The sequence below is a fragment of the Chiloscyllium plagiosum genome, unplaced genomic scaffold (assembly GCF_037043375.1).
Source record: "Chiloscyllium plagiosum isolate Xiang-an unplaced genomic scaffold, Cpla_swu_hap1 HiC_scaffold_1, whole genome shotgun sequence".
Classification (NCBI taxonomy): domain Eukaryota; kingdom Metazoa; phylum Chordata; class Chondrichthyes; order Orectolobiformes; family Hemiscylliidae; genus Chiloscyllium; species Chiloscyllium plagiosum.
The window spans coordinates 142,435,630-142,507,718 of NW_028270139.1; the positions used below are offsets into that span (position 1 = coordinate 142,435,630).

General features: G+C 43.3%; 1 protein-coding gene across 1 annotated transcript; it reads right to left on the minus strand.

Moving 5' to 3' along the window:
• Positions 1–16,750: 16,750 nt before the first annotated feature.
• Positions 16,751–30,617, minus strand: LOC122556617 (T-cell surface glycoprotein CD8 alpha chain). The gene is made up of 7 exons (XM_043703568.2): positions 30,327–30,617; positions 29,246–29,569; positions 28,919–29,035; positions 26,979–27,089; positions 26,829–26,868; positions 23,580–23,628; positions 16,751–18,669 (listed from the first exon to the last, which is right to left on the minus strand). The coding sequence occupies exons 1-6, from the start codon at positions 30,445–30,447 to the stop codon at positions 23,583–23,585; spliced, it is 759 nt and encodes a 252-aa protein (XP_043559503.1). The 5' UTR covers positions 30,448–30,617; the 3' UTR covers positions 16,751–18,669; positions 23,580–23,582.
• Positions 30,618–72,089: the final 41,472 nt, after the last annotated feature.

The following is a 72,089-nucleotide window of genomic DNA, read 5'->3' on the forward strand; positions in this document are numbered from 1 at the left end:
GCTGAAATAAATTTGCCCTATGCCCATTCAAGTTTGGATAAATGGTCTCATTGAAGGAGATGAAATTCTTAAATGCCTAAATTCTTTGGTTTCCTTGCACAAAATTTCAACTTTTCATATATCATTGACTCTGAGCACATTTTGCTAAAAGACACCTTACAGGTAGAGCAACGGTTTTAACACTTCCAGTATAAAGTAGGAAATAAATGACACTGCTGCACAACCACAAGCTGAAGAATTGTACCTGAAGATCAAGGACATTCATTTTGAGATTGATCAAAAGCAGTTTCTTGGCTTCATACCATGCATTGTTTTGCAGATCAAAGTGTTACCCTCCCCGCAGACAAAGTGTTCTTTGCCCTTTTGTTGAATAACAAAATCTCAAGAGTTAGATTATGAGATCCACTTTTATAGTGTAAAGGAATGACTATCCTCACCTGTAAATTGATATTAAATTCCTTAAGATAAGTTGATTTATTGGCTTCCATAAGATTTAAGCACAGGACCTGTATGTGCAATAATGAGATCATAATACAATCATAACTACTGTTTTCAATAATTTCACATCACGTAAGGTTATATTTATGGTACAAGATAACAGAGAATTTGCACTATAAAAGTCTCTATCTTAAAGAGTACAATGAGTGGGCTTTGAATTCTGAAGAATCACTGAAGTGTTATGGCACAGAAGGTGGTTATTTGAACCATTGTGCTGGCATCAGTTCTATTTTCTAGTGCGAATCTCCTGTTTCTTTCCTATATCCTTGCACACTACTTGTATTCAAAGAGCTTTTCTATACAGAAGCAGAACAAAGTTATCCATTTGTTTTCCTGGGTGGGATACACTTTCTAGAAATGCTGCTGTTGCCCCTCCCCTTCTGTGGTAGATCTCTACACCAAAACTAAGCTAACTCCTCCTTTTATTTGGCTCCACGCTAGAAGACTAGTTTTGTTTTTCCATCCCAAGTAAGCTTGGGGAAGGGATGGGCCAAGATCTGGCCCTGACAGGACACTCCTGGTCTTAAAGCTGCCTTCCACAATTCCCATGTCTTCCTCATGTGGACTCCTCCTTTTCATTTGAGCTATCTTAGCTGATACAGGCTATCACAATGGAGACATGTCTCTCCTGCTGTATGATTAATACTGAGGAAATACAATGGGGGCTGTGTTCTGAAAGGTACTTGTGTGTTCATAGTGCTTAGCAGGCTTTATTTTTTAAGAGAAGTGCAAAACTTCAGGCTATTAGAATTCAGTACTAATCAGTATATCTGGAAAGCAATTGTCAGTCTCTAGCATTCCCACACGTCATATTAGGGCATTAAGTTGACTGAGTTGTTGTCAGTCAAATAATTCAAATGGAGTAGATTCAAGAGACCCAATAATTATTTGGAAAACACCCTCAACAATGAACTGAGTTGTAAGCCATCCTAGCTACAATCTCTCACTTAGGTTATACCCTTCAATTGTATGTGCAATTTCATTGCAGTTTGTGGAATTCTTTCCTGACAGGAATCAAAACTTAGACTGTGCTATGGGCATGGGCATGGGCAGGCCCACTTAGGTGATATCAACATTAAGACAGTTTCCTGCTTACCTGTTCAAACAGGGCATAAGGTGTCCATGGACCATTTTTTAGAACTTGTTCACCCGATGTGGCGTTGCTGGCTGACCTTCCAAAGTTGTCCTGGAGAAGGTGGTGACATGCTGCCTTCTTGAACCACTGCAGTACATGTCCTGTTGGTAGACCCACAATGCCATGAAGGAAGGAATTCCAGGATTTTGACCCAGTAACTGTGAAGGAAAGGCGATATATTTCCAAGTCATGATGATGAGTAGCTTGGAGTGGAACTTGCAGTTGCTTGTGATCCTATGTATCTACTGCCCTTGTCCCTTGGGCAGTAGATTTCAGTTTTGAGAGGTACTCAGTCTTGTTTCTTGGCTTGAGTAAGATTAATGCTTTCCTGTTTCTCTGGAGCATTTCATCAGCTGTACTCAACACCAACAGCTGCCAATTTCCAAGTGCCAGCCTACAATTCATCCGCTTTATCGTTGACCACAACGTCTTTACCTTCGGCAACCAGTTCTTCGTCCAGATACAATGAACAGCCATGGGGACCAAATTTGCACACCAGTACACCAACGTTTTCATGCACAAGTTCAAGCAAGACTTCTTTGCCGCACAAGACCTCCAACCAATGCTATATACCAGATGCATCAATGACATTTTCTTCATTTGGACTCGTGGAGAGGAATCACTGAAACAATTACACACAATATCACACACAAGTTTCATCCCACTTACTGCTCTTCAGAATTGTTCTCATTCTTGGATACGTGCATTTCCATCGAGGATGGACACCTCAGTACCTCACTCTACTGCAAGTGCACTCATAACCTCACAATGCTGCCCTTCTCTAGCTTCCATCCTAAGCATGTTAAAGAAGCCATCCTCTATGGACAAGCCCTGTGTACACACAGGATCTAGGCAAAAGTTAGGACTGCAGATGCTGGAAACCAGAGTTTAAATCAGAGTGGTGCTGGGAAAGCACAGCAGGTCAGGCAGCATCCGAGGAGCAGGAAAATCGACATTTCGGGCAAAAGCCCGATGAAGGGCTTTTGCCTGAAACATCGATTTTCTTGCTTCTCAGATGCTGCCTGACCTGCTGTGCTTTTTCAGCACCACCCTGATCTATACACAGAATCTGCTCAGGTGAGGAGGAACACGATGGACACCTAAAGATACTGAAAGATGCCCTCATAAGAACAGGATATCACGCTCAACTCATCAATCACCAGTTTGGAACATGCCACAGCAAAAAATCACAATGACCTCCTCAGAAAACAGACATGGGATACGAATGATAGAATACCCTTCATTGTCAGAGCGGAGAAACTATGATATGTTCTTCACAGCCTTCAACGTGTCATCGATGACGACGAACGTCTTGTGAAGATCATCCCTGTACCTCCACTTCTTGCCTTCAAACAACCGCCAAAACTTAAACAGACCACCATTTGCCACAAACTACCCAGCCTTCAGGAGAACATCGTTCACAACACCACACTATTCTGCCACAGCAACCTCTGCAAGACATGTCAGATCATCGACATGGATACTACCGTCACACATGAGAACACTACCCACCATGTACATGGCAGATACTAATGTGACTCAGATAGTGTTGTCTATCTCATATGCTGCATGCAAGGATGCTCCGAGACATAGTACATTGGCGAGACCATACAGATGCTAGGACAATGAATAAATAACACCATGCAACAATCACCTCACAGGGGTGTTCCCTCCCAGTTGGGGAAAAACCTCACTGGTCAAGGACCTTCAGCCTTCGATATTCAGGTAAGCGTCCTCCAAGGCGGCCTTTGAAATACACAACAATGTAGACTTGCCAATGAGAAATTGATAGCCAAGTTCCAAACACATGAAGACAGCTTCAAACAAGATCTTGGGTTCATGTTGCGCTACATGCAACCCTACCATGCTATTCTGCATTTGAAAAATCTTTCTTACCATCCTGATTTGACACCATCACCTTAACCTGTCATGATTTCTCTACCTTAATTAGTTTGTACAGTTTTTGTTTACTTGTTACTTTGGTTAGACTCTTGATTTGCAACACTCATACCTAGCAAGTTATTTCAGTCATTTGGTTTACCTCCAGCACCACCTTATTTTTAATTTTGTTTGTAATTGTCTCTCCGCCTCAATTAATTGGAGTATAGGTTATCCCTTCACTTGGTATTCAACTGTTGACACTTTACTCACACTGTCTGACACTCTTGATCATCTGCAGAGACATATTATTTAGCCTATCGACTCTCACCATTTCATCTCTCTGCCAGCAAGTTCGGTGCCTGTGTGCTTCCCTTCACTTCATCAGTATTTACTATGGAAAAGGAGATGGAAGATATAGACTGTGGGAAAATAGATGGTGACATCTTGCAAAATGTCCATATTACAGAGGAGGAAGTGCTGGGTGTCTTGAAACGCATAAAACTGAATAAAATCCTAGGACCTGATCAGGTGTACCCTAGGTGGCACAGTGGTTAGCACTGCTGCCTCACAGCACCAGAGACCTGGGTTCAATTCCCGATTCAGGCGACTGACTGTGTGGAGTTTGCACATTCTCCCCGTGTCTGCATGAGTTTCCTCCGGGTGCTCCGGTTTCCTCCCACAGTCCAAAGATGTGCAGGTCAGGTGAATTGGTCATGCTAAATTGCCCGTAGTGTTAGGTAAAAGGGATAAATGTAGGGGAATGGGTGGGTTGTGCTTCGGCGGGTCGGTGTGGATTTGTTAGGCCGAAGGGCCTGTTTCCACACTGTAAGTAATCTAATCTAACTCTGTGGGAAGCTAGAGAAGTAATTGCTGGGCCTCTTGTTGAGATATTTGTATCATTGATAGTCACAGGTAAGGTGCTGGAAGACTGGAGGTTGGCTAATGTGGTGCCACTGTTGAAGAAGGGTGGTAAGGACAAACCAGGAAACTATAGACCGGTGAGCCTGACCTCAGTGGTGGGCAAGTTGTTGGAGGGAATCCCAATGAACAGGATGTACATGTATTTGGAAAGGCAAGGACTGATTAGGGATAGTAAACATGGCTTTGTGCGTGGGAAATCATGTCTCACAAACTTAAAAATTGAGTTTTTTTTGAAGAAGTAACAAAGAAGATTGATGAGGGCAGAGCGGTAGATGTGATCTACATGGACTTCAATGAGGCGTCCGACAAGGTTCCCTGTGGGAGACTGATTAGCGAGGTTAGATCTTACGGAATACAAGATGAACTAGCCATTTGGATACAGAACTGGCTCAAAGGTAGAAGACAGAAGGTGGTGGTAGAGGGTTATTTTTCAGACTGGAGGCCTGTGACCAGTGGAGTGCCACAAAGATCAGTGCTGGGTCCTCTACTTTTTGTCATTTACATAAATGATTTGGATGCGAGCATAAGAGGTATAGTTAGTAAGTTTGCAGATGACACCAAAATTGGAGGTGTAGTGGACAGCGAAGAGGGTTACCTCAGATTACAACAGGATCTGGACCAGATGGGCCAATGGGCTGAGAAGTGGCAGATGGAATTTAATTCAGATAAATGCGAGGTGCTGCATTTTGGGAAAGCAAATCTTAGCAGGACTTATACACTTAATGGTAAGGTCCTCGGGAGTGTTGCTGAACAAAGAGACCTTGGAGTGCAGGTTCATAGCTCCTTGAAAGTGGAGTCGCAGGTAGATAGGATGGTGAAGAAGGCGTTTGGTATGCTTTCCTTTATTGGTCAGTGTATTGAGTACAGGAGTTGGGAGGTCATGTTGCAGCTGTGCAGGACATTGGTCAGGCCACTGTTGGAATATTGCATGCAATTCTGGTCTCCTTCTTATCGGAAAGATGTTGTGAAACTTGAAAGGGTTCAGAAAAGATTTACAAGGATGTTGCCAGGGTTGGAGGATTTAAGTTATAGGGAGAGGCTGAACTGGCTGGGGCTGTTTTCCCTGGAGCGTCGGAGGATGAGGGGTGACCTCATAGAGGTTTACAAAATTATGAGGGGCATGGATAGGGTAAACAGGCAAAGTCTTTTCCCTTGGGTCAGGGAGTCCAGAAATAGAGGACATAGGTTTAGGGTGAGAGGGGAAAGATATAAAAGAGACCTACAGGGCAACATTTACACACAGATGGTGGTACGTATATGGAATGAGCTGCCAGAGGAAGTGGTGGACGCTGGTACAATTGCAACATTTAAGAGGCATTTGGATGGATATTTCAAGTTTGGATGGATATTTCAAATAGGAAGGGTTTGGAGGGATATGGGCCGGGTGCTGGCAGGTGGGACTAGATTGGGCTGGGATATCTGGTCGGCATGGACGGGTTGGACCGAAGGATCTGTTTCCATGCTGTACGTCTCTATGACTCTATGACTCTATGATTTGATGAAGGAGCAGCACTCCGAAAGCTTATGATTTCAAATAAACTTGTTGGACTATAACATATTGTCGTGTGACTCCTGATATCAGCTGTACTGACTGTATATAATTTAAGGAGTGTTCCCTCTGTTTGTCAGTCTGGATAAGAGACAATCTGACTTATTGTCAAATTCAATAGTACTTTTGTCCTTTATCTTGAATTATATTATTTCTAATGCTTTCTTGCTATCTCCTTGACCATCTCAAGTTTCCCGAAAGTTATATTTGGCCTGAATTCCCATGAATAGGAGTCCATAACTAGAGTGCATAGGTTTAGGGTGAGAGGGCAAAGATATAAAAGAGACCGAAGGGGCAGCTTTTTCACACAGAGGGTGGTACATGTATGGAATGAGCTGCTAGAGGAAGTGGTGGAGGCTAGTACAATTGCAACATTTAAAAGGCATCTGGATGGATATATGAATAGGAAGGGTTTGGAGGGATATGGGCTGGGTGCTGGCCGGTGGGACTAGATTGGGTTGGGATATCTAGTCGGCATTGACAAGTTGGACCGAAGGGTCTGTTTTCATGCTGTACATCTCAATGACTCTAGTTTTTCCAGTGGAAATCCTATTGTTTCTTGCTGTTGTTGATCTCTAGCTCAGTAATGCTAATCCCCAATCTGCATTCCAAACATCATCAATTTTTACAGTTTTGACCACCCTTTCTGCTTCTCTGCTTGACTGACGGTGAAATGGAGAACTTGTCTCCTCATTGACCCCTGTGGTGAACTTCTTATATTTCAGGTTCATAAATCGAGGTCCATTCTCCAAAATTATTTCCTCCGGGGAACCATGTGTTGCCCTAATCACTGACTCCACTGCAGTTGTATGAAGTTTTGAAACTTTGATGCATCTAAAGTAAGAGCCTATTAGAAATAAACGTGTCTTCCCTCTGAAGTCAAATCTATTTCAAAGCCCTTCAGGAAGTTTTAAAGACATTAATGGCTCTGTTGGCACCTGACACATAACAAGATTACATTTTCTACTTTCTGCTAAATGCCTGGCCACAGTATAAGCTAGGCAGAAGTGGGTACTGCAGATGCTGGAGATTAGAGTCAAGATTAGTGTAGTGCTAGAAAAGCACAGCAGGTCAGGCAGCATCTGAGGAGCAGGAAAATCAACATTTCGGGGAGGGCTTTTGCCTGAAATATCGATTTTCCTGCTCCTCGGATGCTGCCTGACCTGCTGTCCTTTTCCAGCACCCACTCTAATCTTGACCACAATATAAGCTGTTGAGCTCTAGTTCTACATTTTGTGATTCCCGAGTACCACATAAAGTTGTTGTAGAATTTATTTACTCGCAGATTTCAGGATAATTGCTCTGTTCTGGTATATACACAGGTCATCTACAATTATTAAATATTGTTTCTGTTCATGATACCTCTTCAGAACTTCATCTGTTAAACCATATCTACCCGACTCTTCCAGATAAAACTGTCTCATCTTTGTGCACTCCTGGTCGTCTGTCCGAGTTGCACAAATTTCTCTTAGCTTCATCTCAGTGGTTGGTAGTTTACTTATAACTATAGTAAACTGTGATTCATTCGCTTCAATGAAGATTAAGTCCTGTTTGTCAGCCTGAGACACTGTTATCCTGGATAGTATATATCAAGCATAATCTGGGCCTTGGCTGGGACAGAGGCTCTTATTCAGTCATATCTCATTGGTCTGAGCTCAATCTCTGCCTTTGCAATGGAACTTATGCTATTTCCTTTTGTCACAGTATTGTGACTGGTGGTTTCTGATCTGTTTTGACTTGGAACCTCAATCTCATGAAATAACCTCCTAAGCCATTCTCATCCTCATGCAACAGCAATTCTAGCATGTCTCTGATGGGTTTCTGTCAATGCTGTTGATGGGAAGGATATGGGCTTCTTAGTTTTGGGACTCTGGGCAACTGCATTAAAGGGAGGTGATAGCCTAGCAGTGTTATTGCTGGGCTTCATCCAGAGGCTCATTGATGATATTACCTCGTATAGTGACAAAACATCTGAAACTGAACCTTCAGTGAGCAAACCTATATCCTGGTATTATTGCTGGGCTACTAATCTAGAAAGGAGGAGAAAGTGAGGTCTGCAGATGCTGGAGATCATCTGCAGACTAATTATTGCTGGCCAGTAATTATTGTCCATCCCTAGCTGCCCTTGAACTGAACGGCTAGATAGACCATTTCAGAAGGCTGCTACTAATCTAGAAAGTCAGCTAATGTTCTGGGGATTCAGGTTCAAATCCTGCAAAGGCAGAGGATGGAATTGGAATTCAACAAACAAAAAATGTATGGTGTTTGGAAAAACCCATTTGGTTTACTAAGGTTCTTTGGGGAAAGAAATCTGCCATCTTCACCTGATCTGGCCTACGTGTGATTCCAGACCTGCAAAAATGTGGTTGACTCACAACTGCCTTCTGAAATGGTCTATCTAGCCGTTCAGTTCAAGGGCAGCTAGGGATGGACAATAATTACTGGCCAGTGATGCCTATCATCCCACGATAAACAATAATCTAACCCCACAGTTGATGCATTTACAGATCAGCTTCTCCTTAACCATCTGAAAAGGTGTAGTATGTTACTGACTCTTTAAAAGCTCTCTTATTGATTAAGTGAGACTGTTTAGGTTAGGAATCAGCTTTCTTATTTGATTCACCATCCTTAAGAGCAACTATTTGTCATTCAATAATTCACTTGTGGCCTTTGTCTTTCTGGAATCCAATGTGATTCCTTGCACCTTCATCATAGAATCCCTCGTGTGGAAAAAGGGAGAACTTGCCAATTATCCCTCTAAACCTCTCCTATTCTTGTACCTATCCAAATGACTTTAAAATGTTGTAACTGTACCTGCATCTATCACATCCTTTGGCAGTCCATTCCATTTCTGTGTGAGAATGTTGTCCCTCATGTCCCTTTTAAATCTTTCTCCTCTCACCTTAAAAATGGACTCCCTAATTTTGAATCCCCCCCATCTTAGGCAAAAGACTTTTGCTATTCACTTTATCTATGTCTCTCATGATTTTACAAACATCGATAAAGATATTCCTCAACCTTCAATGCTCCAGTGAAAAATATCCCAGCTATCCAACCTCTCCTTATAAATCAAGCTCTCTGATCCTGGAAAAATACATTTCTGACCCTATCCAATTTAATAATACCCTTCATATAGCAGAGCAACCAGAACTATACACAATACTCCAAAAGTGGCCTCACCAATGTCCAAACTCTATGGTCTGAGCAATTAAGGCAAGCATGCTAAATGCCTTCTTCACCCCCTGTCTACCTATGCTGCAACTAGGCATCACTAAAGAATTCTTGGATTCTACCTCCCCCTGCCAGTCTCTCTTACCAAACCACTCAACTGGAATTGAAGGGAAAATAGATCATTTCACAACAAAGATATGGAGCTCTATAGCATTTCCTCTTCCTCATAGATATCCTCTTGAGACTCAGGAAGACTTCCTTCCACTTGTAATTTGTGGATTTGCACACTCTGCCACAGATGGGTTTGAAGACATGGATGGATGGGTGGGATACTTGGATTTTCACATGCTCCTTCCATGCTTGGTCTCCTCCTGAGTCACAGGATAAGCTTGAAATGGAAGGCAGCTTCGTGGATAATACTTCGTGGTAGATTCATTTAAGATGCATCTGGACAGCTGCATGAATCGGTGGGGAGCAGAGGCATACAGATGCTTAGTAATTGGGCTGCAGGTTTACACAGTAGATTTGGATTGGCTCAGGCTTGGAGGGCCGAACGGCCTGTTCCTGGGCTGAAAACTTTCTTTGTTCTTTGCACTTCCCTGGTTTGGATGGTCTTGAATGAGTGAGTCCCATGAAATGGAGCAGGGAATTGCTGACAGCATGATATTACAATTTTTTAGCAAGGATTTGTGGACTCCCTCTACCCTTCAGTTGCCATAACAAATAGAGAGCGTGCTTTGGACGTCTAGCATCAGGAATGTGCCTTGCTCAGTGCAGCTGATTGTAACCAATAGATTACAAAACAGCCCAAATCTTCACTCTATGATGCAAAGGGGATAAAGGGTTAGTTCTCATTCTTGTAAACTCCAATGAACGCAAGACCAATCTACTGAACTTCTCCTCGTAAGAGAACCCTTCCATACTAGGGAGCAGCCCAGTGAGTATTCTTCAGATTGCTTCCAGTGCCAGTATAATCTTTCATTAGATAAGGGGGCCAAAACTGTTCACAGTATTCTAGCTGTACATCATCAGTGCCATGTATTCTTTTGGCAAAACGTCTCTACTTCTACACTCCATTCCCTTTGAAATAGAGATCAGCATTCCATTATTATTTTATGATCTTAGGTATTGTTTTTTTTTAAGATTTACGCAGGAGGATTCCCAAATCTCTCTGTGCTGTAACTTTCTAAAATCTATCTTCATTTAAATAATTTTTAGATCTTCTATTCTTCCTGCCAAAATGCATAACCTAACCTTTTTCTACTGTAAAGTTTTACTGTTCCATCTGCTAAGTTTTTGTCTGCTTGCTTAATATCTATCTGTAAACTCTTTGTGTCATGCTGACTACTTGCCTTGCCACCTATTTGTGTTATGCATAGACTCAGCTATAGTACATTCACTGTCTTCATCCAAGCCATTAACATAAATTGTAAATAATTGTAGCCCCAACACTGATCCCTGTGGCATTCCACTGGTTACAGGTTGCCAGTCTAAAAATGCACCCCTTATTCAAATTCTCTGTTTTCTATTAACCTATCCATTATTCATGTTATTAAGCTACCTCTAAGGCTGTGAGCTCTTATTTTATGCTACAGTTTCCAAACCATTGAGGAGCACAAGAATTACTAATCATCAGTAAATCATAACCTTAATGTCAACTTTGAAATGCTCTGTTTGTGTGAGAGCAGCATGGATTTGTTAAAAGCAAATCTTGCTAATCAATCCAATTGAATTTTTTGATGCTGTCACAGAGAGAATAATGAGGGTTTTCATGTTGTTAATCTTCAAAGGTGACAGGACATATTGAGAGAATTGCAAGGCATATGGCAAGCTGTTAAAACAAACTGTAAACACCAATCCAGGATTCCTTAGAGCCACGAATGGAATGGATCTGTGTGGAAACTACATCAACATTTTCATAGAATCCCTGCAGTGCAGAAAGAGACCATTCAGTCTATCGAGTCTGCACTGACCCTCCAAAGAGCATCCCAACCCCATAACCCTGCATTTACCATGGCTAACCCACTTAGCTTGCACAACCTAGCACAGGCAATCCACCTAAACTGCCCACCTTTGAAGGAAACCAGAGCACCCTGTGCAAACCCACACAGACACAGGGAGAGTATGCAAACTCCACACAGATACTCACCCAAAACTGGAATTGAACCTAGGTCTGTGAGGCCAAGAGGCAGCAGTGCACCACCACCATTGCACCACCATGCTGCCCAGCAATAAGTATTATGTAGTTTAAATATTCTGTGACAGCTATGACAGCTAATGAAAAGAGTTGAGTGCAAAACCTAATTGTGACTCTGGAATATGTTCCTCAGCTAATGTAATGAGGTAGGGTAGGAGGCACATATTGGAGAGATAGGCAGTACAGTGGCAAGTAATGTGTTTGTGTGCCATGTGGGTAAGGGAGATAGCGTGCCAGGTGGGTAAGTATGTAGAATGTTAGTTACGTGGATAAGACCTTAGGATAGGTGGGATTGGGAGCAGGGCTGTTGTTGAAACTGGTGGGGTAAGTCATTGGAGGACAGCGTTGGGGGAGATATTGTCTTGAGTCCAGTGGTGTTTGTCAGGTTAGTATCAGGTTGGTATAGGTGGTATTGGGTTGAGAAGGGTATTAGGTCGGACGCCATTTGGGTGGAGAGTTGTTGTCAGATGATTAGCAGAGCCAAGTTAATGTGGTGGTGGTAAAAGATATTGGATTATTTGAGTGTAGTCAGTGGGGTTTTTTTGGGTGTTCAGATTGATGGTTACCAGTAACTTGAGTAAAGTTTTAAACCTCACCTTTTCCTGGGTAACTAATAAGCTGAAGTGATTCAGAACCCTCTGAAATCTCCAATTCTAAGGGCCTTTTTAGGAGGCTTTCAAGTGTCAGGAAATTGTCAGCAAATTTCAAATTCCTGGGCAAAACTACTTAGCTAGCAGTTTTGGAATTTAAGCAGGATCCCCAAATGCAATTCCAATTTGCCTTGCCAACTATCTCTTCACCATAATAGGAATAGGGAGAGAGTGCAGTTGAACACGTGGCTGCAAGGAGGGAGGGCTTCAGGTATTTGGACAATTGGACTGCATTCTGGGGAAGGTGGGACCTGTACAAGCAGGACGGGTTGCACCTGAACCAGAAGAGCACCAATATCCTGGGGGGTAGGTTTGCTAGCACTCTTTGGGGGGGGGGGGGATGTTAAACTAATTTGGCAGGGGGATGGGATCCGGACTTGTAGTCCAGCAAGTAGGTCAGCTGTTTTTCAGGATGTCCAAGAATGTAGGGAGGCTGTGGAGAAGGTAGCACTGACAGGGAATACTTGCAGACACAGAGATGGGTTCAAGTGTGTATACTTCAACGCAAGGAGTATCAGAAATAAGGTGGGTGAACTTAAGGCGTGGATCGGTACTTGGGACTACGATGTTGTGGCCATCACGGAAATGTGGATAGAAGAGGGACAGGAATGGTTGTTGGAGGTTCCTGGTTACAGATGTTTCAGTAAGATTAGGGAGGGTGGTAAAAAAGGAGGGGGGGTGGCGTTGCTAATTAGAAATGGTATAACGGCTGCAGAAAGGCAGTTCAAGGGGATCTGCCTTTGGAGGTAGTATGGGCTGAAATCAGAAATAGGAAAGGAGCAGTCACCTTGTTGGGTGTTTACTATAGGCCCCCCAATAGCAGCAGAGATGTGGAGAAACAGATTGGGAAACAGATTTTGGAAAGGTGCTGAAGCCACAGGGTAGTAGTCATGGGCGATTTCAACTTACCAAATATTGATTGGAAGCTCTTTAGATCAAGTAGATTGGACAGGGCGGTGTTTGTGCAGTGTGTCCAGGAAGCTTTTCTAACTCAGTATGTAGATTGTCCGACCAGAGGGGAGGCCATATTGGATTTGGTACTTGGTAACGAACTGGGACAAGTGATGGGCTTGTTAGTGGGTGAGCATTTTGGTGATGGTGACCACAATTCTGTGACTTTCACCTTGGTTATGGAGAGAGATAGGTGCGTGCAACAGGGTAGGTTTTACAATTGGGGGAAGGGTAAATACGATGCTGCAAGACAGGATCTGAGGAGCATAAGTTGGGAGCATAGCCTGTCAGGGAAGGATGTAGTTGAAATGTGGAACTTTTTCAAGGAACAGATATGACGTGTCCTTGATATGTTTGTACCTGTCAGGCAGGAAAGAGATGGTCGTGTGAGGGAAACTTGGTTGATGAGGGAGGTTGAATGTCTAGTAAAGAGGAAGAAGGAGGCTTACATAAGGTTGAGGAAAGAAGTTTCAGACAGAGCGTTGGAGGGATACAGGATAGCCAGGAGGGAGCTGAAGAAAGGGATTAGGAGAGCTAAGAGAGGGCATGAAGAATTTTTGGCGGATAGGATCAAGGATAACCCCAAGGCCTTTTATGCGTATGTGAGAAACATGAGAATGACGAGAACGAGGGTAGGTCCAATCAAGGACAGTGGTGGGAGACTGTGTATTGAGTCGGAAGAGATAGGAGAGGTTGAATGAGTACTTGTCTTCAGTATTTACAAATGAGAGGGACCGTATTGTTGAAGAGGAGAGTATGAAACAGACTGGTAAGCTAGAGGAGATACTTGTTAGGAAGGAAAATGTGTTGGGCATTTTGAAAAACTTGAGGATAGACAAGTCCCCCGGGCCTGACGGGATATATCCTAGGATTATGTGGGAAGCAAGAGAGGAAATTGAAGAGCCATTGGCAATGATCCTTTCGTCTTCACTGTCAACGGGGTTGGTACCAGGGGACAGGAGAGTAGCGAATGTTGTGCCCCTGTTCAAAAAAGGGAATAGGGATAACCCCAGGAATTACAGGCCGGTTAGCCTTACTTCGGTGGTAGGCAAAGTAATGGAAAGGGTACTGAGGGATAGGATTTATGAGTATCTGGAAAGACACTGCTTGATTAGGGACAGCCAGCACGGATTTGTGAGGGGGAAGTCTTGCCTTACAAGTCTTATTGAATTCTTTGAGGAGGTGACCAAGCATGTGGATGAGGGTAGAGCAGTGGATGTAGTGTACATGGATTTTAGTAAGGCATTTGATAAGGTTCCCCATGGTAGGCTTATGCGGAAAGTCAGGAGGCATGGGATAGTGGGGAATTTGGCCAGTTGGATCGAGAACTGGCTAACCGGTCGAAGTCAGAGAGTGGTGGTAGTATGGTAAATATTCAGTCTGGAGCCCAGTTACAAGTGGAGTTCCGCAGGGATCAGTTCTGGGTCCTCTGCTGTTTGTAATTTTTATTAATGACTTGGAAGAGGGAGTCGAAAGGTGGGTCAGTAAATTTGCAGATGATACGAAGATTGGTGGAGTTGTGGATAGTGAGGAGGGCTGTTGTTGGCTGCAAAGGGACTTAGATATGATGCAGAGCTGGGCTGAGGAGTGGCAGATGGAGTTCAACCCTGTCAAGTGTGAGGTTGTCCATTTTGGAAGGACAAATAAGAATGCGGAATACAGGGTAAACGGTAGGGTTCTCAGTAAGGTGGAGGAGCAGAGGGATCTTGGGGTCTATGTTCATAGATCTTTGAAAGTTGCCACTCAGGTGGATAGAGCTTGTAAGAAGGCCTATGGTGTATCAGCGTTCATTAGCAGAGGGATTGAATTCAAGGGTTGTGAGGTGATGTATAAGACCTTGGTAAGGCCACCTTTGGAGTACTGTGTGCAGTTCTGGTCGCCTCATTTTAGGAAAGATGTGGAAGCTTTGGAGAGGGTGCAGAGGAGATTTACCAGGATGTTGCCTGGAATGGAGAATAGGTCGTACGCAGATAGGTTGAGAGTGCTAGGCCTTTTCTCATTGGAACGGCGAAGGATGAGGGGTGACTTGATAGAGGTTTATAAGATGATCAGGGGAATAGATAGAGTAGACAGTCAGAGACATTTTCCCCGGGTACAACAGAGTGTTATAAGGGGACATAAATTTAAGGTGAAGGGTGGTAGGTATAGGGGGGATGTCAGGGTTAGGTTCTTTACCCAGAGAGTGGTGGGGGCATGGAATGCGCTGCCTGTGGGAGTGGCAGAGTCAGCATCATTGGTGACCTTTAAGTGGCAATTGGATAGGTACATGGATGGGTGCTTAAGCTAGGACAAATGTTTGGCACAACATCATGGGCTGAAGGGCTTGTTCTGTGCTGTATTGTTCTATGTTCTATAATTTCTGGGCCAATAGTTTTGAAAGGACAAGTGCATGTGAATAAACCAAACTTGTAGGTGACAGGGATTGAGCAGTAGAGTGGGATTGACTGGGCTGCCCTGTTTGGAAGAGAGAGGTAGATATAGTCTCAGTGGGCTGAATGATCTTCTCTCTGTAAATGGCACCATGTTTCTATGATTATTAAGTAATCTCAGCTTGTGAGAAAGTGTGTCAATTTGTACAAGTTTAAATTTCTTCGGTTTGAAAGTCTATGTTTAGCAAAGATCATTTACATCAATTTCCAATACCTCTGCCATTGTTGAGATGGTTGTACACAAATTTGTCACTTCCAACCATCTTCACCATGGACTCAATAAACATTTGTCAGCCTCAATGGCACAGTATTCTCTGCACTGGTAAAGGTCCTATACCCGCACCATCGTCTCAGTGAACACAGCATTGGTGAGAGCACATCCTGGGTATTGTACAGTTTTTGGTGACCTGGCTGAAAGCTATATTTGCATTTGACACAGTTCAGAGACTGTTCACTTACCTGATTCCTAGTATGGAGGACTTGTTTTCGGAAGAAAGATTGAGCAGGTGGGACTATTCTCATTGGGGTTTAGTAGAATGAGAGGTGATCTTATTGGAATGTTTCTGAGGAGGCTGGAGTTGGTAGATGCTGAGAGGAAATCTCCCCTTGTGGGGAATCTAGTATTGGCTGGGGTGGGGGAATTGGGGGGGGGGGGGGCAGGGGGTGTGGTGACACACTTTAAATATATAGGCTCTCCCATTTATTCATAAAATCATGAGGGGCATAAATAGGCTAAATAGACAAGGTCTTTTCCCTGGGTGGGGAGTTCTGAACTAGACGGCATAGGTTTAGGTTGAGAGGGGAAAGATTTAAAAGGGACCTAAGGGACAACATTTTCATGCAGAGTGTGATGCGTGTATGGAATGAGCTGCCAGAGGAAGTGGTGGAGGAATAGAACCCTGCTTCTATTCCTGATGAAGGGCTTTTGCCCGAAACGTCGATTTTCCTGCTCCTCGGATGCTGCCTGACCTGCTGTGCTTTTCCAGCACCACTCTGATCTAGACTCAGGTAATCCCCCCCCCCCACCCCGAGCAAGATCGTATCTCACTGCAACGCCAAATCTGCAGTTGATGGATTATTTATTTTTGAGTTAAGATTCTAAACAAAAGGGATAGGACTGAGAAGCGCTTATAAAATCAGGCAGTGTTCGCCCGGGTGAGCAGGTTCGCTGTGTGTATATTATTAAACCGGAGGCGACCCTGCCCCTCCACATAACTAGCTCGAAGGAACTCAGTCTTGTTTGACGAGGTTGGTAGCATCTATATCTCTGCAGGAACCAATGCAACTATTTGCGAGAATGTGCTCAGAGCTGTGGCCACTCATCTGCTGCGGTTTCTGAAGCGACGCAAAGACAAGCCTGAGCGAGGGTGTTGTTGATTGCAATGTTTAATATCTCTCTCACACACACACAAAAGCTACATTCGACTCACTTCAGGTTAGCAAAATAGTCCAAACTCGACAGACATCGAGGGGAAAATACAGGGAATAAACACAGGACTTCCCAAGTTAAACAAAAATGTTCCAGTAAAAAAGCATTGAAAAAGTAGTCAAATAATTCATAAATCTTCGTGTACGCTCGGACTGGATGCGGAAGTTCCAGTATTGGAGAGTGTTGCGTGTAAACAATTGGTTGATCTTTAATCTTAAATCCTAAACCCGAACTGAATTTCTTTGTTCGACACATAGTTGCAACAAATTCTCTCTGAAGGTTCTCTCTAATGACATGGCTGTGTGCAGAAAGGGACTGATAGACTCGATTTTGGCCCACACACGGGTCTTTGAAATCTCAATCAGGGTAGGCAAGGGTCTAGAGGTATCATCGCGAGACTATTAATCCAGAAACTCGGCTAACAATCTGGGAGTCTGGATTCGGCTTTCTCAATGGTTGATGGTGGAATTTGAATTCAGTAAAAATTCTGGAATTAAGTGACTCATGATAACCATGAATCCATTGTTAATTGTCAGTGGAAAACCCCCCATCTGAATCATTAAGGTCCTTTGGGGATGGAATCAGCCAAGCTTACCTGGTCTGGCTTACATGTTAGGCTGAAGGGTGACCTTAGAGGTTTCTAAAATCATGAGGGGCATGGATAAGGTAAATATACAAGATATTTTTTCCCCAGGGTGGGGGAGTCCAGAACTAGAGGGCATAGGTTTAGGGTGAGAGGGGAAAGATATAAAAGAGACCTAAGGGGCAATTTTTTCAGGCAAAGAGTAGTGCGTATGAGGAATGAGCTGCCAGAGAAAGTGGAGGCTGGTACAATTACAACATGTAAAAGGCATCTGGATGGGTAGATGAATAGGAAGGGTTTAGAGGGATATGGACAAGTTCTGGCAAATGGGACTAGATTAATTTAGGATGTCTGGTCAGGGGGCAAGTTGAACTGAAGGGTCTGTTTTTATGCTGTACATGGCTATGACTCCATGACATGTGACTCCAGACCCACAGCAATGTGGCTGACTCTAACTGCCTTCTGGGCAATGAATGCTGGCCTGGCCAGCGATGCCCACATCCTGTGAATAAATAATACTTTAAAAATTGGTTTCTATTCCATTTGGGAGGCTGTGGTCACAGTCAGATTGGAAGAAGTCAGATGGGTTTCCTCCGGGTGCTCCGGTTTCCTCCCACAGTCCAAAAGATGTGCAGGGTCAGGTGAATTGGCCATGCTAAATTGTCCGTAGTGTTAGGTAAGGGGTAAATGTAGGGGTATGGGTGGGTTTCGCTTCGGCGGGTCGGTGTGGACTTGTTGGGCCGAAGGGCCTGTTTCTACACTGTAATCTAATCTAATCTAATCTAATCTAATCTAAGTTTAAGTCCTCCTTTGCACAGCTGAACCCCACCCCCAACTCCCCACTCAGCTACTCTGCTCATGGGGATGAAACTGGTGGCTTTGGCAAGACTGGATCACCAGGACACCGATAGAGAGCCCAGCTTTCATCCTCCAATTTCAACCGGGCGTTTGGGAAAAGTATCAAAAAGATACCAGGTGAAACTGTAGCTTCATCCTTGTGGGTTGAAGTGTTGCAGAACACAGATATTGAAAAAAGGACAAGTTTACATTTAGATCAGTCGCCACTTTTTAATATCTTCCCAAACGCAGGACGTGTCACGTATTAGTTTCTGTCAGCTACAGCAATGTTCTAAACAATGAAAGGGGCAATTTGAATGGGTGTTGTGCAAAATAAAAAGGCACGCTAAAGTACGTAGTCACTCCTGTGCAGCATCATTTATCTCTCAGAAGGTTTGATAATCCACGGATGGATCACACACATTTTCCGGAAAGAACCTGGAACATGGAAAGATGTCATAATTTAATCAATGTGTTCATGCAGTAACAAAGTGAGCCAGAAACCCATATCCCAGGCACAGTAGCATGAGCCAGACCCTGGGTTTCTAACCCCGAGAAGGATAAATGACAAACTGTATCTGCAACTTCGAGAGTGGCTCACTTTATACAAGGTGTCCCCTGCAAAATGATGCTTCAATTAAAAGGATGGTCACTTTTCACTGGTACATAAGATGGTCACATCAATTTACTGGTGCCTTGATTAATATTTCAGGGAATTTAATTTTAATCCTATTCTTCCATAAAATTCCAATAAAAAGCGATGATCATCGAAGCTATTGGGTTGTTTAGAAATCAATTTGATTCATTAATATCCTTCACAGAAGGAAATCTGCCATCCTTACATTGTCTGTCCAACTTACCTGCCTCTCAAAGGCCAGCAAGACATTACTAATCAAACCACTGTGCAGAAGTGGAAGAAGGGAAACAATTGGGTAGAAGGCTGGCAATCTACCTGGACCCTGCAAATTACAAAGATACAGCCAGCCCAATTCACATTGCAACATTTTTCTGACTGACAACTGGATCTTATGCCAATTTTTTTCACTTATAATTTTCACTTTTTCACTCGTAATTTAACACTTATCGCAGTATTTATAATAAAATACACACAGAGTCATGGAGATGTACACCATGGAAACAAACCCTTTGGTCCATGCCAACCAGATATCCTAAATTAATCTAGTCCCATTTGCCAGCACTTAGCCCATATTCCTGTTCATATATCCAGGCTGGTGCCTTTTAAAAGCTGTAATTGTACCATCCTCCACCACTTCTCCTAGCAGCTCATTCCATACCCTCTGCATGAAAACATTGCCCCTGAGATTCCTTTAAATCTTCCCCTGTCACCTTAAATTTATGCCTTCTAGTTTTGGACACCTCGACCCTGGGAAAAAGACCTTGTTTATTTACCCTATCCATGCCCCTCATTATTTTATAAACCTATCCCAGTCTATTTGGCCATTCCCTACAGCTCAAACCTCCAATCCTGACAATATGCTTGTAAATCTGTTATTAACCCTTTCAAGTTTAACAACATATTTCCCAAAGCAGGGAGGCCAGAATTTAAAATGGCCTACCTAATGTCCTTTACAGCCACAACATGACATCCCAACTCCTACATTGAATGCAAAGATCAATAAAGAAAGCAATCAATCCATCAATTTAGACAGAAGTCTCACATTCTACCCAACCAACAGTCTGATATAAGCATACCCACAGAGTCATACCTTGGGGTGGGGGTGGGGGTGGGGGGGCAGGGGGTGGTGAGGAGACAGCACGGTGGCTCAGTGGTTAGCACTGGTGCCTTATAGTGCCAGGGACCCGGGTTTGATTCCCGGCTTGGAAAACTATCTGTGTGGAGTTTGCACATTCTCCCCGTGTCTGCATGGGTTTCCTCAAGGTGCTCTGGAAGAACTCAGACCAACCAGAACTGGTGAAACATATTTGACTATATACTCACCTACCTACAAATGTAGAAGCATCTGTAAGTCCATAAGACTATAAGATATAGGAATAGAATTAGGCCATTCGATCCATTGACTCTGTTCCACTATTCAATCTTGGCTGATAAGTCCATTGGTACGAGAAGACCAAGTCCTGCCTTCTCACTGAGGACTACCTTCATTATGTTGTTCATGACTGTCACTGTGCTAAATGTGATAGATTCAGAAAATGTCTAGTAAACAAAACTAAGTCTCACTCAGGCTTTTAAATCATCATCATGAGGTACCAGCAAGACAACTGTATTCACTAGTTGGTACCCTCAAAGCCCAGCATGTCCCTCACTCCCATCAAGCCAATGGATCAATTTTGGTTCAATCAGGACTGTAGGAAAGTATTCAAGGAGCAGTATCAGGTATATTTACAAATGAAGTACCAGCCTGGTGACTCTGCAACATAGGACTATTGCATAGCATGCTAAATAGCTGAAGCAGCATGTTATAGGTTGAGTGAAGTATCTCACAATCAACAGATCAGATTGAATTCTTCAGTTCTGTGACACTGAGGTGTGAATGGTGGTGGAGAATTAATTGGGTGCATGGTCTCCACAACCATTCCCAACCTCAGTAATGGGAGAGACCAACACTTGGTGCAAAAGAAACACGGCTGAAGCATTTGCAAATATTTTCAACCAGAAATGCCAAGAGAATGATCCATTTTGACTTCTTTGAGATGTCAAATATTACAGATCTTCATCCAATTCAATTCAATATAGATGACAGCATGAAATGGCTGAAGACATTAATACAACAATAAAGACAAAATTGTTATTGATCCTGGCAACATCTGAGAGAAATTCTGAAGACCTATGCTTCAGGCTAGATCCATCCCTAGCAAAGCTCCTCCACTACAGCTACAACATTGTGGAATTGTACAGCTACATTCCGTCTACAAATAACAGAAGGAATCTAATCCAGCAAATAACTACCTGCTCTCAATCATCAGCAGAGTTACAAAAGGTGTCATTGACAAGAGATTCTAACTATCTTTCTTGACATTGAATGACATTGCCATCACACAATCTCCCACTGTCAACATCCTGGGTATTGTTGTTAACTAGAGCCTTAACTGGACAAGCCATATAAGCGCCATGGCTACCCCTACATCTGATTCCCCAAAACCTGCCACTACCGACAGAACAGAAGTCAGGAGTGTATTGCAATATTATCCCTTTGCCTAGATGAGTGCAGTTCCAACAACACACAAGAAGCTCAACCACCTCCAGGACAAAGCAGCCTTCTTGACTAGCATTGCATCCACCACATTAAAACTTTCACTGCCTTCAGTTCTAACCACATTGACAGGAATATGTGTCATTTTCTGCAATACACCAAAGCTGCTTCAACAACTCCTTCCTAAATGGAGGCCATTACCACATAGAAGAATAAGGGCAGCAGATGCATGGGAACACTATCTTACAGAAATCCCCTCCAAGTCACATAATGACTTGACTTAAAATTATACAGGCTGACCACTGTATCCGCGGGTCTGGTTTCCGCAGTCTCTGTTACCTGCAGTTTTCCATGGGCCGAACACATTACAGAGAGCATTCCAGAACCAAGGACCAGGGGGCTGCCGGGAAGGTAAATTTCCCATTTAAATGAATTGGTTCATGATGATTCATGGTTTTGGGTTTTGCGGTAGGTCTTGGAACGTATCCCTGCGGTTATGGGGGGACTACTATATTGTCATTCTTCACTGTGAGTGCATCAAAATCCTAGAATTTCCTCCCTAAAGTTGTGCTTAAGTCTAGTAGCTAATCTCAGAACAGTTAAGTTAGCTTCTGGGGTTGAGAATATTTTTCAATCTTTAATAAAGATTTTTAAATGGCTAAATTATTTCACAAAGAAAACATAATTACAAACAGCCAACATAGGTTTCAGACAAGAGATTATGCTTGATAAGTCTGACAGAACTCTTTGAGGAGGTGATAGATATGACCTATTGGAGAAATATATAAAAGTATTCATGTGGTGTACATGAACTATCAGAAATCTTTTGACAAAGTAATACATTGAATGGAGGTAATAGGGTTAGGGTGTTGTCACTGCTTTAGTAATCCAGAGCCCCAGGCTGATGTTCTGTGCACATGGATTTGAATTTATAATAGGTAAAATTTGAATTCAATAGAATCTGGAATTTTAAAAAAAGTGATTGACATAAAAACTGATTCACTGACAGGAACTTCCACTCAGTGAAGGAAATCTACCCTCCTTACTCAGTCACATGACTCCAGGCCAACAAAATTTGGCTGGCTCTTAATTGCCCTCTCAAATGGCCAAGAAAGATAATCAGCTCAGCGGCAATCAGAAATGAGCTACAAATGTCAACCTTGCCAGTGATACCTATATTCCATGCAAGAATTAAAAAAAAGGACTCCTCAAGAAGATTTTAAATAATATGGAGTTTAGGAAGGTAGCAAATTGAGATCAAAGCCTATTGGAAGGGAAGATCCAAATAACAGGAGTAAGCAGTTTCCTAGGGAATTTGGAACAGTTAACACTGGGGAAGGGGGAGTCTTCTTGATCCTATATAAATTCTTCTGATTTCAACCATCTACCTTACTATTTACTTAAGTTGAAATAAACTGTCGAAACTTATTTTTCTACTACAACCTGAGCTCAACTTTGTCCCATTTATCAGTAAAGCAGCATACTTCTACTACCCTATTCTAATTATATCAATTTCCAACAAATCTCAAGGGCTTTACAATTTAAATATATTTTTATATCTTGATAGGTTGACTTCACAGACATACTCATGTTTCATATCCTGGACTTCTTCCCATACTGAACTCCAACTTGTCTAATACTCTGCAACCCACAACCTGTTCTTATTGATCTCAATCATCTCCATCTTTCAATGCATTGAATTCAAAATTCTCAATCTAATTTTAAAATTTAATTTGGAACTTTTGTGGTCACTTTCAGCTTTATATTTAGTTTACATCCCAATAATCTCAGACATTGAGTTCTTGTATACTCCCTTTCCTCAGCATTGTTAATTGCCATCACAGATTTAGTTATCGAGGTCCCATCTCAGGAACTCCCACTCCAAATCTCTTTGTCTTACTCCTTCCCTTTTAAAATCCTCAATACCTATCTTTTAGACTATACATTTGATCAGTTAACTATCACTCAGTGAAGAACATTGTGATATTTTATGGTGTTACAAGCACTTTACAATTAAAATTGTTAAATGGGTATATAGAGTCTATTTGACTCATTCTTAAGTAATCACAAAGCTTGACATATTTTGCTGCACTAATAGTATATTTATGCAATACTAAGATCATAACTTGTGCCATAGTAACTTGGTTCTTTCCTTCATTGAAGTATAGTACATACTTGTTAAAGGTATCTGTTTTGTGGTCTTCTATCTTCTTCAGCAATTGGTCTATAATGAATTAAGAAATATGTTAATGTAAGAAGCAGCAATTATTTTTCTTGAATATGTTATGCTGTCATAGCTGATGTAGGCTTTGAAATGTCCCCTGCCAATAAAAGAAATGGCTAGATTATAGAACAATTATGACTTATAGTTAGATATAGAAAATTTGTTCAATAAAGTTAGTGACTGATGTATTTCATGTATTTTAAATACTTATGTCATAATTTAGTAAATATCTTTATGAAAACTGAATTAAGTATTGGCATAGGTCTATTCCTGAAATATTTAAATAGGAATAATGGAACAGTGAATTTAAGTGAATATTTTCTGAAATAAATATATCTGTTTAATTAATATAAAACAACTAGAAATAAATACACTAAAAACTCAACTTAAACTCATTAATGGACCACTGATGTCTCTGGTCTCTGCCAATCTATTCGTCAGTGCACAGCTCAAAGTCTTGTTACTTCAGTTTAACAATGGCATTTGAGCTTAAGATAGGAATTGAAAGTCAGGATTCCTATGTGCTTTAATAAAAACTTAATCTAAACATCTGACAGTCTACCATCAACATTTCTAACAGACTATGAAATATTGAACACTGCAAAAACAAAATCTGAATAAGTATATGATTTCTACACAGCAAAACAGACTGAGAACATCAGAGATCCCATGAAAGAGAGCCCATCAGAGAGCCCATATTTTGCCCTTGTGGCTGGGTGAAGGGAAGGTGATTTAGTTTGGTTGTGGAACACAGTTGGCAAGAGTTGAACAATGAGTTATGAGAATAGATATTATGGAGTTTCATTTGAACACCGTTGAAATGAACAGCAGTATGTAACAAACGTTTCCTCCCAAGGTTAGATGAATTAGATTTAATAGGGTTTGTGGAATGATTGATGAAGTAAATGCTTTTCTTTTTCTGTGCATTATTTTTGGTCTTGTGAATCCTAACTCTAAAGTACATTCCTATATTCATCATTATCCTGACTCTATATTTCTATATTAATCATTCACCATCACTAAGTGCATTTTTTCTATCTTAGTTCTCTATAAGAATTTATAATATTAAAAAAACACAATTAGGTTCTTTCTTAAACTTATCAGATCCAGTTAAACACACTTGCAACTACAATCTGTTCTGTACAAAGTCCCATTCATTCATCAGTTCTGTCCTTGCTACCTCCATTACCTCTACTTTTCAATGCACTGAATTCAAAATCCATGCCATCATTTTAAAATTTCTTGTAGGACTTTTGTGGTCACTTCCAGTCCTGTACTTACTTTACATCCTAATAACGTCTGACATTGGGCTCTTGTACATTTCCCTTCCTAAGCAGTTTTAGTTGGATTAAGAGCATTTAGGTGATTAAGTCCTATACCAGGAACTTCCACTTTAAGTCTTTGTGCTTTGCTACTTCCCTAATTGGCTTTAAAACCTTCCTCAAAATCTTTCTTCATGATTGTTGCCTTCTAAATTGTAACCTCTCAGTGAGTTTGCTCAATACCAAAACAGACTCGAAACTCCAATTTAATCAATGTCTTAATATATCCCTGTTTTCTATGCAAAGTCCTTTTGTATAAAGCCTAGCAAGATAATTTACAATCTTTCTGTCAAAATCACTATGTTTCTTCCCTTTATTAAAAGTCTTCTGGGTATTATTAATCGTTCTAAAATATGCTACTTCATCTTGCACGAATAGATTTGAGGTTTTGTTTTAAAACAGGGTATTTGAAATGATTTTTAAAAATCATTTTTAAACAATGTGGTGTATGAGAACTGAAAACTGTAAACAAGATAGATATTATCTGTAATCAAAACGGCAAGTACTGGAACTAATCAGCAAGTCAGTCAATATCTGGCACAAGAGAAACACTTAATGTTTAAGTCAATGATTTCTAATTAGATATTTTTCAACTGAATCAATTTTAATTTGAAATGTGTTTATTAATTAATGGGAAGTGGGCATTTCACAAGGAGCTATAATTCATTGCCTGTCGCAATTGCTTTTCAGAAGGTGACAATGAGCATCTAAAACTGATGCTATAATGTAGAAGGACTCCAAAGGTGATTTTAGGTGTGGATTTCCAGGATTTGGATTCAGCACTGATGAACGAATGTCAAACTAGCCACCATGTAGATTTCCGAGGTCCCTGCGTTTTAAGGGCTTCTGGAATCAGAGGTCAATAATTCCGTCTTGCTGATCAGCGTGTGCGGACCCTCTGAGAGGATGCTTAGAGACCTATTTCTAACTCAGAATCATTTGGGACTTCGAAGGAAATTTATTGGTGTTGGCCCCGCCATGATTCAGCTGCCCTTGATATTCTGGGTAGTGATAGTCGTTGGGTTTGAATGGTGCTGTTGAATCTTTAATGAGTTGTTTCAGTGAATCCTGTCCGTGATACATAATGCTGCTACGTTGCACTCATTGAAGAAGGAACTCTGTGGTTCTGTGAATGCACGCTTAAAGTGGCGGATTGGCTGCCAATCACCTCGTTGTACAAGTGAGCTGTTGGAGTCTTAATGGGTCGAATGGTCTCTTCCTGTGCCATCGGGTTCTTAGCTTATGTGGGTTACCTGCGACTTCCCTTTTTATTGTTTCCAAAACTTATGTCCATCAGCTGTCAGCTTTGATCCCTCTCCAAGACATAACACTTCACGATTTGGAGATGCCAGTATTGGACTGGGGTGTACAAAGTTAAAAATCACACAGCACCAGGTTATAGTCCAACAGGTTTAATTGGAAGCACACTATCTTTCGGAGCCTCCTCCTCCTCTCCCCTCCCTCTCCTTTCACCCACCCCAGGGCGAATTAGACCAGAGAATTCTCCAGTGCTGCTTTTATAAAATGTGCATTCAGGTGATATCACCTGATGAAGGAGCGTCGCTCCAAAAGCTAGTGCTTCCAATTAAACCTGTTGGACTGTAACCTGGTGTTGTGTGATTTTTTAACGTTATAACACTTCATAGAATTCTTTACCGGGCTAAGCTAATTAAAGAATTCCACTCTGTGCTTTCCTAACACCATAGAGATGGAACTCCTTGTGCAGTATAGCCATTTCCACCCGCAGCCAACTTGTCTATTTAATAGTCGCTATGTTGCCTTTCTCAGAGATGTGGCAAGATGTTACATCAAAGCGACTCTCTCGTGTTGCAAACCGGATTGTCTTTTTATTGTGAACGAACCAAGCGTAACACCGACCTCTTTCTGAACTGATGTTGACAGCGTCTCCGGCGTGGCCCTGGAAAACAAATACAGCTTAGTAGGCGCGCATTTCAATCAGGTTCGATTTAATAGCTACAAGGTTAAGTTGGCAATTTTTCTGAAATGAGAAAGATTTGAAAAATGTACTTCTGCAATAAGCAATGGAGACACAGGTCAGTGCGAGGAGCAGCAGGACGGCGGCGCCAGTCAGAGGAGCCCAGATAATAAGGTGGCAGCTCATTGGAACTTCGGTGTTCCCTGAAATGAAACAGAACAGGGAACTTATGTAAACACAGCACATGACTTGTTACGTGAATGCCAAGGCAAATGTGCCGAAAATTCACACACGGTTGAGCGAGCAAATAAAAATTTCGATAAATAGAATAATAGTTTAGAGAGAATGATTGGATTTAACATTGGAAATTACCGTAAGATGCCCAGGAAGAACAGGAGTAAACATATACAGTTAGAAACCCGATAGTCCAGGATATTAGAAGTGAATTATACACCAGAAGCAGACGCTGCCTGTTCTCAGCTTCAGGCAGAACCCCCCCCACCCTGCCCCCGATCAGTTTGATAAATTTAGACAAATTACCCCGGCTATTCTGGCGGGTAAAATTCACACAAAGTGACAGAAATTTCCAGCATTTAGACACGGATTAACCTCCTTCCGCCATTAACTTAATTATATCTTCCAACTGAAATGTTAAATTCAAACCCGCTGTGTTTAAACCTTTAACTGTGCATCTTGTTGGATAGGAATTCATTGCGGAATTCCATTGTTAAGTGTACAGAGAAACCCATTGCAGTGATGTTCGTCCCGTTGGAGATTCACACTTAAAACCATGAGCTTTGTGTGAAAGGGGTGGCGATGCTCCCACAGTCAAATCTAGCGCAGGGTTTGATGATCTTGAAGGTGGTTGCGGTATAATTAGACAAAGGGTCAGTTAGACTCGAAACGTCAGCTCTTTCCTCTCCTTACAGATGCTGCCAGACCTGCTGAGATTTTCCAGCATTTTCTCTTTTGGCGATATGATTAGAATCATGATTAGAACGATTGAGGCACTAAATTTCCCAAGGATCCGGCGCCAGGATACATGGTTAAACAGCAAGATACTTTCCCCTGAAATCGGACCGGCTTTCACTGGTCTGGAATTACCCTCTGCCAGGGTTAACGGGAACTCCAGCGCCTGCTTTGAGCTGAAGGCGTGTGAACTGTTAAACTGGGCGCCACCACTGACCGCGTGAACGCCCAGGGCGAATTCTGAGAGATTACCACCTTTCAAGAAGCGGCAACGCTTTCTTCAGGGAATAGTGGGTAGGGGCGAGGGACTGAACTGATAAAGTTACACATCAGAGGAGCACCCGCTACAAGCAAGCAGAGCGGGAGGAGGAAGAGAGAGAGAGAGAGAGACGCTCGTCTCTCACTCCACCAAAGTTTCACTTTACCTTTGGGGTTAAGAATGGTGCTGACCCTGTTCAGAGATAAGATCAGAGTGGTGCTGGAAAAGCACAGCAGGTCAGGCAGCATCCGAGGAGCAGGAAAATCGACTTTTCGGGCAAAGGCCCTTCATCCTGAACCGTCGGTTTTCCTGCTCCTCGTATTCTGCCTGACCTGCTGTGCTTTTCCAGCACCACACTCACCGCTGTCTCCTCCAGGGTAATTAGACGTGGGTCCGGCCAGCGACACCCACACGCTAAGGACTGATTCCAAAATAAATAAAAACGTTTTGAACGATTGGGTGATTTCCTCCTTCCATACTCCCCTCCCCCACCCACCCCCAAGGGATTTCTGGAAACTAATGATTCGTCGTGAGAAATGTTTGAGATGTGATGCTTCGCATTTTAAGGGGTTTTTAAATACAGTCGATATTTGGTGCACAGAGATAGACAAAACAAGGAAACAATGCTGGATTATTGTGGGAAAGGATGATAATGGTGGTCTGAATGGCCTCTGTCCGGCGACAGGAGGATCCATCAAACTGGCATTGAGCCGGACACAGTGTCTGAATCAGAGGAACCAGGGCTTGAAAGGTGCCTCTGGAGACTGTTCTGAAAGTTCGCGTCGCCTTGATCGTGTGACCCACCTTGACGAGTACCTCTTTGAGTTGAATGACATTGAGTAGACCCTTTGCTGTCCTGCGTAGTCGGTTTTGCTTGCGTCGTGGAGGGCACGGTGGTTGGTTTTGGTGTAGTTTTAACCTCTGGATTTAACCAACCAAAATTAAAAAGAGACGTGCGTTTAATAATAGCTTTAAAAAAAAACTATAGTAATGAAAATGAGCATAAATCGAAGTAATCTATTAAAATATTAAAATGTCCGGCTGTACCCACGGGTGGTGAAATATTAAAGGGAAAATTTACTAAAGTAGAATTAGCCGTGGGGTTATAATCAATAATTTAACCTTACTGACCTTCAAAATACAGCTCAATGCCATCCCCAAAACGCATGGCCATGTTCTTGACCATGAAACAGTAATACTTCCCCGCGTCTTCTTTCTGAAAATTCTTGACCGTCAGGGACACTTTGGTGGATGACTTCGCTGCATTGTATTTGTCGGATTCGGTCAGAGCTTTCACTTTTCCCGCGCCTGTTACATACAGCAAGAACTTCGGCTTGGAACCCTGGGGCTGTTGGAACCAATATACCCCCTCATCTGCGTTCAATGAACACATTACATCAGCGATTCCCCCTTTTTTCACCACTTTGTTTTCCGATAAAAGCGGTAGGACGGTGCCTATGTTAAAACACAAACAAATTAACATCAGAGTGGTGTTTAATTTGGGGTGGGGGAGGGCGCGGTGGGCAGCTTTGAAAGCAGGAGACAGTGAGGACTGCAGATGCTGGAGATCAGAGTCGAGGGTGTGGTGCTGGTCAGGCAGCATCCGAGGAGCGGGAGAATCGACGTTTCGGGCAAAACCTCTTCACTCATTCTGAAGAAATAAAAAAAGGACTCAAAATTTTAACTCCAGAGATGCTGCCAGACCTGCTGAATTTCTGCATCATTCCCTGTGCTGGTGAATCCATCTCAAAATCCACTCCCTAATCAAGAGACATGGGGCTTTCTGAACCTGAAACATGTTCATATTAGTGGCTACAAACCAAATGGAAATAGATTGCCTTTTACGTTGGCGTTGTGAACAGAGTCGTTGTGGGATAACTCGTCCCCACATAACTGACCAACGAATTTTCCAGGGAGGGCGTTAGAAACATACAGCGCTACATGTTTTAGTTTTGGAATGAAATCCGGAGAAATTAGCACATAGCGATTTTTTTTATGAAAAAGGAGACTATTTCGATTAAAGCCTCTAATTGCATTAAATACATGAATCGAAGTAAAATGTTTTGTTCACTCCCACCACACACAGACACAAACACATTCATCCATCTGTTTCAATTCGAAAAGTATGCATTTTCCTTCTGCAAATAGCCGAATATCTTTAATCTTTGCGAGACAAGTAAGAGAATATAAATCATTCAATATTATTGCTCACTTATCAGTTGGGTCGCGAGGAGGAATCCAAGAATTTTCATGATGGGTTCAAGGCACTTGCGTGTAAGGTCGATGTTTACCAAAGAGTGGAACTTCTGCAACAACCCGTGAGTGCACCGCATCAGGACGTGAGGTCATTACCTCCGCAGGCGTATCGATATATTTTGTTTAACAAGTACCTTCAATGAACATTCATGTCCAATGAGTTTCAGTCTCCCATTGGAAATGAAATGAAATACAAATATCTGGGATTCGCTGGATCTCAAACAGTGGCACTGTGTTAGGCCTTCAGGGATTAGTGTAATTGATACATGACTTTATTGAGTTACAAATTGTTTTCTGTCAGGTCACAAAGGATATGTGAAAGACATACCTCAAGCATCCGTTAAATTGACGTTGGTTTTAACAATACGTAAGCAGATTGAAACTGCCCTTCATCTATTACATTAGTGCACATACAGGGTTTGGAACAGACAAAATACTTTAGAAAATCTTATTTTTCCTATGCATCTGTGAGATGTATACCACTTAAAGTGAGGTCTCCTTGATTTGGACTCTTTGACTGGGGTATTGCTTGGACCATATCTCATTCGATGTCTGTGTGGGTGATGGTTCAGTTCAATCCACATGTGTGACATTTTTGAAACATTTGGGCATTGCCTGAAATGGTAATTTGACTGCAATTTCCGGAACCAACTGAAACGGCTGCCTGAACATACAGCACCGGTGGGTGACAGGTGACTGCAGCAATGTGCCTTGGATGTACAGATAAGATTAACATTCAGATTACTTACAGTGCGGAAACAGGCCCTTCAGCCCAACAAGTCCACACCGACCCTCCGAAGAGCAACCCACCCAGACCCATTCCCCTATATTTACCCCTTCACCTAACACTACGGGCAATTTAGCATGGCCAATTCACCCAACCTGCACATTTTAGACTGTGGGCTTTTCTTTTTAATTGAAGAGTAATATTTAATACTTTTTTTTGTTTCTGAAGGACCAGCTGCTGGTTTAAAACCAAACCATCATCAAACAAATGAGAATTGTTCACCAGCGAGCTGAGACCTTCAAACTAGCCGATGTCATATACAGCACATTCACAATACGGTGCAAACATGTGGATTTCCATGTGTCCATAATCCATTCTAAGGAGCAATAGCTTCGGTTCGATGGGCTATTTACCCTCTGCAATAATTGTCAATAAAGGCTTCATATTTAACCGTGAAATTGAATTAAAGGGGGACCACACCTTCCAATGTACATAATCAGGTTGTCTGGCCCAGTCCACAATCAAAGAGGGAAGAAAGAAGATTATATGAAATATGTCGGGGAATTCAACCTCTTCACCATTCTTGCAAATATTCCTAAGAAGACACAACTTTTCATGAGAAATATAGGTTAACTGCAGTACCTTCATTTATAGAACATAGAACAATACAGCGCAGAACAGGACATTCAGCCCTCGATGTTGCGCCGAACTGTGAACTAATCTAAGCCAATCCCCGTACACTATTCCATCATTACCATGTGCTTATCCAAGGACTGTTTAAACCTCCCTAATGTGGCTGAGTTAACTACATTGGCAGGCAGGGCATTACCACCCTCTGACATCTGTCTTAAACCTATCACACCTCAATTTGCAGCTATGCCCCCCTGTCATTCATGTATGGTGTGCCTGTAGATCTCCAGTGTCACGGAGTTAGAACTGATAACTTCATTATTTTTCTCCGCCTGCCACAAGGAATATTGTCAGGAAGCAAGATTATCATCAATATAACAACTAGAGGTGGCCCCGCGCACCTTGTTAGAGGTATAAAACTACGGCTCTTGTTAAAAATGGTGCTGAATATATTGCCCTGATCATATTTTGAATCAATGATTTCAGTTAACAACAATTAGATCCCCTACAGTGTGGAAACAGGCCCTTCGGCCCAACCAGTCCACACAGACCCTCCGAAGAGTAACCCAAGCAGACCCACTTCCCTCCGACTAATGCACTTAACACTATGGGGCAAGTTAGCATGGCTAATTCATCTTTGGACTGTTGGAGGGAACCCACACACTGAATATGCAAACTCCACACAGACAGTTGCCCGAGGCTGGAATCGAACCTGAGATCCTAGTGCTGTGAGGGAAGCGGTGCTAACCACTGAGCCACCGTGCCGCCCTTGGTGTATGCGAGACTTCAATATTCCCCACACAGCAACCGCCCGTTTTACCAGATTGCCATTGTTTCCATCCTCTGCATGTCCTGCTTAGCTTAGCCTCTGCTGCATGCTCCAATACTGCTTCATTTATCGATGCCACATTTTCTTTAATTTGTTTAAAATGAATTGCTTAATTAGATTTACAGATCCTCCCCCCACCCCCCCCCCCACCCCCCATACTTGGCAGGAGTTTGTATCGAGTGACTTCATTGTTGTTATCTCCTCAATAAAAAAACCTTGCCCCAATTCCAAGATTTCTACCAGATTTCAAAGGAATTACATTTATGGCTCTGATCAATTTATTTTGTCAAATTGGGTGAGTAGTTTCCTATTACCCGTGATAAATTGAAATGCATGTACTTTCATAATGTTTGCATTTCATGTAAAATAACAAATTCAAGGAGGTCTTGTCGCACTTTGCGTAGTGTCCCCACCTCTCAATCTGGAGTCCATAACCTGATGGGCAAGGAAACTACATTAACATAGAACATAGAACAGTACAACACAGAACAGGCCCTTCAGCCCACGATGTTGTGCCGACCATTGATCCTCATGTATGCACCCTCAAATTTCTGTGACCATATGAATGTCCAGGAGGCTCTTAAATGTCCCCAGTGACATCGCTTCCACAACTGCTGCTGGCAATGCATTCCATGCTCTCACAACTCTCTGTGTAAACAACCTGCCTCTGACATCCCCTCAATACTTTCCTCTAACCAGCTTAAAACTATGACCCGTGTTAGTCATTTCTGCCCTGGGAAATAGTCTCTGGCTATCGACTCTATCTATGCCTCTCATTATCTTGTATACCTCAATTAGGTCCCCTCTCCTCCTCCTTTTCTCCAATGAAAAAAGTCCGAGCTCAGTCAACCTCTCTTCATAAGATAAACCCTCCAGTCCAGGCAGTATCCTGGTAAACCTCCTCTGAACCCTCTCCAAAGCATCCACATCTTTCCTATAATAGGACGACCAGAACTGGATGCAGTATTCCAAGTGCGGTCTAACCAAAGTTTTATAGAGCTGCAACAAGATCTCACGGCTCTTAAACTCAACCCCCCCTGTTAATGAAAGCCAAAACACCATATGCTTTCTTAACAACCCTGTCCACTTGGGTGGCCATTTTAAGGGATCTATGTACCTGCACACCAAGATCCCTCTGTTCCTCCACACTGCCAAGAATCCTATCCTTAATCCTGTACTCAGCTTTCAAATTCGACCTTCCAAAATGCATTACCTCACATTTATCCAGGTTGAACTCCATCTGCCACATCTCAGCCCATCTCTGCATCCTGTCAGTGTCCCGCTGCAGCCTACAACAGCCCTCTATACTGTCAACGACACCTCCAACTTTTGTGTCATCTGCAACTTGCTGACCCATCCTTCAATCCCCTCATCCAAGTCATTAATAAAAATTACAAACAGTAGAGGCCCAAGGACAGAGCCCTGTGGAACACCACTCACCACAGACTTCCAGGCAGAATATTTTCCTTCTACTACCACTCGCTGTCTTCTGTTGGCCAGCCAATTCTGTATCCAGACAGCTAAGTTCCGGTATCCCATTCCTCCTGACCTTCTGAATGAGCCTACCACGGGGAACCTTATCAAATGCCTTGCTGAAGTCCATATACCCCACATCCACAGCTCGACCCTCGTCAACTTTTCTAGTCACATCCTCAAAGAACTCGATAAGGTTTGTGAGGCATGACTTGCCCCTCACAAAGCTGTGTTGACTGCATTTAATCAAGCCATGCTCTTCCAGATGGTCATAAATCCTATCCCCCAGAATCCTTTCTAACACCTTGCAGACGACCATGACCAAACACCTTGCAGACGACCATAAGCACATGACCAAACAGTTCCAGGATGTTGTAAATCATTCCAACATACACCAGCTTGTATATTCGTTTAATATATGCCAACGACAGTTAATAAGAACGGTCATCTTATGTCAGTAATGTAAAAGAATTGGAGTCTCTAACACCACTACCCATAGCTCTAGGCTACAACATGCAGGTAAATGTATGTATGGCTAAGCATTTGGCACTTGGGGGACTGTTTGCCTCTGTTGGCTCGATGGTTAGTGTGGATCAGACCGGGACTAATAGCATGAGTTTCTGACTGGGGTGAATTTGAAACCTGACCTCTTGCCCTACACTGGTGGAGATCACAGCGCCATGGGTGAGACTGGGGCATACAACGTTACATCACAGTGGAAAGGTTTACCTGTAACCCTACCCTCCAGTTCAATGTTCCTCGTTGTCCTCTTTGCCTCTTCCTGGTTCTCTATTCTATCTCCCTAGTTTCTTTAGTATTATGCCTCCTATGCTTTCGAAAGCCCTTTATTTTGATTCAGTTTGCTGAAGCCTATCGCATTGAAATTGTATGACTGTTCTTCGTCCAGCATCCTGCAAAGCTGTCAAGCAAAATAGAATGTGTGTAATTGCTGAATTGGAGGTTAATCGTTGACAGCAGCTTTCTCGCTAGGTTTGACCAATCCCTGACCCGTCTGAGTTCTGAAGTTGTCGTATCAGACTCAAGACCTTAACTCCGTTTCTCTCTCCACAGCCGTGCTGCCAGAGCTGCTGAGTCTCACTAACATTTGCTGTGTTTGTTCCTGGCCCCTCACGTTGGGCAGATAATTCTCCATGGGGATCAGAGAAACTACCAGGAGAGGACTGATTATAAGAGTTGCGTATTGCTTGGCAACTTTCCAATGTTCAGATGTGATTGGTCATTGCTCAGGAAATCCGGAAGACGAAGTTCAAAGGGGAGACCCACATTTTAAGGTGTGACATGATCCATCAATAATGCCACATACGGATCTTCCTTTCCCTTTCTCTACAATGGTTTTCAATTCTCCGTTAGTGCTTTAGGTGTCACATTTTGAATTGATCCAGACATGAGTGTCTCATGTTTGCCAAACAACCGTTCCCCCAGTTCATCCTCAACTTCTCCCTATTCCCTGTCTCTGTAAAGACCTCACCGAGCACTGGTAAACTAACCCAACTGTCAGCTGCACAGGTGTTGGTGGGACCACATCTGGAGCACTATGAGCAGTTTTGGTCCCTTTATTTCGGGGAGGATTTCATTTCATTGGAGACACTTGAGAGAAGGTTCACTTGGTAGTGTCTTATGAGCAAAGGATAGACAGGTTTGGATTACTTATTGTCGTTTACAGAATGAGAGGTGGTCTGATTGAGATATTCGAGGCGATTAAGGGGTTTGATCGGATCAATGCTGAGAGGATGTTTCCCCTCATGGGAGAGTTTAGGACCAGAGCGCACAATCTCAGGATTCACGCCCGAGATGAGGAAAAATGTCTTTTCTCAGAAGGTTGTGAGTCTTTGGAACTCGTTGCCACAGAGAGCAGTGGGGACAAAATCCTAATGATCAGTTGGGGTATCAAGTATTGCGGGTAAACGGCAGGAATTGGATGTGAGGAATGTCAGATCAGCTGTGATCCTATTGAATCGCGGATTAAGCTGGAGAGGCCGAACACCTGATCTTATTGCTTATGGCCTTAACGCTCATTCTGTATTACAAACAACTATCAATTGTTTATGCGTTTACTTCCGGTGTTCTTTAAACACAGCACCTGCTTCCCAGTTGAACGTGCACTCATTGGTCCTTTCACTTTTGCGCTCAATATATTTCTCAAATAAATATTCATTGCTCTGTCCACCCTGGTCCCATATGACGAGCCGTTAGCTACAGCAATCAGATTCAACGCCAGTGATCTCGTCCCATCATGTTGCTGCGTCTCTCGTTTCTTTCGACACTGGAATTCGTTTAATAACTATTTCTGGACTGGAATGAGTGCCGTTATTTAATTTAAGCGTGTTGTCGATGGCAGGTTAAACACACACACTTCTCGGCCAAAGCTCATCCCTAATGAACACCATTCTAATAGACTTGAGTGACAATAAAATGAAGGTGTTCGTAACTGTCCATCTTCTCTCTGTGCGGCACACTTTAAGTTAACCAGACATTGCTTCCCAACAATGTAACTCGCTCCTTGTCTTTGTACAAAGTTAAAAATCACACAACACCAAGTTATAGTCCAACAGGTTTAATTGGAAGCGCTGGCTTTCGGTGACCACCTGATGAAGGAGCATCGCTCTGAAAGCTAGTGTGCTTCCAATTAAACCTGTTGGACTATAACCTGGTGCTGTGTGATTTTTAACTTTGTACACCCCAGTCCAACACCGGCATCTCCAAATCTTGTCTTTGTAAACTCGATGGGCCGAAAGGCTCCTATTTCTTATGGTCTTATTACTCGCAATGAGTTATAATGTTTGATTTCCCCCCCCCCTTAGTTAAAACTGCAATCTCGAGATAAGTACTATTTCATGTTGCTCTTTGCGTGTAAAGAACGAAGACTTCCAAATTTATGGGGACCCTTTTAAAATTATTACATTTCTCTCATTTGCACGGTGGAGTCAATGAAAAAAAAACACAATCAGAAAAAGACCTGGGTTCAAATCCCACCGATCCTGGGTGGGTGTTGTGACACACCTGAACGGGTTGACCAAGAATGAAATAAAGACCTGCAGATGCTGCAGACCGGAAACGAAAACTGAAATTGCTGGAGAAACTCAGCAGGTCTGGCAGTATCCGTAGGGAGAGGAAACGGATATAATGCTTCGAGTCCAGTGACCCTTCCGAAGGGTCTTCTGCTCCTTCTGCAGTTGCTGCCCCACTTGCTGCGTTTCTCCGGCAATTTTTGCCCTTGATCAACAGCAACTGCAGCTTAACTGGTGAACCTTTCACAGCGGAAACGCCATATTCTTTCTGTCCAATTGACTCTGAGAGAGACGCAGCAGAAAGCCAGCCAGCTCACGAAGCCATCTTGGTGCAGTATTTTCTCTGCGAATTGCGTTTGTTTCCTGTTGAAGCAGAAATTAGATTCTGCAGACAGATAGAATAATGTCAACACATGCAGTCATTATCCTGCAAAATAAAAAAACCTTTCCCGTCGCCCCAAGTCCTACATTGAATTTTCAAGTTAGCCTGCACTGTGGATTCCACATCATTGATCTGGTGATATTTGTAACTGTTTACACTTGCAATCGTCACAGGATCTCATTTTTCGTTGTTGCTTCGGTGAGTCCCAGCACCCAAAGAGTCAACTGTTCACACGTTTAAGACAGATCTGGGTTTTCTCGCTTTGCGCACAGTATACCGTATGGAGGATAGTCAGTACACAAGATAAAGCAAACAAAGACACTTACAGAAGGTATGATCTACTTCTTTTGTGCAATGCAACGTGCTGTAACCTTCAAAGACACCAGCTGTCCTCATCAGAAACCTGACATACTTTTCACTGGAACACCAACCTATATTTCTGAAGAGCTCGCAGCTGAACGGAAGGAATTATTTCAATGGAGGGTCACTCACTATCATCTAGTGTAAAAAAATGGATTTTAGAGACTTTTACAAGAAGCATCGACAGTCTTACATTTCGGTATCAGTACACTATCTTCGAAAAAGAGTACTCTTGCATTATAAGAGAGCAACAGTTCACTATCATCTAGTGTAAAGAAAATGGATTTTAGAGACTTTTGCAAGTACCATCGTCAGTCTTACATTTCGGTATCAGTACACTATCTTTGAAAAAGAGTACTCTTGCATTATAAGAGAGCAACAGTTATTAGTCCCAGAGAACTGACAAACTAAATTATGTGTGCAACCAGCAACTAATATTAGAGGCATCTCAATTATACCATAATTAAAGAATAAGGAATTAATGAAAGCTGTATTTTTTGACAAATAACTTTTAATAATTATGTAATGTACTATTGTGCTTATTTACACTGTTAGAGTGGAAGAAATAAGATACATCAGGAATCTTATTTGATTTTTGTAATTTAAATTTGTGCATCAAAACTATACAAAACTTATCATAAGTTTCTTGATAAATGTGGATAGAAAATTGTATATCTCGGTCTTAATATCGCCAACGCACAAATGATTAGCGATCTGTTGTTCTAAGAGATATGCGTATTCTGTCTAAATAACTAATTCACGTTATTGGTGACCATCTTTGAAGAAATGGATATAAAAGGCCGGGATATACGAATCATGGTTTATAAAGATTCAGGTCATTCAAAAGTTCTAGTCTGCATGGAGAACGGGCATGAAACCGTCAATCTCGGAAGCTAGGTCACATCTCTGAGCAATTTGAATAACTTGGGGCATTGTATTTGTAGAAGGACCTGTTTGTGCTATAATTGTCTATGTTGATGGCAAAATAGAAAGTAAAAGTTTGAAGTCGGTTAAAGCCGCGGAGATTCCAATATCCGCAGCGCATTATTTTGCGTGTGGAAACAGAAATGCCAGTGCTGAAGTGAAAAAAGAGGGTTATTTCATGGTAGGTGTGTTAGCAATGTGAAGAGCATTGTTCTTAATACTAATTTTAAAAATCCTATTCTTAGTCTTGAAACAATTATGGGAAATACGCAATTAAAGTTACAGAGAGGAATATTTGACAGAGTCAAAGCATAAAAATGTACATGTGGACAATCGTCTCAAAAAGCAATTGAAAACCATGTGGGGGGGGGAGGTGGTGGAGACAGAGAGATTATATATTTTGTCAATTAGAAGACACCAGAAACATATTAAAAATAAATATACATGAAATTCCACAAAGCAGATCATTCTCATTGTCATGAAAAGATATTTGAATTGTACTATGATCTCAGCTTCAAATGAAACTTGGCTTGGTAAACTATAAATTTAACCATGGTGGTTAATCACTGAACATATTCACATGAGGCTGTCAATAATCCAAATAAAGGAACTCAAGTTTATTTCACAGAAGAAAAATACGTGTATGATATTTTAGAAAGATGATGACTTAACAGCAAAACACAGTTTAGATTAGATTTCTTACAGTGTGGAAACAGGCCCTTTGGCCCAACAAGTCCACACTGACTCTCCAAAGAGTAACCCACCCAGACCCTTTTCCCTCTGACTAATGCACCTAACACTATGGGCAATTTAGCATGGCCAATTCATCTGCACATCTTTGGACTGTGGGAGGAAATCAGACCACCCAGACATGGGGAGAATGTGCAAACTCCACACAGACAGTCACCCAAGGCAGGAATCAAACATGGGACCCTGATGCTGTAAGACAGCAGTGCTAACCACTAAGCCACCATGCCACACTTAGCAATGGATTACCAGATGGGGTTTCTGGTCATCATTAAGCTCGTTTTTAATTCAAACTTCGTTACCCGCCATGATGGGATTTGAACCACATCCCCAGAATAGTAGTAGGTTTGTGGATTACTAATTTTATGACAATATCACTATGCCATCACCTGTCCATTTCATGTCCATTTCAACCAGTTTTCCAGCAATATCTTTGTCAGATATCCAATCCCTGTGGAGTGTCACTCCTATCTTAGCTACTTAATTTCATACTTAACTGACACTTTCTGGAGTTGATGGCGTAGAGACTTTGTTCCAATTCGGCTCATCTTAACCTCTTTTCAATTCTGTCAGCCTAAACACCTCTACACAAACTCTCATACTTTGCAAATTAAAACTCTTTTGCAAGGGAAAAAACTGTTTTCCTGAAATATGATTGTGATTTGAATTAAAAAGAAAAAAGGCGAGTGATATGTTTTCTCTCTGTCTTGAAAGTTAACCGTTGCAAACACTTAATCAATTAACACCACTAGTACTTTGTTGGGTTCTTTACTGAAGTCACAAGTTTTCCTGGAAATTATGTAATTAGTTCATTGTTTCAATAACTTTCTGACTTCTTTACAAAATGTTTTCACAGCACTGAAATCATACCTTTATCTTACCTCTAATTTTAAATGATAATAATATATCATACAGACTGTGCACGGCACTCACTTTCTCTTTAAGACAAAGTTTGTTTTCTATCAAATTCCTTCTTGGCATTTTCACTGTTTTATTTGTTTTTGAAACAGCATTCAGTGTACCATTACCTTTTTCTTTGTTGAGAATGATTTCTAAGTTTTATGGTTGAAACATTAAACACCAATGGAACAGTTTGAGATTTTTGTAATTGAATCTCTTCAAAAAAAAAGCAATGAGGTCTGTATGAATAGCAACATCTGCAGAAATGTTTGATATTTAAATTTTAGTTTGTAGTCATCATATTAGGTTCAGTGGTCTGGGTGGTCTGATTTCCTTCCACAGTCCAAAGATGTGCAGGTGAATTGGCCATGCTAAATTGCCCATAGTGTTAGGTGCATTAATCAGAGAGAAAAGGTTCTGGGTGGGTTACTCTTTGGAGAGTCAGTGTGGACTTGTTGGGCCAAAGGGCCTGTTTCCACACTGTAGGGAATCTAATCTAAACTGTGTTTTGTTCTTGATTGTTGAGTATTTTTAATGATGAACATTTCATTTCTTGGACAAAAAAACCTGACTTGTTGACTACCCCAACTCATCTGCATGTAACAACACTGCACCAACATTGACATTGCTGGCACCAACATCCATCTTAACTATTTGAAAGCACGTATACTGAAAACAGATTTCAGGGGCTAGGAAGAAGATTGAAAACTAAACCTTTCAAAACAATAATCTCTGTATTACTCCCAGTCCCATATGCTAGTGAGCATAGAAAAGAGAGAGCTGAGTGACTGAACACAGAGCTGGAAGACATGTGCAGGAGGAAGTACGTCAGAAGTTGGATGCTTTTGGACCGGTTCTAGTGCAGGTGCATTCTGTGTAACATCAATGGTTTGCAGTTTCTACGTTTGCAGGGACAGTTGCTAGTGGAGTCAGGAATGGTTTAAACTAGATTGGCAAGGAGATGGGTACCTAAAAGAGAGCTCAGATTCAAGGGAAGCAAAACTAGCAAACAAAAGGAGAAGAGTAATAGGAACAAATATAAATGGCAACCATCAAATAGAATCAACAGGAGAATAATTTTAAAAAGGCTGAATTATAGGTATGCTATCAAAATGTATATTAGTTTTGCAAAAGCAAAAAAAAAACATGAATGAGCTGAATGCAAAAATTGAAATAAATGGACATGATTTAATTGCTATTACTCAGACATTGTGACAGGGTAACCAAGATTGGTAACTGAATATCCAAAAATATTCTACATTTAGTAGGGCTAGACAACAAGGAAAACAAGGTGAGATAGGATGCCTAATAAGGGATAATACCAGTACATTAGTAAGAGAGGATCTTTGATCAGAGGAATGAGAGTTAGAATGGAGCTAAGAAAGAGAAAGAGGAAGCAAACATTTGTACAACCTATTTATGGAATACCAAACTGTAGTATAGTACTAATGTTGGGCATGCTATAAATCAGGAATTAGAAATGCACGTGATATAGGTAGTATAGACATAATAGGTAACTTCAATTTGCGTATAGACTGAGTTAACCAAATCAATGCAATATAGTCCATTCTGAAATTAGTGTCTTAAATCTGAGCAAAGGAAGTTATGAGTATATGAGTGGCAAGTTGGCTCAGGGAGATTGGGAAAATACATAACATGATTTGAAGGCAGGAAGTCAATGGGGAATATTTAAAGATATACCAGACAGTCAACAACAGATAGGCATTTTTCTAAACCACAACACCTAAAGGGAAAAGTAAATCAACCATTGTTAATGCATGAAGTTGAGATTCCATCAGATCAGAGAAAGCGGCTTATAAGAATAACCGATATAGTGGTAAACTCAAGGATTGGGAGCAATTTATGAACAAAGGAGGGCTAAGTCATAAGGAACATAAAGTCATACTGTAAAAGCTTCTTGTGAAAGAAAAACAAAATTAGGAATGGTGAACATAGGTCCATTACAGGTGAGTCAGGTGAATCTAAAGTGGAGGACAAAGAAATGGTGGAAGAACTAAACAATTACTTTGCATCTATCTTAATGGAATACACTACTAAAAATATCCCGAAATACTAGATGACTAAGGGACTTGTGTAACTGAAAACCTAAAATAAATTAATGGATATTAATTTGAAAAATTAGATCAATTGGAGGTTGACAAATCTGCTGGAACCTTATTATCGAGTGTTGAAGGATGTTGCACTGAGACATTGGACGCATTGGTGGTTAATTTGTGTAATTTTGTAGATTCTGGAAATGTTCCTGTTGACTGGAAGGTACCAAATTTAACTCTGTTAAGTCAGGATTTGGAGGAGTTGGTGTTGGACTAGAGTGGATTCTCCTGCATGGGCACAAACATATAAGTTTATGTGGTGAATTCGTATTTGCGGATACATTCTATTTTGCTCAAAAAATGCATAACCTACAGGCAGTCAGTCCATATAATATTTTGTAAATTCCACTTTAGAAAAAGACCCAGTCTGACTCAAGATTGGGACACAGACAGACTTTAACAGACAATCTTTAATGCATTGTCTGAGCTGAGATTGCACCTTTTGTTGTAGAAACTTGGTTGTCTTGAGAATGTGACTTAAAATCTGTTCTGGGATTTACATATTAAAGAATTGAAACCAGCAGATCCATTGAAGACGATGAGACAGTCTACACAGTGTATATCATTTCAGCTGCATGACACTGTAATCTGTTGTTATAAATTCTGTGTTTTATGGGTCTGCTTCACGACCATCTGGTGAAGAAACAGCACTTCAAAAGCTAGTGCTTCCAATTAAACCTGCTGGACTATAACCTGGTGTTGTGTGATTTTTAACTCTATTAAGACAGACTGTTGACCTGTTAGCTTGACACACATAGTAGGAAACGGCTAGAAACTATGATGAATTAAAATTGGACAGGATCAATATGGACTCATGAGAGAGCAGTCACATTTGACAATTTGTTGAAGGTTTTTGAGGATGTTACTTGTAGCATAGACAAATTGAATCCAGTGGATGCTGTGCATTTGGATTTTCGGAAGGCCTTTGATGAGATCTTGCACAGGAGATTAGTAAATAAAATTAGTGTACATGGAATTGGGGAGAATATACCAGTATGAACTGAGAATTAGTTCATTGGGAGAAACCAGAGAAAAGAAATAAATAGATTATTCACAGGATGACAGGATGCAAAGTTCAGTGCCACATTCACAACTGTTGATAATCTATGTAAAATAATTTTCAGCTGGGAACCAATTACAGTATTTCCAAATCTGCTGCAGACACCAAACTAGGACACAATATAAGTTGTAAGGAAGGTGGAAGGAGGATCAAAAGGATATGGGCATATTAAGTGAATGGGCTAGAATATGACAGATGGAACTTAATCTAAATGAGTGTGAAGTTATTTTTCTTTCTGGAAAAGCAGAATATTTCTGAAATGGTGAGAGATTGGGTAGAGTGAGTGTCCACAGAATCTGGGTGTTCTTGCCCATGAGCTCGACTCTTTAAGTTTGTTCTTGTTGAAGAGCCAATGATTCTTCTCCAAGCTGACAGCATGAACTTATCACAAGTCAGACGGCTGAAACCTTTTCTGAATAAAACAAACAGAGGACTTCTGCCCCAAATTCTCCTTTCTTCAAAGTTTCACAGACAAGTAAAAGATACACTGCTGCTGCAGAGACTCATTTCCTCTGAACTAAATTGTACTAAAACCCGACAACAGTGAAACTAAGAAATCGCTTCTGAACTCAACTCCTGATTCTTCTCCACTTGTGTTTTCTGAATTGAAGTAAAAACAATGCTGATGACTTTGTGAGCTTACTCTGCCTGTTGTGAACCTAAAAAGCGTAAACATCTTATTGCATGAACAGTCAGGAATTCTCCCAAACCTTTGATTGCAGTCACATTTCTCCTTTGAACTGATAAATTTAGGTCACTGTTTCAAATGACTTTCTGATGTTTTTTGATAAGACCTTCACATGTCCATTTGCCTTTTCTTTTAAAACTGCAAATTCCAAAAATGAGACTGATATATTTTACATACCTTTCACCACACAAGCTGTTTATGTCTTGAGCCTTTCCACATCACTCAGGAGCTTGAGGAGTTCATTGTTTCTGTCACTTTCTGCATGGTAACGGCTCAGTCACTCTGACCCAATTTATCGTCAACCAATTATCACTATATTCATCTGGAGCATAAATTGTTCTGATCATTTGAATTTTGACATTCTTTAGAATAGATTACTTACAGTGTGGAAACAGACCCTTCGGCCCAACAAGTACACACTGACCCTCCGAAGAGGAACCCACCCAGACCCATTCCCTTACTTTTACCCCTTCACCTAACACTACGGGCAATTTAGCATGGCCAATTCGCCTAACCTGCACATTTTTGGACTGTGGGAGGAAACCAGAGCACCCAGAGGAAACCCACGCAGACACAGGGAGAATGTGCGAACTCCACACAGACAGTTGCCTGGGTCTCTGGTGCTGTGAGGCAGCAGTGCTAACCACTGTGCCACCGTGGGGCCCGTGTTTCTTGTGTTTCTTCTTATGAATGCAAGAGAAAGGTCTTTGGTAACATGACTCAATTTTCAGCAGTATTGAAGTTCTATATGACCAGATGAGTGTTTATACGAAGTAGCCCAGAAAATTCAAAATTAAAGTGTTTTAGATTAGATTAGATTACTTACAGTGTGAAAACAGGCCCTTCGGCCCAACAAATCCACACCGACCCGCCGAAGCGCAACCCACCCAGTCCCAGTCCCCTACATTTACCCCTTCACCTAACACTATGGGCAATTTATCATGGTCAATTCACCTAACTTGTACATTTTGGACTGTGGGAGGATACCGGAGCGCCCGGAGGAAACCCACGCAGACACGGGGAGAATGTGCAAACTCCACACATATTGGTGTTATATTGGTGTTGCAATGTTAAAGGCTAAATAAGAAAAAGCTGTAGCTTAGCTAATCCGTTGAGAGCATTATGCAACACTAATGGCTGAAAGTGGTAAATATTCTCGTTCCAACTCTTTATAAAATATGTTTTCTTGAGGGACATGGATCTCAATGCTGACCAGCACTTATTGCCCTCGAGAAGGTGGTGATGTGCTGACGTCTTGAACTACTGCAGATAGAGTAAAACATAAAAATATAAAATGAGTGTAAAAGGAATCTCTTCAGGAAATGAATGAATGATGATTTATTGTCACTTGTACTCTGCAGTGAATATACACAGTGAAAAGCTTCAATTGTTGTCACAATCTGTCACCATTTCAATAATTTAAGAATAAAAAGGTAAAGCTAAAAGAGACCAACTTCATTCTGCTGCCTCCACCATGAATACTGAGCCCTGAGTGGCTGACCAATGATATCTGCACAGCCACCTGTACTGGACCCATCAAGGTTGGAGTTGCCATCTCTTCATCACTGGTCCCACCTCCCCAACAGGCCCCTGATGCCAAGTCCCTTACTGGACCCACGCTTGCCCTGCAAACAGGAACCCTTGGCTCTCTTGCTGCCTCGTGGATAAACATGGAACCCCAACTCTTGCCCTGCCACAACCAGGAGCTGCTGGTAGGTTTATCTTTGAACTTTGGGTACCAAACATTGTTTTGGTAATGTTTGAACTTTGAACATTGTTTAGGTAATGTTTACTGATTATTCTGGTATAGTTTAAAATAATACAGTGGATTCAGTCGATAGTGCTCACATATGGGGTTAGGTTAGTCCAATTTTAATAACAGCCCTTATGGTTGGAATATTGGGTTCTCAATTATGTTGACTGCCTGTGGGAAAACACTTATTGAAACAAAGCTGTACCCCAAGCTTGGCAGTGAAGAATATGTGGAAGTTACTGAATGTGGTGAAATACAGTTCCACTGCTGAAAGCTCACAGAATCATTAGGTCCCAATTTTGTGATGTTGGATCTTTTTTAAAATTTAACATAATGGTATGAAGGCAAAACTTTGTCTCTTCAAGGATAAACCTACCTACAATATCATGGATAAATGCATCTACAACAAGTAAATTAGTGATACAAGGTCAAGTTTCTCTGAATGTTGGCATTTATAACATTTTCTTAAAAACAAGTCCTTTTGCTATGTTCTTCATGACGCTACAACATCAGGCAGTGGTTGTGTTACTGAGCTACACATTACCACCCGAGTTAATGTAGTGTCTCAGAACTTGCTTGTCTCAGAACTTCTTGCAAGTGGCTTTTAGCATGTAGGAGTATTCATTTAAAAGCTGAAGGAAGGTGGTTATGTGGTAGAGTCATAGAGATGGAAACAGACACTTCGGTTCAACCCGTCCATGCCGACCAGATATCCCAACCCAATCTAGTCCCACCTGCCAGCACCTGGCCCATATCCCTCCAAATCCTTCCTATTCATATACCCATCCAAATGCCTTTTAAATGTTGCAATTGTACCAGCCTTCACCACTTCCTCTGGCAGTTAATTCCATACACATACCACCCTCTGCATGAAAAAATTGCCCCTTAGGTCTCTTTTATATTGTTGCAGTCATAACTAACACAAAGATGGACAATCATTCAGCCCCAGTGCATTGCAGCAGACGTTCCTTTGGGAATTGTTCTCGACCTAATTAGTACCATAAGATCATAAGACATGGGAGCAAAAGTAAGCCATTCAGCCCATGAAATCTGCTGTGCCATTCAGTGTGATCATGGCTGATCTGATAATCCTCAATTCCACTTTTTCCCATATTCCTTGATTACTGGTTAGAACAAATCATAGAGATGTACAGCATGGAAACAGACCCTTCGGCCTAACCCGTCCATGCCAACCAAATATCCCAACACAATTTAGTCCCACCTGCCAGCACCTGGCTCATATCCCTCCAAACCCTTCCTATTCATATACCCATCCAAATGCCTCTTAAATGTTGCAATTGTACCAGCCTCCACCACATCCTCTGGCAGCTCATTCCATACACGCACCACCCTCTGTGTGAAAAAGTTGCCCCGTAGGTCTCTTTTATATCTTTCCCCTCTCACCCTAAACCTATGCCCTCTAGTTCTGGATTCCCCGACCCCCGGGAAAAGACTTTGTCTATTTATCCTATCCATGCCCCTCATAATTTGTAAACCTCTATAAAGTCACCCCTCAGCCTCCAACACTCCAGGGAAAACAGCTCCAGCCTGTTCAGCCTCTCCCTGTAGCTCAGATCCTCCAGCCCTGGCAACATCCTCGTAAATCTTTTCTGAACCCTTTCAAGTTTCACAACATCTTTCCGATAGGAAGGAGACCAGAATTGCACGCAATATTCCAACAGTGGCCTAACCAATGTCCTGTACAGCCGCAACATGACCTTCCAACTCTTGTACTCAATACTCTGACCAATAAAGGAAAGCATACCAAACGCCTTCTTCACTATCCTATTTACCTGCGACTCCACTTTCAAGGAGCTATGAACCCGCACTCCAAGGTCTCTTTGTTCAGCAACACTCCCTAGGACCTTACCATTAACTGTATAAGTCCTGCTAAGATTTCCCAAAATGCAGCACCTCACATTTATCTGAATTGAACTCTATCTGCTACCTCTTAGCTCATTGGCCCATCTGGTCCAGATCCTGTTGTAATCTGAGGTAACCCTCTTCGCTGTCTACTACACCTCCAATTTTGGTGTCATCTGCAAACTTACTAACTGTACCTCTTATGCTCGCATCCAAATCATTTATGTAAATGACAAAAAGTAGACGACCCACCACCGATCCTTGTGGCACTCCTCTGGTCACAGACCTCCAGTCTGAAAAACGACCCTCCACCACCACCCTCTGTCTTCTACTTTTGAGCCAGTTCTGTATCCAAATGGCTAGTTCTCCCTGTATTCCATGAGATCTAACCTTGCTAATCAGTCTCCCATTGGGAACCCTGTTGATCGCCTTACTGAAGTCTATATAGATCACGTCTACTGCTCTGCCCTCATCAATCTTCTTTCTTACTTCTTCAAAAAACGTAATCAAGTTTGTGAGACATGATCTCCCATGCACAAAGCCATGTTGACTATCCCTAATCAGTCCTTGCCTTTCCAAATACATGTACATCCTGTCCCTCAGGATTCCCTCCAACAACTTGCCCACCACCGAGGTCAGGCTCACTGTTCTATAGTTCCCTGGCTTGTTTTTACCACCCTTCTCAAACAGTGGCACCACGTTTGCCAACCTCCAGTCTTTTGGCACCTCACCTGTGACTATCAATGATACAAATATCTCAGCAAGAGGCCCAGTAATCACTTCTCTAGCTTCCCGCAGACTTCTCTGGTACACCTGATCAGGTCCTGGGGATTTATCCACCTTTAACCATTTCAAGACATCCAGCACTTCCTCCTCTGTAATCTGGACATTTTGAAAGATGTCACCACCTATTTCCCCACAGTCTATATCTTCCATATCCTTTTCCACAGTAAATACTGATGCAAAATATCCTTTTAGTATCTCCCCCATTTTCTATGGCTCTACACAAAGGCCATCTTGCTGATCTTTGAGGGGCCCTATTCTCTCCCTAGTTACCCTTTCGTCCCTAATATATTTGTAAAAACCCTTTGGATTCTCCTTAATTCTATTTGCCAAAGCTATCTCATGCCCCCGTTTTGCCCTCCTGCTTTCCCTCTTAAATATACTCCTACTGTCTTTATACTCTTCTAAGGATTCACTCGATCTATCCTGATAATACCTGACATATGCTTCCTTCTTTTTCTTAACCAAACTCTCAATTTCTTTAGTCATCCAGCATTCCCTATACCTACCAGCCTTCCCTTTCACCCTGACAGGAATATACTTTCTCTGGATTCTTGTTATCGCATTTCTGAAGGCTTCCCATTTTCCAGCCATCCCTTTACCTGCGAACATCTGCCTCCAATCAGCTTTCGAAAGTTCTTGCCTAATACCATCAAAATTGGCCTTTCTCCAATTTAGAACTTCAACTTTTAGATCTGGTCTATCCTTTTCCATCACTATTTTAAAACTAATAGAATTATGGTCGCTGGTCCCAAAGTGCTTTCCCACTGACACCTCAGTCACCTATCTTGCCTTATTTCCCAAGAGTCGGTCAAGTCTTGCACCTTCTCTAGTCGGTACATCCACATACTGAATCAGAAAATTGTCTTGTATACACTTAAGAAATTCCTCTCCATCTAAATCCTTAACACTCTGGCAGTCCCAGTCGATGTTTGGAAAGTTAAAATCCCCTACCATAACTACCCTATTATTCTTACAGATAGTTGACATCTCCTTACACGTTTGTTTCTCAATTTCCCTCTGACTATTGGGGTCTATAATACAATCCCAATAAAGTGATCATCCCTTTCTTATTTCTCAGTTCCACCCAAATAACTTCCCTGGATGTATTTCCGGGAATATCCTCCCTCAGCACAGTTATCCCTTATCAAAAATGCCACTCCCCCTCCTCTCTTGCCTCCCTTTCTATCCTTCCTGTAGCATTTGTATCCTGGAACATGAAGCTGCCAGTCCTGCCCATCCCAGAGCCATGTTTCTGTAATTGGTATGATATCCCAGTCCCATGTTCCTAACCATGCCCTGAGTTTATCTGCCTTCCCTGTTAGGCCCCTTGCATTGAAATAAATGCAGTTTAATTTATTAGTCCTTACCTTATCCCTGCCTGCCCTGACTGTTTGACTCACTTCTGTTCTCAGCTGTACCCATCTCAGATCGATCTCTTTCCTCACTATTTCCCTGGATCCCACCACCCCGCCTTACTAGTTTAAAACCTCCCAAGCAGTTCTAGCATTATATTAGGCCCCTTCCAATTTAGGTGCAATCCGTCCTTCTTGTACAGGTCACTTCTACCCCAAAAGAGATTCCAATGACCAAAAATGTGAATCCTTCTCTCATATACCAGCCCCTCAGCCATGCATTCATCTGCTCTATCCTCCTATTCCTGCCCTCACTAGCTCGTAGCACTGGGAGTAATCCAGATATTATTACCCTTGAGGACCTCCTTTTTAAATTTCTGCCTAACTCTCTGTAATCTCCCTTCAAAGTCTCAACCTTTTCCCTTCCTATGTCTTTGGTTCCAATGTGGACAATGACCTTCTGCTGGCCCCTCTCCCCCGTGAGAACTTTCTGCACCCTCCCTGAGACATCCTTGATCCTGGCACCAGGGAAACAACACACCATTCTACTTTTTCTCTACTGGCCATAGAAACGTCTGTCTGTACCTCTGACTACATAATCCCCTAACACAATTGATCTCTTGGAAGCCAACATACCCCTCGTTGCATTAGAGCCAGTCTCAACACCAGAAACTTGGCTGTTCGTGCTACCTTCCCTGAGAATCCATCTCCCCCTACATTTTCTAAAACAGCATACTTGTTTGAAATGGGTATATCCACAAAAGACTCCTGCCCGAGGTGCCGACCTCTCTCACCCTTTTTCGAGTTAACCCATCTCTGTGACTGTATCTGAGACGTTCCCCCCTTCCTATAACTGCCATCCATCACATACTGTTGCTATTGCAAATTCCTCATCGCTTCTATCTGTCTCTCCAACCGATCCACTCGATCTCATAAGATTCGCATCCAACAGCATTTATGGCAGATATAATCCGCAGTAACCCTTTAACTCTCTTTAAACTCCCACATCTGACAAGAAGTACATAGCAGGTAATTAGCAGGAGACGTCCATGCTCATGTGTAAGATGATGTCATGAAAGTTCATGGGGTCAGGAATCAATATTGAGGCACCAGTTCCACCACCTCTGCTTAATCTGTCCTATTTGTTGGACAACACATATAGAAGGATCATGATGAAGGATCCTGGGATGTTGATTGGAATATTGCAAGACATGATTCTTAGAGTATGACTATGTTTTTGGCAGGTGCTTGACTAGTCTGCGGGATAGCTCTCTCAATTGTGGTACAAGTCCATGGACGTTAATGAGGAGGACTTTGAATGGTTCCTGAGTGGGTATACCTTTAGCAAGTTGAATGTCTCAGCTGGTGTTAGGTGGTCAGTCTGCTTCCATTCTTATTGATTTTTGCAATGGTTTTGTAAGAACTGAACGGTTTGTTATGGGCAATTCAGAGGACAGTTAAGAATTAAGAGTTGAAGAGTGTGATGCTGGTAAAGTACAGCCAGTCAGGCAGCATCCGAGGGGCAGGAGAATCAATGTTTCATCAGAAACAAGCCCTTCATCTGGAATGAGGCTTGTGGGCCAAGGGGGCTATGAGATAAATGGGAGGGGGTGAGGGGTGGGGCTGTAGGGAAGGTAGCAGGTAATGTGATAGGTAGATGAAGAGTGGGGTGAAGATGATTGGTCAGAGAGGACAGTGGAGCAGATAGGTGGGAAGGAAGATGGACAGGCAGGACCGTTCAAGAGGGCGGTGCTGAGTTGGAACTGGGATAAGGTGGGGGAGGGGTGGAATGGGGAAACTGGTGAAATCCACATTGATCCCACGTGGTTGGAGGATCCCAAGGGGGAAGATAAGGTGTTCTTCCTCCAGGCGTTGGGTGGTTAGGGTTTGGTGATGGAGGAGGCCCAGGACCTGCATGCTCTTGGTGGAGTGGGAAGGGAAGTTAAAGTGTTCAACCACAGGGCGGTGGGGTTGGACAGTGTGAGTGTGCCAGAAATGTTCTCTGAAACAATCCGCAAATTGGCGTCCTGTCTCCCCAGTGTAGGGGAGACCACACTGGGTGCAATGGATGCAATAGGTGACATGTGTGGAAGTACAGTAAGTTTCTGTCATTTCTGTCATAGTAACCATGAAACCACCAAATTGCCATAAAACATGACTTTATTCAATAGTGGCCTCCTGGGCAGAAAATCTGTCCTTTTTGCATCATCTAGACTAGATGTGACTCCTGTCAATCCAACCCTATTCTGTCAGATGTGTAAGGATCTTTTGGGGCCTTGGATGTAGGTGAGGGGGAGGTGTGTTCGCAAGTTTTGCACTCCTTGCGATGGCAGGGGAAAGTGCTGGGAGGGAAGGATTGGTTGATGTGGAGTGTGGACCTGACAAGGGGGTCGTGGAGGGAATGGTCTCTCTGAAATGCAGAAAGGGATGGAGAGGGAAATATATCCATGGTGATGGGGTCTGTTTGTAGTTGTGGAAATGGCGGAAAATGATGTGATGTATCTGGAGGTTGATGAGGTGGAAGGTGAGGTCTGATGGTGGGGTCATCTACTGTATCCATTGCACCCGATGTGGTCTCCTCTACATTGGGGAGAAAGGATGCCAACTTGCTGATCGTTTCAGAGAACATCTCTGGGACACAAACCACACTGTCTTGTGGCTGAACACTTTAACTCTCCTCCTCCCAATCCACCAAAGATGTACCTCCTGAACCTCCTCCATCGCCACTCACTAACCACCTGACGCCTGGAGGAAGAGAGCCTCATCTTCCACCTTAGGACCCTACAACCACTTGGTATCAATGTGGATTTCACCAGTTTCCCCAATTCCTCCCTCCCCCACTTTATCCTTGTCACAACCTTCTAACTTGGCACCACCCTCTTGAATGGCGCTACCTGTCCATCTCCCTCCTCACCCCCCAAATTTGCATCCTCGACCTATTGCATTCCCTGCTACCTTCCCCCCAGCCCCACTCCCCCTCCCTCAGCCCCCTTGGCCTACAGCCTCACTCCTGATGAAGGGCTTATGTCTGAAATGTTGATTCTCCTGCTCTTTGGATGCTGCCTGACCAGCTGTGTCTTTCCAGCACCACATTCTTCAACTCTGAGCTCCAACATCTGCAACCCTCACTTTCTCCCAGTTAAGAGTTAACCACATTTCAGTGGATCAGGAGTCACATCTAGACCAGATGATGCAAAGAGGACAGATTTCCTTTCCAGGAGGCCACTATTGAATAAAGTCATGTTTTATGGCAATCTGGCGGTTTGATAGTTACTATGACTGTAACAAGTCTTTTATTCCTAATTGTATTTAATTGATTGGATTTGAAGTCCTCAGCTTCGATAATGATCTTTGAGCTCATACCTCTGGATCACTACTCCAGGCTTCTGCAATACTATTATGCTGTACTCTAATCAGTATTTAAACACCAAACAAATTTAAAATACAATTCATTTTAAACAGCCTCAGAGGTCGATTTAAGGCTCTGTTGGAACTAACGTGAGCACATCCTAGTGTGGATGAGTTAATCTTCATAATCTTACAACTATTTGCATGAAAAGGCAGATCAATGTTATGATAAAGTACGACGTTCGATATCAGATCAGTTTTCGTCCACACTACAGCAGGAAATATCTACTTAAATTATGTTGCCCTTTACTGCTTCAATCACCCATAGACTTAGAGAAAGTAGAACTGCAAAACAGCCCTTACCACTCGGGTAATGTTGCTGCTTATCTTCCACATAAGTAATTGTATTAATCCTTTGTCTATCCTGTCCTTAAATCACAGATTCATATATAAAAAAAGACCATTTAATCTATCATTGTACCAACTTCTGGAGCAAACCAATTAGTTGTACCTGTAATTGTTTTATCACTTGAGGCTCCTTTCTTTCATCCACATGTCTAAATCTATTCTTAATTGTCTTTGATTCAATTCCTAACTATTGTACTTTCCACAGTCTTACAACAACTTGTGCTCTGTGCCTTCACTCTGGCCTGTTCCGTTTCATATCTGAGCCTTGTTCTCGACCACACAATTTCCATTGTTTGTTTCTATTGAGTCTGCTTTCATTTTCATTTAAACACATTTATCAATCACCTCGTAGAATCCCTACTCTGTGGAAGCAGGCCATGTGGCCCATTGAGTCCACACCAACCCTCCGAAAAACATCCCATCCACATTCACCCCTCCCACCCTACCGGCTAACCCTGCATATCCCATGACTAATCCACCTAACCTACACATCCCTGGACAATGTGGTGGCACAGTGGCTCAGTAGTTAGCACTGCTACCTCACAGCACCAGTTGAATTCCCGCCTCGGGTGACTGTCTGTGTGGAGTTTGCACATTCTCCCCAAGTCTGCGTGGGTTTCCTCCGGGTGCTCCAATTTCCTCCCACAGTCCAAAGATGTGCAGGTAGGGTGAATTGGCCATGCTAAATTGCCCATAGTGTTAGGTGCATAAGTCAGGGGTAAATATAGGGTAGAAGAATGGGTCTGGGTGGGTTACTCTTTGGAGGGTTGGTGTGGACTTGTTGGGCCAAATGGGCCTATTTCTATACTGCAGGGAATCTAATCCAATCAAATGTACTAATGAAAACCTTCCCAGTTTAAATCCCAAACTGTCTACTTCTTATTTTTAGAGAATCTAGAATGAAGGGTTAAAAATAGGTTACCCATTTAAAATAGAGTTTTTTTTAATCATAGAACATCTTGAGACTTTAGAACTCCCTTTCTCAGAAGGTGGTGATAGCAGAGTCATTGAACATTATTAAGCTAGAGGTAGATAGATTTCTGATCAGTAAAGGAGATGAAAGGCTATGAGGAATAGGTGGGAATGTTGAGTAATCAGATCACCCAAGGTCTTATTGAACAGTGGAGCAAACTTGAGGGGCCCAATAGCCGACAGCTCCTTCTGAATTATATGTTTGTTGGTCTGGACCACATTTCCTACGTGACAATGATGACATCTACACCTGGAAAGAACTTCATTGTCTGTAAAATCTTCCAGGTTATATAAATGCAACTTTTTTTAAAGGTAGGTTATTTTATTCAATTGGACAGACGACATTAAAATGTCAATACAGGATATTTGATATCAAATAAAAAGAAAATGTTGGGAATGTACTGCACAACAGTAACATCTGTAAAGAGAAAATAGTAGATTAAGGATCGGGAATGGAGCCACTTGAAATAAAACTAAAAAACTATATATGGAATCATAGAATCCCTACAGCGGGCCATTCAGCCCATCGAAGACATGTAGGGCCAGCATTTCCAGCAGGATGGGTAGATAACGACCATATCTTGTACCCGCTGGTTTTGTTGGGGCTTCCCCGCAGGAGAGCCGGTACTGCACAATGAGGAGGCCTCTATGATCTCACTCTGACCAACTCTGGGCATTGGAAACCCCTAAGAGATAAGGATTATGATGCAAATCGAAAACTGCTTAAGGAAACATTGACGAGCGAGAAACATTTCACACACACACACACAGAGGGCGAATGCAGAATTAAGGGTGACTGTTCGGGTTGGGGTTCAAGATGTATTCAAGGGGGTGCGAGTTGCAGAGTCCCTCCCATCCCTTGCATTTGATTTCCAGTTGCAATGATGTGGTTGGGCACAGCCGATTCCGAGTTAGTCCTTCCTGACCCTGTTCATTTAATTCATTTCAACAAATTGCATTTGAAAGAAAAAGAACTTGAATTTGTATAGCGCCCCAAAGGACTGCAGACAATGCTGTGCTGCAGGGACGAGTGGCAGCAAATTTGCACACAACAAACTCCCACCGTACTAAAAGGAGACAGCAGATAGGTTTGTGGTTGGGGTCAGGTCACTGCAGGTGACTTCCCCAATGTTTCATTGAATAGGCACAAGGGGACTTTGGTTGAACGTCGCCGCCAAAGAATGGCTCCCCCTGCAGCGCAGCACCGGGCACTGCACTGAACTCCCAGACTGGATTAAATGTTCAAAAGTCGTGAAATTTATGTTGAAACCACAACTTTCAGACGCAAGTGTGATTGCGAACACCACGATTAAACAGACAAAAAACTCCACTTTTTTTTAAAAACCAGTGTACATCTACAAATATTGATTTTTAAAAAATTTGTACGAATTTGTAATTCCTGAATTGCAGCTTCCACAAAATGTATTGGATGGCACTGAGAGCATTTTACTGCCGAATTGAATTTCTGAGAAAACTCTACTCCAGGCACTGAGTGCAGTCTGACAAAGTGCACCCGACATAGTTCTCACCGCATTCAATCCCACAGACACATGACAAAGCAGCAGCTGTGTTCTGCAAATGCAAAAGAGAACTCATTCTGTGCCACCTGCAATTCTGTAAAAAAGCAACCCCCAACAAATATTTTAAACTATTTTCTAATCAACCTGTTCAGAGATGTTATTACACACCTCTGGAGGGACTTGAATCCATGCCTTCAAGATCGAAAGTACTGCAATAATTACTTCCTTTGAACAAACTGCATTAGGTGCATATATTATAACCAATAACCATCATGATATAAATCCCCAATGGATGAAATATTATCAAAGGCATCTTTACATTCAGAAAACACCTTTAAATATAATAAAAAGCCCAAACGTTATGTCACAGGAGCACCAGAAAACCAAGTATGGTACCCAGCCGTATAAAGACATGACCAAAGATGAATACAGACTTGGTCCATTAATTAAAATTAGGAATGCACAGCAGATCAAAAAATCTTGGAGGGTAGTGGGGAAGGTGGGGTAAGGCTAAGAAGAGTCAGGTATGGATAATGAATTAGGAAATGGGTTATTAAGTAATAGAATATAGAACATAGAACAATACAGCGCAGAACAGGCCCTTCGGCCCTCGATGTTGCACCGATCTGTGAACTATTTTCAGCTCGTCCCCCTACACTATCCCAAAATCATCCATGTTCTTAATGACCACCCTGTTCCTTTCACTCCTACCCAGAATAATTTTGCCAATCCTGGAACTCTGCAGAGGCCTATAAAAAACACCAAGAAGTGTGACCTCTCCTCTCCTGTTTCTAACCTCAGCCCACACTACCTCAGTAGACGAGTCCTCATCAAAACTTCTCTCAGCCACCGTTATACTATCTTTGACTAACAAGGCCACACCTCCCCCTCTTTTATCGCCTTGCCTGTTTTTTATGAAAGATCTAAACCCTGGAATCTGCAACAGACATTCCTCACCCTGCTCTATCCATGTCTCTGAAATGGCCACAACATCGAAGTCCCAGGCACTTATCCAAGTTGCAAGCTCACCTACCTTATTTCGGATGCTTCTGGTGTTGAAGTAAACACACTTCAAACCACTTCGCCATCTGCCATCACATCTCTGTGAGCCTGAAATCCCGACCCTGTTCTTCCTACTCTCATCCTCCTGTGCACTGCAACTACACCTCCGGTTCCATTCTCCCTGCTGAGCTAGTTTAAACCCACCCTAATAGCACCAGCAAATTTCCCACCCAGGATATTAGTACTGCTCTAGTTCAAGTGAAGACCGTCCTGTTTGTACAAGTCCCACCTTCCCCAGAATGAGCCCCAATTATCCAAGTACACGAAACCCTCCCTCCTGCACCATCCTTGCAGCCACGTGTTCAGCTGATATCTCTTCCTATTCCTTGCCTCACTATCACGTGGCACGGTTAACAAACCAGAGATAACAACTCTGTTTGTTCTAGCTCTCAGCTTACACAATAGCTCCCTGAAATCCTGCCTTACATCTCTATCCCTCTTTCTACCTATGTCGTTGGTACCTACATGGACAACGACTTGAGGCTGGTCACCCTCTCCCTTCAGGACCCTAAAGGCAACACCTGTTCATCCGTTCCCAACAAACCTTCTATCAGACCTTCTAACTATTGAGTCCCCAATGACTAAGACTCTCCTCCTTTCCCTCCTTCTCTTCTGTGCAACAGGGACAGGCTCTGTGCCAGAGACCTGGGCCCCACTGCATACCCCTGGTAAGTCATCTCCCTCAACAGTATTCAAAATGGTATACATGTTTTTCGGGGGAACAACCACAGGGGATCCTTCCACTGACTGTTTTTCCCCCTTCGAACAGTCACCCAGCTTTCTTCGTGCCTAGGAGTAACTACTTCCCTGTAATTCTAATCTATCACAGCCTCTGCCTCCCGAATGATCCGAAGTTCATCCAGCTCCCGATCCAGTTCCCAAACACGGTCTTGGAGGAGCGAGAGTTGGGTGCACTTCCTGCAGATGTACTTGGATGAGACATTAATGGCGTCCCTTACCTCAAACATCATGCAGGAGGAATATTGCTCTCCTGCACTGCCATCCCTGCTCGTCCCCTTATCACAAAGTGAAAAAGAAGAGACGCTTACCTGATATGTCCCTGGTCTTTAAGGTTAGAGGAGGTGGTTGGGTGGGAGGCCCTACAAAGGTAGGTCTTGGGTTGAGAAAACACTGACTTATATAGCTGGATGGAAATAAAAATAAGAAGTCCCTTCTTTCCCAGAAACCTCTGCTCTCTGACTTCAAATTTAAAAGCACAAATCAGTGACTCACCGCTCCTGGCAGGCCCCTGATCCAAGCTCCCGCCCTTTGAGTTGCTGCTGCTGCTGAAAAACAGGTATGGCTTATGAAGAATAAGAACATAAGAACTAGGAGCAGGACTAGGCCATCTAGCCAGTCGATCCTGCTCCACCATTCAATAACATCATGGTCTTTTGTGGATTCAGCTCCACTTACCCACTTACTCACTCTAACCCTTAATTCCTTTACTGCTAGTGAACCTCCTCTGCACCCCCTCCAGTGCCAGTACATAGTGCTCTAGGTAAAAATCAATCTTTGCCTTAAAAACATTTAATAAGGTAGTCTCACTACTTCACTGGGCAGGCAATTCCACAAATTCACAACCATTTGGGTGAATAAGTTCCTCTTCAATTTAAATCTGCTCCCCTTTATTTTGAGGCTATGCCCCCTAGTGCTGGTTTCATCCACAAGTGGAAACAACTTCCCTGCTTCTATCTTATCTATTCCCTTCATAATTTCATATATTTCTATATGATCATACCTCATTCTTCTAACTTCCACTGAATACAATCTCAGTTTACTCAGTCTGTCCTCATTGGCCAACTCTCTCAATTCCAGAATCAACCTGGTGAACCTCCCCTGCACCCCCTCCAGTGCCAGTACATCCTTTCTCAAGTAAGGAGACCAAAATTGTACACAGTAATCCAGGTTTGGCCTCACCAGCACCCTATACAGCTTGAACATAGCCTCTCTATTTTTAAATTCCATCCTTTTAGCAATGAAGGACAATATTCCAGATTTTTAAAAATGATAATGAAAAGATGGTAAGAAGATAGCTATGACCTCTTTAGCTCCCTAACTCGTACAAATGAAAATTCATTCCATTTGAGGATTCATTTAAATTGAAAATAATTAATGGTAGGGCGTATTTCAATATCACATCATATATTCATGCTAAGAAAAGCTTCCAAAAAGTCTGGAATTTCCCTGGGGGTGTAGGCATTTCACAGCTATCCCTTATCCTGCATTGTCTCCCAGCTTGACATACAAACCAATCTAGAATCGTCGTCATGATTTGGAGATGCCAGTGTTGGACTGGGGTGTACAAAGTTAAAAATCACACAACACCAGGTTATAGTCCAACAGGTTTAATTGGAAGCACTAGCTTTTGGAGCGCTGCTCCTTCATCAGATGGTTGTGGAGTACACAATTGTAAGACACCTGGATAGAGTAGACATGGAGAAGATGTTTCCACTACTGGGAGAACTAGGACCTGAGGGCACAGCCTCAGAGCGAGTGGCTGACCTGTTAGAACTGAGGTGAGGGTGAATTTCTTAAGCCAGAGAGTGATGAATCTGTGGAACTCATTGTCTTAGAAGCCTATAGAGGCTAAGTCATTGAATGTACTTAAGACAGAAATAGATAGGTGCTTGATTAATAAGTTAATCAAGGTTTGTGAGGAGATGTGATGATGCTGCTCCTTTAACAAAGCGATGTTGTCCTTGGTTTTTTTCAAGAAGGGTTGTAAATGGCAGAGGTTCTGATTTGTCTAGTTTAGGGACTTTACTAATGGTTAATAGATACTGCCTAAGGCGACGATCAGGGAACAGGTTATTAGATATTTTTTAAAACACTTGTACAATTAAAAGGGAATTGCCAGTTCTCTCAACTCAGGGGCTTTAGCAAGCGGTCTGTCCAAAACTATTGGTCAGAAAACTGCTGGCAATAGAGAAACAGCTACAGTGATAAGAGGTCTTGCCTGAACTTCTCTCTGACATCTATCCTGCCTGTAAGGGCTTTTGCCCGAAACATCGATTTTGCTGCTCCTTGGATGCTGTCTGAACTGCTGTGCTGTTCCAGCACGACTAATCCAGAATGTAAGAACCTGTGCTTGGATTTAGCTTTTTTTGCCAAGGGGTTTATTTATGGGAATGTTGCAAGAAATTGAAACAGTTCCTTTGATAATTTGCGGTGTTATTGTGTTAGTTAAGTTTTCAAAGAGGTGTTATTCAAAATTCTGTTTTGTTTTGCTTGTGTTTCATCCAGTGGTGTTTAAATAAATTCTTCTATTTACTTGAAACCAAGTGGTTTTACCAGTTGCATTACCCCATCTTACATTTGCCTAAACCAACTAAAAAAGTTAGGGTCTGGGCTACCTTCTTGAAATTTTTTGAGGGGATCTGGCCTGGTCCATAACAGAGAAGGTAGGAAGATGCAATTGAAAACCATATCAGCCACGATCCAACGGTGGGTCAAATGAACAAATTCCTTTCCTATATAGAGTCATAGAGATGTACGACAAGGAAACAGACCCTCCGGTCCAACCTGACCATGCCAACCAGATATCCCAACCCAATCTAGTCCCACCTGTCAGCACCCGGCCCATATCCCTCCAAACCCTTCCTATTCATATACCCATCCAAATGCCTCTTAAATGTTGCAATTGTACCAGCCTCCACCACTTCCTCTGGCAGCTCATTCCATACACGCACCACCCTCTCCGTGAAAAAGTTGCCCTGTAGGTCTCTTTTATATCTTTCCCCTCTCACCCTAAACCTATGTCCTCTAGTTCTGGATTCCCCAACTCCAGGGAAAAGACTTTGCCTGTTTACCCTATCCATGCCCCTCATAGTTTTGTAAACCTCTATGATGTCACCCTGCAGCCTCCGACGCTCCAGGGAAAACAGCCCCAGCCTGTTCAGCCTCTCCCTATAGTTCAAATCCTCCAACCCTGGCAACATCCTCATAAATCTTTTCTGAACCCTTTCAGGTTTCACAACATCTTTCCGATAGGAAGGAGACCAGAATTGCATGCAATATTCCAACAGTGGCCTAACCAATGTCCTGTACAGCCACAACATGACCTCCCAACTCCTGTACTCAATACTCTGACCAATAAAGGAAAGCATACCAAACACCTTCTTCACTATCCTGTCTAGCTGCGACTCCATTTTCAAGGAGCAATGAACCTGCACTCCAAGGTCTCTTTGTTCAGCAACACTCCCTAGGATCTTACCATTAAGTGTATAAGTCCTGCTAAGATTTGCTTTCCCAAAATGCAGCACCTCACATTTATCTGAATTAAACTCCATCTGCCACTTCTCAGCCCTTTGGCCCATCTGGTCCAGATCCTGTTGTAATCTGAGGTAACCCTCTTCGCAGTCCACTACACCTCCAATTTTGGTGTCATCTGCAAACTTACTAACTGTACTTCTTATGCTCGCATCCAAATCATTTAGTAAATGACAAAAAGTGGAGGAGCCAGCACCGATCCTTGTGGCACTCCACTGGTCACAGGCCTCCAGTCTGAAAAACAACCCTCCACCACCACCCTCTGTCTTCTACTTTTGAGCCAGTTCTGTATCCAAATGGCTAGTTCTCCCTGTATTCCATGAGATCTAACCTTGCTAATCAGTCTCCCATGGGGGACCTTGTCAAACGCCTTACTGAGGTCCATATAGATCACATATATTATAGACTCAAGATGTTTTACCTGTAGTTTATGTAATAGGTCAGTTTGCTGGTGCTAATTTGGTGCTTAGAGCATCTCAAAATATACTTTGTTGACTGCTAAGTTATTTTTGAATTTTCTTAGTACATAGATAAAAATGATATCAATGACCCTTCTACACAGTTGATGTATTATTCAAAACTGAAGTCTTGATAATCTTCATTGTAATGAGAAAAATATGTCATTTCCAATATCGATCCATACCAAAAAGTCTGGACGCAGAGAAAGTGATGTGTAGAAATATGGTTTGTAACTGCTTTCTTGTTGGTTTAAGACTGAGTAATTATGTCTTTACTCCTTTATTAAGATAAAATTCTAAAAGAAACAATGTTATCCAGTTGATTGCATCTTTTTCACCTTTTAGACTATTTCACTGCTTCAAATATTCACAGTGTAATGGTGGAATCAGAAAGTTCTTTGGAAACAAGTACTTTATATAAATTAATTCTTCACTGTACAGTAAACAAGTATTTTGTTTAGTTGGCAAACTGACTGAACAAATTGCTTTTATAGTACAGTAATGGGTTACTTTAAGGTTTAAATGGGAAGAAGAGTAATAAACTTTTTATAATATTTTGATCCAGTAAAATTTCCAAATTCTGCAAGTGGCCTCCCATGTTTCTAAACTCTCTTTCTGTGGAATGTTGACATTTCACTGGATCTTTCATTAAAAATCAAGATATCAACAAACATACGAATTGAGCTGGAGTAGAAGCCCCTCAATTCTCCTCTGCCACTTGATAAAACCACTTTGGCGTGGCATAGTGGCTAGCACTGCTGCCTCACAGTGCCAGGGACCCTGGTTTAATTCCAACCTCAGGCAACTAGCTGTGTAGAGTATGCACATTCTCCCCGAGTCTGTGTGGGTTTCCTCTGGGTGCTCTAGTTTCCTCCCACAGTTGAAAGATGCGCAGGCTATGTGGATTGGTCATGGGAAATGCAGGGTTACAGGCGTTGGTCTAGGTGGGCTGCTCTTTGAAGGATTGGTGTGGACTCAATGGGCTGAATCCTGCTTCCTTACCATAGGGATTCTATAAGACTAATTTAAATTATGTCATTTTCTTTCCTACTTATGCCTTATACCTTTGACATCAATAATCTAGTAAGTCAGCCTTAAAAAAAGGCAACCTCCATTGCTCTCAGGGAAAGAGAATTCTAGAATCCTCTGAAAGAAAATATTTTTTTCTCATGTCTCTAAAATGGGAGAACTCTCATGTTTGAACAATGCCCCTTAGTTTTAGTGTCACTCATAATGAGAAATGCTGGAATTTGCACAACCCATTCAAAAATGTTTCTATCAATTTCAAATTGAGGGACTTGTAAAAAGTTGAATCTGTTATACCTGATTTCTATCAACAGCAAATGAGTGCAGATATATAACTTTATAAAAAAATGTATTTATAATTTATACTTTCTCATGATTAAAAATGAAGATTTCTAATCACCAAAGAAAGACTCCTCTTAAAAACCCAATGCACTTTACAAAAGCTTTAATAAAACTGAATTTGGAACACTGGCACAAGAGGGCAATGTTTTATACATCCCCTGTGAGCTCAAGAAATCAATTGGGTTTCCAATTAAAGTGCTGCAATCCATTATTTTGCACTTGCAGTAAAAACATACTCTGAAATCCTTCTGCTAAATCCTCATTTGATATTTTATAAGAATTAAGAAATATAATGCTATGCTAAAATGTAAAAGTTCCCCAAAAATGTTGATTTATATGGACATCATTTCACCTTATTTCAGAGTTGATGTATTCAAAAGAAATTGGAAAAATACATTGTTTAATTAGTAAGAATAGCAGTTGTCAAAAAAAATCACCATCACGTTTCTATCCCTGTAAAACAGTGTATTAAAAATAACTGACATAACTGTCTAAAAAAACAAATAAGGGTGGTGTGTGTTATTATTTTAAAGTCTGTATAGTTCTTAGGCATGGGGAATATTTGACATAAACTCACAGAATCATAAAGTTCTACAGCACAGAAAAAGGCCCCTTCTTCCAACAAGATTATAAAAGAGAGGATTTCTGGACATTGAGAGAGGAAAAAGTTGATATGGGATAGTCAGCATGGTTTTGTGCAAGGAAAACCAGGTGTCATAAACTTGATTGTATTTTTTGAGAAAGTAACCAAAAAGATGGATGCTGTCAGAACAATAGACATTGTTCACTTGGACTTTAGTAAAGCCTTTGACAAGGTTTACATGGTAGACTAATTAGTAAAGTTCGGTCACATGGGATTCAGAGAGAACTTGCCAATTGGATACAAAATTGGTTTAATGGCGGAGACAGAGAATGATGGTGGAGGGATGCTTTTCAGACTGGAGGCCTGTCACTGGCGATGTTCCACAGGGATCTGTTCTGGGCCCTCTTTTGTTTGTCATTTATATAACTGCATGCTGCAAGTTCACACATGTACTTAGGTACAGTAAAAAAATTTGTTATGCGTGCAGTACGAGCAGATCATACCATACAAAGTGCATAAATGTGATAAAACAGAGCTAGGAATACAATGTTACAGCTGCAGAGAAGGTGCACAGAGAGCGAGGTCAACATTAAATTTAAAATTTGAGAGGTCCATTCAGAAGTCCAGTAACAGCAGGGAAGAAATGGTTTTTGAATCTATCAGTACATGTGTTTAAGCTTTTGTATCTTTTGCCTGATGCAAGAGCTTGGAAGAGATTATAACCAGGGTGGGAGGGGTCTTTGATGATGTTAGCTGCCTTCACGAGGCAGCAAGAAGCACAGATGGAGTCAATGGATGGAAGGTTGGTTTGCGTGATGGACTGGGCTGTGTTCACAACTTTCTGTAGTTTTTTTATGGTTCTGGGCAGAGTAGTTGTTGTACCAAGCCATGATGCCTCTGGATAGAATGAATTCTAGGGTGCCTCTATAACAATTGGTAAGAGTATTTACAGACATGCCAAATTTCCTTAGCCTCTTGGGGAAATACAGACGTTGGATTCTGGATCAGTGGTGCTGGAAGAGCACAGCAATTCAGGCAGCATCCGAGGACAGGCAAAATCGACGTTTCGGGCAAAAGCCCTTCATCAGGAATAAAGGCAGAGAGCCTGAAGCGTGGAGAGATAAGCTAGAGGAGGGTGGGGGTGGGAGAGAGTGGCATAGAGTACAATAGGTCAGTGGGGAAGGAGATGAAGGTGATAGGTCAGGGAGGAGAGGGTGGAGTGGATAGGTGGAAAAGGAGCTGGGCAGGTCGGACAAGTCCGGACAGGTCAGGGGATCGAGTTTCTGGAGGTTAGAAGCTAGGATGAGGTGGGGGAAGGGGAAATGAGGAAACTGTTAAAATCCACATTGATGCCCTGGGGTTGAAGTGTTCCGAGGCGGAAGATGAGGCGTTCTTCCTCCAGGCGTCTGGTGGTGAGGGAGCGGTGGTGGAGGAGGCCCAGCACCTCCATATCCTCGGCAGAGTGGGAGGGGGAGTTGAAATGTTGAGCCACTGGGCGATGTGGTTGATTGGTGCGGGTGTCTCGGAGATGTTCCCTAAAGCGCTCTGCGAGGAGGCGTCCAGTCTCCCCAATGTAGAGGAGACCGCATCGGGAGCAACGGATACAATAGATGATATTAGTGGATGTGCAGGTAAAACTTTGATGGATGTGGAAAGCTCCTTTGGGGCCTTGGATGGAGGTGAGGGAGGAGGTGTGGGCGCAGGTTTTACAGTTCCTGCGGTGGCAGGGGAAAGTGCCAGGATGGGAGGGTGGGTCGTAGGGGGGCGTGGACCTGACCAGGTAGTCACGGAGGGAACGGTCTTTGCGGAAGGCGGAGAGGGGTGGGGAGGGAAATATATCCCTGGTGGTGGGGTCTGTTTGGAGGTGGCGGAAATGTCGGCGGATGATTTGGTTTATGCGAAGGTTGGTAGGGTGGAAGGTGAGCACCAGGGGCGTTCTGTCCTTGTTGCGGTTGGAGGGGTTGGGTCTGAGGGCGGAGGTGCGGGATGTGGATGAGATGCGTTGGAGGGCATCTTTAACCACGTGGGAAGGGAAATTGCGGTCTCTAAAGAAGGAGGCCATCTGGTGTGTTCTATGGTGGAACCGCTCCTCCTGGGAGCAGATACGGCGGAGGCGGAGGAATTGGGAATACGGGATGGCATTTTTGCAAGAGGTAGGGTGGGAAGAGGTGTAATCCAGGTAGCTGTGGGAGTCGGTGGGTTTGTAGAAGATGTCAGTGTCAAGTCGGTCATCACTGATGGAGATGGAGAGGTCCAGGAAGGGGAGGGAGGTGTCAGAGATGGTCCAGGTAAATTTAAGGTCAGGGTGGAATGTGTTGGTGAAGTTGATGAATTGCTCAACCTCCTCACGGGAGCACGAGGTGGCGCCAATGCAGTCATCAATGTAGCGGAGGAAGAGGTGGGGAGTGGTGCCGGTGTAATTACGGAAGATCAACTGCTCTACGTAGCCAACAAAGAGACAGGCATAGCTGGGGCCCATACGTGTGCCCATGGCTACCCCTTTGGTCTGGAGGAAGTGGGAGGATTCAAAGGAGAAATTGTTAAGGGTGAGGACCAGTTCGGCCAAACGAATGAGAGTGTCGGTGGAGGGGTACTGTTGGGAACGTCTGGAGAGGAAAAAACGGAGGGCTTGGAGGCCCTGGTCATGGCGGATGGAGGTGTAGAGGGATTGGATATCCATGGTGAAGATGAGGTGTTGGGGGCCGGGGAAACGGAAGTCTTGGAGGAGGTGGAGGGCGTGGGTGGTGTCTCGAACGTATGTGGGGAGTTCCTGGACTAAGGGGGATAGGACAGTGTCGAGGTAGGTAGAGATGAGTTCAGTGGGGCAGGAGCATGCTGAGACAATGGGTCGGCCAGGGTGGTCAGGCTTGTGGATCTTGGGAAGGAGGTAGAACCGGGCAGTGCGGGGTTCCCGGACTATGAGGTTGGAAGCTGTGGGTGGGAGATCTCCTGAGGTGATGAGGTTCTGTATGGTCTGGGAGATGATGGTTTGGTGATGGGGGTGGGGTCATGGTCAAGGGGGCGGTAGGAAGAGGTGTCCTCGAGTTGGCGTTTGGCTTCAGCGATGTAGAGGTCAGTGCGCCAGACTACCACTGCGCCCCCTTTGTCCGCTGGCTTGATGGTGAGGTCAGGATTGGAGCAGAGGGATTGGAGGGCTGCGCGTTGTGAGGGTGAGAGGTTGGAGTGGGGGAGGGGGGTCGACAGGTTGAGGCGGTTAATGTCCCGGCGGCAGTTGGAAATGAAGAGGTCGAGGGCAGGTAATAGGCCAGCGCGGGGTGTCCAGGTGGATGCAGTGTGTTGGAGGTGGGCGAAGGGGTCCTCAGAAGGTGGGCGGGAGTCCTGATTGTGAAAGTAAGCTCGGAGGCGGAGGCGACGGAAGAATTGTTCGATGTCACGGCGTGTATTAAATTCATTGATGCGTGGACGGACGGGGACGAAGGTGAGTCCTTTGCTGAGGACTGATCGTTCGTCCTCAGTGAGGGGGAGGTCTGGGGGGATGGTGAAAACTCGGCAGGGCTGGGAGCTGGGAGCTGGTGTGGGTGTAGAGCTGGGAGTGGGGTCGGAGCCAGTACCTGGAGTGGGTGTGATGGTGGGGGGAATGGGGGTAGAGTCATGAGCAGGGGTAGTGTTCCCCTCGGGGTTCTGGGGGGTGGGGATAGTGACAGTGGGGTCTGTGGGGGGCGTGTCAGCAGAATGCAGGTGAGTGGCGCTGGTGGGGGCGGAAGTGGTGGCAGACACGGCAGTAGGGGTGGCGGAAGTCACTGAGCGTGTGGCATCGGCGATGATGTGAGGGCCGGAAGTGGCTGTGGGAGTGGCCATGATGGGGGCAGAAGTGACATCATCAATCAGCGTGGGGGTGGTAGCTGCATCAGCCGCATGGCTAATGGCGTTTCCGAGGCCAGGGGAATCTTCTGGAATGTTCAAGGAGCGTTGGTTATGGAGCTGGGTAGATAAAAGTTTGTTGTACTTACAGTTTTTGATGTTTGAGATGGAATTGAAATACTGTTTGTTGAGAGTATGGATTCTCCTGAGGATGTAGTACAGAGTGGGTCCTTTGCAATTCTGAGAGAGTGTGGCCCTCAGCTGAGGCAGGGCAGACTGTAGAGAGGTTAGGTACCGGCGCATTGCTGCAAGCGTGGAGCGGAGGATCTTGATGGAGAACCGTTGCTGGTGTTTTTGAATCTGTAATCTGTACTGTTTGTCCTGTTCGGGTCCGAACTCTGCTGGTTTAAAGGTGGTCCGGAGTCCGTGTGGGGTGAGTTGGTTACGGAGACAGGCACTGAGGAAGCAAATGTGGCTGTGATACCGAGTTTGTTTCAGGACATGGTTGAAGAGCTTCAGGGCTGAGGAAATGACCTGGGAGTTGCAATGAGAGAGAGACTCCCTGAGATTCTTGTAGAGAGAGGAGGAAAACTTCTTCAAGGCAGGCATCCTTGCAAGAGGATTCGCAGTAGGGTTAAAATCAACGAGGTAAAAACAATGACTGCAGATGCTGGAAACCAGATTCTGGATCAGTGGTGCTGGAAGAGCACAGCAATTCAGGCAGCTGCCGCCGGGACATTAACCGCCTCAACCTATCGACCCCCCTCCCCCACTCCAACCTCTCACCCTCACAACGCGCAGCCCTCCAATCCCTCTGCTCCAATCCTGACCTCACCATCAAGCCAGCGGACAAAGGGGGCGCAGTGGTAGTCTGGCGCACTGACCTCTACATCGCTGAAGCCAAACGCCAACTCGAGGACACCTCTTCCTACCGCCCCCTTGACCATGACCCCACCCCCCATCACCAAACCATCATCTCCCAGACCATACAGAACCTCATCACCTCAGGAGATCTCCCACCCACAGCTTCCAACCTCATAGTCCGGGAACCCCGCACTGCCCGGTTCTACCTCCTTCCCAAGATCCACAAGCCTGACCACCCTGGCCGAGCCATTGTCTCAGCATGCTCCTGCCCCACTGAACTCATCTCTACCTACCTCGACACTGTCCTATCCCCCCTAGTCCAGGAACTCCCCACATACGTTCGAGACACCACCCACGCCCTCCACCTCCTCCAAGACTTCCGTTTCCCCGGCCCCCAACACCTCATCTTCACCATGGATATCCAATCCCTCTACACCTCCATCCGCCATGACCAGGGCCTCCAAGCCCTCCGTTTTTTCCTCTCCAGACGTTCCCAACAGTACCCCTCCACCGACACTCTCATTCGTTTGGCCGAACTGGTCCTCACCCTTAACAATTTCTCCTTTGAATCCTCCCACTTCCTCCAGACCAAAGGGGTAGCCATGGGCACACGTATGGGCCCCAGCTATGCCTGTCTCTTTGTTGGCTACGTAGAGCAGTTGATCTTCCGTAATTACACCGGCACCACTCCCCACCTCTTCCTCCGCTACATTGATGACTGCATTGGCGCCACCTCGTGCTCCCGTGAGGAGGTTGAGCAATTCATCAACTTCACCAACACATTCCACCCTGACCTTAAATTTACCTGGACCATCTCTGACACCTCCCTCCCCTTCCTGGACCTCTCCATCTCCATCAGTGATGACCGACTTGACACTGACATCTTCTACAAACCCACCGACTCCCACAGCTACCTGGATTACACCTCTTCCCACCCTACCTCTTGCAAAAATGCCATCCCGTATTCCCAATTCCTCCGCCTCCGCCGTATCTGCTCCCAGGAGGAGCGGTTCCACCATAGAACACACCAGATGGCCTCCTTCTTTAGAGACCGCAATTTCCCTTCCCACGTGGTTAAAGATGCCCTCCAACGCATCTCATCCACATCCCGCACCTCCGCCCTCAGACCCAACCCCTCCAACCGCAACAAGGACAGAACGCCCCTGGTACTCACCTTCCACCCTACCAACCTTCGCATAAACCAAATCATCCGCCGACATTTCCGCCACCTCCAAACAGACCCCACCACCAGGGATATATTTCCCTCCCCACCCCTCTCCGCCTTCCGCAAAGACCGTTCCCTCCGTGACTACCTGGTCAGGTCCACGCCCCCCTACGACCCACCCTCCCATCCTGGCACTTTCCCCTGCCACCGCAGGAACTGTAAAACCTGCGCCCACACCTCCTCCCTCACCTCCATCCAAGGCCCCAAAGGAGCTTTCCACATCCATCAAAGTTTTACCTGCACATCCACTAATATCATCTATTGTATCCGTTGCTCCCGATGCGGTCTCCTCTACATTGGGGAGACTGGACGCCTCCTAGCAGAGCGCTTTAGGGAACATCTCCGAGACACCCGCACCAATCAACCACATCGCCCAGTGGCTCAACATTTCAACTCCCCCTCCCACTCTGCCGAGGATATGGAGGTGCTGGGCCTCCTCCACCGCCGCTCCCTCACCACCAGACGCCTGGAGGAAGAACGCCTCATCTTCCGCCTCGGAACACTTCAACCCCAGGGCATCAATGTGGATTTTAACAGTTTCCTCATTTCCCCTTCCCCCACCTCATCCTAGCTTCTAACCTCCAGAAACTCGATCCCCTGACCTGTCCGGACTTGTCCGACCTGCCCAGCTCCTTTTCCACCTATCCACTCCACCCTCTCCTCCCTGACCTATCACCTTCATCTCCTTCCCCACTGACCTATTGTACTCTATGCCACTCTCTCCCACCCCCACCCTCCTCTAGCTTATCTCTCCACGCTTCAGGCTCTCTGCCTTTATTCCTGATGAAGGGCTTTTGCCCGAAACGTCGATTTTGCCTGTCCTCGGATGCTGCCTGAATTGCTGTGCTCTTCCAGCACCACTGATCCAGAATCTGGTTTCCAGCATCTGCAGTCATTGTTTTTACCTCGTTGAAATACAGACGTTGTTCTGCCTTCTTGACCATCTATTGAAGCAAGTGGACCAGGACTGATTGTTGGTGATCATCACTCCTGGGAACTTGATGCTCTTCACCATCTCAATCTCAGCTCCATTGACGTAGGTACAGGCATGCCCTCCCACTTGCTTCCTGAAGTCGATGCTCAGCCCTTTCATTTTTCTGACATTGAGGGCAGGATTGTTATCTTTACACCATACCACCGAGCACTCTATCTGTCTCCTGTATTCAGTCTCATCATTGTTTGAGATCCAGCTGACAATGGTGGTGTTGGGAGTGAACTTGCAGATGGAATTAGGACAAAATTTGGCCCCACACTCATCAGTGTACCGGAGGTATAGTAAGGAGCTGAGTACGCAGCCTTGCAGGCCACCGGTGTTCAGGATTGTCATGGGGGAGGTGCGTTTGCCTATTGACACTGATTGTGGTCAATGGGTCAGGGAGTTAAGGATCCAGTTGTAGAGGGTGGAACAGAGACCTAGGTCTCAGAGTTTGGCAATTAGTTTGTTTGAAATTGTAGTCAATAAGTAGGAGCCATTGTTATCCAGATGTTCCAGGGATGAGTATAGGGCAAGGGAGGTGGTGTCTGTGTGGACCTGTTGCAATAGTAGACAAATTGCAAGGAATTGAGGCAGGCAAGTAGGTTAGAGTTGATATGAGCCATAATTAACCTCTCAAAGGACTTCATAATTATGGTGGTCAGAGTCAGTGGTCAGTGAGGCTGCATGAATTTTCTTTGGTACTGGGATGATAGTGGTCTTCTTGAAGCAGGTGGGGACTTCAGATCACAGTAAGGAGAGGTTAAAGATGTCAGCAAATACTCCCATCAGCTACGCATAGGATCTGAATGCTCAGCCAGGGAGACGTCATCTAACCCAGGTGTTTCCTGTGGGAAAAAGGCCAATCTGGTGTTTGCAGCAGTGACTGAGGGAACAGGTGCATCCGAGGCTGTTGGGGCTGGTGACACCGTTTCACTGACCTTCTGTTCAAAATGAGCATATCAGGGAAGGATGGAATTTGTGTCCATTATTCAGTCCTGCTTCACTTTGTAGCCCATTATGTCATGACGTTACCACAAATGGCAGGCGACTGTGTTGTTAATTTGGGGTCCAGCTTAGTCCAGTATTGACTCTTGGTGTCTCTAATGACCTTACTGGATTTCCTGTAAAGGTCAGGATCATCTGATCTGAATGTCACACACCAGGATTTCAGTTGGCAGTGGATGTCCTAGTTCATCCATGGTTTCAGACTGAGGAATGTTTGGA

Coding starts and splice junctions, on each gene's coding strand:
- LOC122556617 (XM_043703568.2), bottom strand. CDS start 30,447: ATGCGGTGCACTCACGGGTTGTTGCAGAAGTTCCACTCTTTGGTAAAC. Junction 29,036..29,245: donor CATTGAGCTGTATTTTGAAG/GTCAGTAAGGTT, acceptor GGTTAAATCCAG/AGGTTAAAACTACACCAAAA. Junction 23,629..26,828: donor CAACATCAGTTCAGAAAGAG/GTCGGTGTTACG, acceptor AATTCATTATAG/ACCAATTGCTGAAGAAGATA.